At 38.5% G+C, this 71,306-nt stretch overlaps 4 protein-coding genes across 6 annotated transcripts; 2 read left to right on the top strand and 2 right to left on the bottom strand.

Annotated features, from left to right (window-relative positions):
• The first annotated feature begins 1,066 nt into the window (after window positions 1-1,066).
• Window positions 1,067-16,115, top strand: LOC115684582 (uncharacterized). Of its 2 annotated transcripts, XM_030609366.2 has the most exons (22): window positions 1,069-1,959; window positions 3,595-3,710; window positions 3,862-4,070; window positions 5,647-5,766; window positions 7,349-7,477; window positions 7,563-7,688; window positions 8,293-8,348; window positions 8,428-8,527; window positions 8,625-8,742; window positions 8,908-9,117; window positions 9,315-9,645; window positions 10,567-10,660; window positions 11,756-11,864; window positions 11,979-12,250; window positions 12,334-12,461; window positions 12,644-12,878; window positions 13,416-13,604; window positions 13,695-13,987; window positions 14,067-14,250; window positions 14,362-14,604; window positions 15,170-15,261; window positions 15,379-16,115. In XM_030609366.2, the coding sequence occupies exons 1-22, from the start codon at window positions 1,124-1,126 to the stop codon at window positions 15,524-15,526; spliced, it is 4,338 nt and encodes a 1,445-aa protein (XP_030465226.2). In that variant the 5' UTR covers window positions 1,069-1,123; the 3' UTR covers window positions 15,527-16,115. The 2 variants fall into 2 exon arrangements, with proteins under 2 accessions (XP_056163736.1, XP_030465226.2); XM_056307761.1 differs by lacking the exon at window positions 7,349-7,477 and having other exon boundaries at window positions 1,067-1,959.
• Window positions 16,116-17,350: 1,235 nt separating this feature from the next.
• LOC130137059 (ATP-dependent 6-phosphofructokinase 7-like) lies at window positions 17,351-23,224 on the bottom strand. Its single transcript, XM_056307771.1, has 13 exons — window positions 22,858-23,224; window positions 22,650-22,696; window positions 22,497-22,536; window positions 22,073-22,135; window positions 21,844-21,981; window positions 20,757-20,915; window positions 20,583-20,636; window positions 20,321-20,389; window positions 20,108-20,237; window positions 19,421-19,686; window positions 18,548-18,596; window positions 18,309-18,463; window positions 17,351-17,775 (listed from the first exon to the last, which is right to left on the bottom strand). Exons 1-13 carry the CDS (start codon window positions 23,074-23,076, stop codon window positions 17,572-17,574), a joined length of 1,593 nt encoding a protein of 530 aa, XP_056163746.1. The 5' UTR covers window positions 23,077-23,224; the 3' UTR covers window positions 17,351-17,571.
• Window positions 23,225-24,174: 950 nt separating this feature from the next.
• LOC130137061 (mitochondrial-processing peptidase subunit alpha-like) lies at window positions 24,175-32,736 on the top strand. Of its 2 annotated transcripts, none has more exons than XM_056307776.1 (13): window positions 24,175-24,290; window positions 25,663-25,905; window positions 26,025-26,321; window positions 26,427-26,594; window positions 26,723-26,890; window positions 26,990-27,070; window positions 27,248-27,314; window positions 27,730-27,827; window positions 30,938-31,010; window positions 31,095-31,165; window positions 31,295-31,344; window positions 32,219-32,331; window positions 32,423-32,736. In XM_056307776.1, exons 1-13 carry the CDS (start codon window positions 24,252-24,254, stop codon window positions 32,473-32,475), a joined length of 1,521 nt encoding a protein of 506 aa, XP_056163751.1. In that variant the 5' UTR covers window positions 24,175-24,251; the 3' UTR covers window positions 32,476-32,736. The 2 variants fall into 2 exon arrangements, with proteins under 2 accessions (XP_056163751.1, XP_056163752.1); XM_056307777.1 differs by having other exon boundaries at window positions 32,219-32,326; window positions 32,419-32,736.
• A 6,219-nt stretch (window positions 32,737-38,955) lies between these two features.
• On the bottom strand, window positions 38,956-43,969 carry LOC115684528 (disease resistance protein L6-like). The gene is made up of 5 exons (XM_056307750.1): window positions 43,452-43,969; window positions 41,194-42,295; window positions 40,751-41,032; window positions 40,344-40,662; window positions 38,956-40,274 (listed from the first exon to the last, which is right to left on the bottom strand). The coding sequence occupies exons 1-5, from the start codon at window positions 43,967-43,969 to the stop codon at window positions 38,956-38,958; spliced, it is 3,540 nt and encodes a 1,179-aa protein (XP_056163725.1).
• Between the last annotated feature and the right edge of the window lie 27,337 nt (window positions 43,970-71,306).

Here is a 71,306-nt window from a genome sequence, read left to right on the forward strand (position 1 = left end):
TGAACCTTTTGACTCTTTACAAGCTTCCTGTTTTTTTTTTTTTTTTGGTTTTCTTTTAGAGAACAGCATTTTTGGGCCTTTTCTTTAAAGGGATGTGAACTATTCATACGAGCCAACCCAGGTCCAAGACTCTATTATTATCTTCGGCTCCAAGAGCTAGTGAAGATTTGTGCAGTGACTAGTGACTGATTTGGTTTTGTTTAGCGGTTCCTAATTGGGCTGAGTTGGGCCCATCAGGAATCATGGGGTTGGAGGAGTCCCACTCATTGATGTATAATGAGAACTCGGTGGTCAAATTTCATTTGCCAGTGGGCCAATTAGATCGAATTCGAATCGAAATTTTCCGAATCATAAGATGATTGGATGGATAAACGTCCTTTAACCGGCTTCATTTACCGCGGTTAAACATAGAAGTAAAGTCAATCTAACAATCGCAATCGTATCGAGCCGAACCGAACCGAACCGAACCGAACCGTCGGTCGAACCTACAGGCCAATATGCAGGTGGAGCTCTTATTGCTCTTCAATTTCATCCCGAAGCGGTGCAAAATTTGGGGCCCGAATTGGCCTCAAATTCCAAAAAGATGCTTTAAATAGACAAAACGTAACATAAAAACAAAACAACAATTGGGGGACTTTAGAAAAAGCGCACACGTGCCATGCACGCGTGCCGCTTTCCGTCCGCCCGCCCCGCCCCGCCTGTTCATCTCGGCACGTGTGCGGCTTTCCCGTCCACCTGTTCATCTTCTCCCTCTTTCTTCCTCCTTCGCTCCTGGACCCGCCTTTCAACGTCCCTCTTTTCCTCGACGACGATTCGACCGTATAACCTTCATCGAACCGATCCAAATTTTACGTTTCGTTTTGTAATCTTATACAAAGGGGAATTCAACCTCCCAAAATTCAGTCCAATCCCCCCCACCATACCATTTCCTTCCCTCTCCAAGCAACTTCCTGCAAAAGATCATCTGATCTCACACCTCACCATCACACCCCCCAGAAATTCAAGAAAATTTGCTCGACCGCCATTGTTGCCCAGATGACCCACCAGAGCTCCTTCGCCAATTCAGACACCCTTTGAGGCCCCCCCTCTCGCCTTCAGCGAAGGGCCCCCTTTCGTTGCTGGAATGGCTCGAACGGCAATCGAAGCCCCGTGCCTCGTGATCCTCCACATTCTTGCCGTTTTCGCCGTGAGGCCGGGTCTCTCCGCTGATTCGGGGGACGGGTTCTCGGGTGTCGTCGCCGCCGACAGCGACGTGCTCGGCTTCCACGGCGACTACACGCCGCCGTCGCCGCCCCCGCCGCCCGACCTGCCGCTCCCGCCCCCGTTGTCGTGCGAGGATCTCGACGGGGTTGGCTCTATCGATTCGACCTGTGAGCTGAATAAGACCTTAGAATTCGGCGATGATGTGTATATCAAAGGTTTAGGGAATTTATATGTACTTCCGGGTGTTCGTCTTAGCTGCCCAATTAGGGGCTGCTTCATAATGGTTAATATAAGTGGCAATTTTAGTCTAGGCCAAAATGGGGTTATTGTTGCTGGTACAGTGCATGTGGTAGCTCATAGTGTTGGTTTGATTGATGGGTCCCTGATAAACGTTTCGGGATTGGCCGGGGAGCCGCCGGCGGAGACGAGCGGCACACCCCAGGGTGTGCAGGGGGCGGGCGGCGGACATGGTGGGAGAGGCGCGAATTGTTTGACCGATAATGAGAAGCTCCCCGATGATGTGTGGGGCGGAGATGCATATTCTTGGCGGTCTTTGGACAAGCCGTATAGCTACGGGAGTAAGGGAGGGACCACCAGTAAGGAAGAGGATTATGGCGGGGAGGGAGGTGGGAGGATTAAGTTCGAGGTGGAGAATGAAATCGAGGTCTCGGGGAGTCTTTTGGCAGATGGAGGTGATGGTGGTGTCAAGGGTGGAGGAGGCAGTGGTGGCAGCATTTATATTCAGGCTCATAGAATGTAATGTCTCTTCCTTTTGAGTAATTTAAGCCACATTTAGATGTTCTTCTTAGCCTCCTGGTGCATCGTGATTTCTGAAATTGATTGTAGATAGTGCTCTGTGTATCATGGCATTGTTAAAAGTGAGTGGCATTAGATTTGATGTCCCACGTGTTTTTTCGCTGTTTTCGTTAGCTGATGACTATGTCTATCTTGTCTGGTCTTGAGTGTAAGATTCTTAGTTGCATGCATTGAGGGTTCTTTCCGTCTACAATAGATACTACAGCTGTTTTAAGAAAATATAATGAGCTTGTGGATGGTTAGGTAAGAAGCAAATGAGATTGGTGCTCCTGCCATTGATTCATGGAGTTAGTCTATTTGCTACTTAATGTCTCGAACTAGTGGGTTCTTTGGTGATCAGTTGAAATGGACCTTATTGATTCAGAATGACAATAAGTTGACTCTGACTTTAGTTGTGAAACCACTTCTTTGTCTGTGAAGTGCATCGTGTACGCGTTCGTCCAATTATAGAGGGGGCATGCATCGTGAAGCTAGAGAGTATCTTCTTTTGATGGTTGGCTACGTAGAATTTTCTATCATTAAAGTCTTTCTTTATTGAAGTTGCTTGATGTAGGGAAAAACCATAACAAGGGGCTCTGATACCAATTTGACATAGTCGGAGACGTAGAAGATAGCAAAAAGAACAAAAACTGGGCTAAAATAAAGTTGAATTGATGCTGGAACAGAGGAAAGGTATCCTAGGGTTAATGGAAAAACCACTGCTTTTTATTGAATGAAGAAAGCTAATGACAAAGAGACTTAAAGACCTATTTATACTGGGATTTCGAACTCTCAAACCGTGATCTAAAATATTAACTTCTAGTCTCAGCAGTTGGGGCTTATTGAAAGTTGCATGACTGGCACGTGACTGTTTAGCAACCTAATAACATCATAAAAGACTTAAGAAAAAGGAAAAGACGCAAAATACTAAAAACTGAATCATATCCTGCATCACTGCTGAAGGGTAAACGTGCGAGTATATGCTATTTTAGAATATCAGGAATTATACATAGGAATAGGATTTCTTATTAACTTTGAGAATAAGTTTCATAGTTCATTTAACATAACTGGTACACGTCTTGCTTTGATGCAACTTTTGCAAATTCTGATGTTGAAACTAGAACAGCCAAGCATAAAAAGTTATTGCTTCAATGGTGTGCTGCATATGCTCGATTGTTCATAATTTACAATCAAACTTTTTATAAGTCGTTGCATGACTGCTCATTTCAACTAAAATGATGTTGAAGGGCCAGTTGTTTTCATTCATATTACTTCACTTCTTGAAGGGTAAGAGCAGCAACTGCTGTTTATGTTTTAATGGCAACTTGCAAGAACACTTTAAGGGCTTCACAAGAGACTGGCTATGTACTGCTGACCGTGAATTGTTTTGATTAGAAATATGCATGCAGGCATACTGCTCGACGGTTTTTTGTGTAGCATTGTATTTGCTGCTATGCTTGCATCCAGCCACATCAATCAGATGCTCCATTCATCAACTTAGTCATTTCTGTTTGATGAAGTGTCTTCTGTTATTATGTCCACGTCAATGAGAATTGTATCAAATTGTGAACTAAAAGAGATCCTTCTAAAAAGCAGGATTGGAAGTGGCACTATTAGTGCCGCAGGTGGCAGCGGTTTTGCTGGAGGTGGGGGCGGAAGAATCTCGATAAATGTTTTCAGTAGACATGATGACACAGGATACTTTGTCCACGGTGAGACCAGACCCTAGTTTTATATTCTAATATACATCTAAAGTTATCCAATTGGAGTACCAAGATTCTCTGTGAGCTTCCCTTCTAGACTTACAATAAGGAATTTCCTTGACTGCATTGTTACAAAATCTCGACCTTTTTTTTTTTTCAGGGGGAAGAAGTTTTGGTTGTTCTGAAAATTCAGGCGCTTCTGGGACCTACTATGATGCTGTACCTCGGAGTCTTACTGTCAACAATCACAACTTGTCCACTCATACTGACACTCTTCTGCTAGAGTTCCCTAAACAGCCACTTTGGACAAATGTTTATATTCAGAATCATGCTAAGGCTTGCCTTCCTCTGTATTGGGGTCGCGTCCAGGTTGGTGAAAAACTTTCTTGCTCTATTTCTGCTGTGTTATATTCTCTCCAAAATTATAGTGGTTTATTCGGGTTGTGTCCGGGTTGGTGAAAAACTTTCTTGCTCTATTTCTGCTGTGTTACATTCTCTCCAAGATTATAGTGGTTTGTTGAACCTCTTTGCAACTTCTCAAGAAATACAAATTCCTTGTTTATTTGGTAAGTTTCTAGGAGGCCATTAAGTACTTAAACCATCAAAGTGGTTCAGGTCTCAATGCTGTGTTTTGCAGCTATGCTTTTGAGTCGATCGTAGGTGGTAGAAATCATCTGTTGTTTCGACCTTTAAGCATCAGTGGGCTTGTTTGTTTTCCTAATCAGTTGGCCGCTGCGCACTTTCTCTGGAAATACTTACCAGTGGATAGGTAATCTAACAGTTATTGAATTTATCTTGAGTTAGTCAAAGAACGAAGCTTCTCAACCTCACTCTCTCTCGTAAGCTTAATAGAAATAGAAAAATAGTGGCAAGAGTAAGGCAAAATTAAATTCAGCATACCAAATGGTACTTCCAAGTTTTGGCCCCTTCTTTATGTGGTTCCTAACTTTATTTTTCTTGTGCTTGTATAGTTTCTACATGACATGTTTAATTAGAGCAAGAACTTTGTGGATCAGAAAATATTGGGTTTATCTGTCTTTCGTGATCTCACATGAGCCTAACATAGCAAATTGCTAATTATGGGAAGAATGTAAGATTTCGAAAACATAAGTCTCTACTGTCCATCTTTTCTTGAGATTTACTTGTGCAACCAGGTATGCTTTAGTGTTCATTTTTCTCCCTTTTCATGGTTGATTATACCAAATACTGGAGTTAAATTCAATATTTTCGGTGTAAAATTTGCCAATTGGGATGAATAATATCCTGAACTTTGCCCTCTATTTAGTTCTTAAGCTCTTAAGTTTTATTTTTTTTCTGTGCTTTGGTTTACTTACGAAACAATATTTTCAAGGAAGAAGTGTTACTTGTTTGCAATCTGTCAGAAAATTTAATACTATTTTATGGTTCCACCTCCCTTCTGTTCTGTATAATGCAGGACCTTTACTTGCTCGCCAATATTATCTTTTACTCGTTAGTGCTTTAGTACACGATTTTGCTACGAGACATGATCGGGCTTTTGGGATTAGTTTGCAATATGCTTACTACCCTGAAAAGAATGCTTACAAGATATTCAAATATTGCCAACATGTTCACTTGGAAGTTCCTTGAGGTGTTTTTTGTCCTTTGACTAGGCTGGCTTGACCAGATGAAGCAGAGGCTTCTGCTATAAGAAAAATTTATGGAGAAAGAGCGGGTATTCATTATCAACAGAAAAAGAGCATAATCACAGAAAATTGTACTTCATGTACATTGGCATGTTTGATATGAGACTGCATGCTTTAACTAGCAATTAAAGCTAATTTAATTGCTTGAAGAAATTGTTCAGTCAGACTTTCCCTTGGAGTTAGCTGAAACAGCGCTCTTGGTTTTAACTTTTAGGTTGCAAGGTGATTCTTGCTATATTGCGTTGTCATTTTTTCTTTGTTAAAAGAGTATGGATGTATAGGTTCAAGGCCAACTTCAGTTGTCATCTGGTGCTATGCTGAGCTTTGGACTGGCACATCTGGGCACATCGGAATTTGAGTTAATGGCAGAAGAGCTTTTAATGAGCGACTCTGTAATGAAGGCAAGTCACTGGCCTTACTGCCTTCTTCCTTTGAATTTATCTCTACAAGTGTTATATATATGACTGCAGCTTTATACGGATACAAATATGCTCTCTCTTCTGTGCATGATTTATAGTCATGTTCGGGATAAAGTACTGCATTTGAACTTTTCAGTATTTATTATTCTTGTCCTAATGTACAGTAGCATCTTAACTATGCACTTGTTGAGACACAAAAAGATGTGTGGTTAATTATCTTTTCTGTTAGACTATGAAAGCTTGTTCTGCTTGTTAGAACTTTATTTAAGTGTTACTCGTTCCATTCCTAGAAGTTGTGTGGGAGTTTGTTGTGAGTAGTATTTTAAAAAATTTCAAATTGTGAGATTTTGTGAGATTATTGCCAACTGTTCTAAAAATTTAAGCTGTTAGATGAAGGTATGGTTTGATATTTTATTACTCTAACACTTTCCCTCACGCTTAGTCTGGTCTCTTTGCCTAGCACTAAGCATGAACATATTTAATTGGGGAGGCAATTGGGGTCGGAAAGATTTGAACTCATGACCTCCGGCTCTGATACCATTTGAGATTTTGTGGGACCACTGTCAACTATTCTAAAAGCTTAAACTGTTAGATGAAGGCGTGGTTTAATATTTATTTACTCTCACACAAATCATAATCTAGACTAAAAGTACCAATAGAAGGAAATTGAGAAATCGTGACTAATAAACTTTCTTTTGCTGCTGATCTCGTACTGAGAGGAGCCCAAAAGGTCAATGCTAGGTAGAGATGGATATACCATCTTGATGTCTTTTTGCTTCACTTATTAGTTGTGTTGATATAGAGTTCCTGGTATGATTATATATTTATCTAAGCTTATCGGACTACATTAGCGACTCTTATAATGGAATTCATGGATTCTGCACCATACACAGAAATTACATGATAACCCGAGATTCATTGCTTTGGACACTTACTGGGGATTTGTAAGGCTCTTATTCAATGACTATTATAATATGGCGAAGGTTCTCCTTTACAGTAAACAAGAATGGACAGCGTCTTGGCTAGCACAACTTCATTTATTGAAAGAATGTTGTTTAAAAGATGCTTTGAAACATAACTTGAAAAATAATCATGTAAGTGGCACAACATCTAGCCTTGTTACGCTGAATGAATTATAAAACAGGAAGTAAGAAAAATGCATCAAAGTCTTACTCTTTCATCGGTTAGAATAGAACTTCCAGTTTCCATCATTGTCTATATACGTGGAAGGAATATGGCCTAATTTTGCTGTACGGGTACTTGCAACTAGAAGTGCTATTCTTTCAAGCCCAAGATCTTATCCATGACAAAATTGAAGTATTGAATATCCTGAATGGAAGTCATGTTGGCACCATATAATATAACTCTAAATCTTGATCTAAGACAATAAAGGCTCGTCTTTCAAATGTGTAATCCAAGATATAAGAGCATGCTAGCTTCTGGAGAGAAAACCATAACGACAATCAAACCTGAAATGCGGAACCCTTGCTTTTCCTTTCGGCTTTTGGGGTTTGTCAATGTCTGATTAATAAGTTAATGTCTCAATCGCACTTTATTACTTTAGATTTATGGAGCTCTTCGTATGTCGGTCAAAATGCACTTGATGTGGAACTCCAAGATGCTTATTGATGGTGGCCACGATGCAATTTTGGCAACATCCTTGCTTGAGGCTAGCAATCTTGTGGTTCTGAGGGTAGTTTATCTCTTCCTCCTTTCTTATTTGTTCCAGACTTTGGTTGTGGTATGATATAAAATAACACCCTTACTCCTTGTACCAGGAATCATCTGTAATACATTCAAATGCAAATCTAGGAGTTCATGGACAAGGTTCCCTGAATTTATCAGGACCAGGCGATCTCATTGAGGCTCAACGCTTGGTTATATCATTATTCTACTGCATCAGTGTAAGATGAAGACCTCTTTTCTCCTAATCCCCTTATAATGAGTACTATTTTTTGTCAAGTACGAGTCATATCTCTTTTGGATTTATTTTCAACCGTGACATATGTGGACTGAAGTGTTATGCTGAAACTCCTGATATTTTCTCGGGTTATCATGTAATTTCTTTGGACTGGCTGAACGACTAAACTTTCTTGATGACTTGCTCAGATAGCCGTCATTACAAAGAGTAGTGATTTTCTTGCAATCATAAGCTTGGCTCCATAAGAACATTTTAGGCTGACTTCATTTCTTGGTTTCGCTTTAGTGGATTATGTATAGCTTTTCTCGTTTCCAAGTTTTGCTAAATGGATCAGTTTGGTGTAGCTGTTGTTGTTTGATTTTAATTTGCTGTCTCTAATTGATTCTATTGGTCCATCAAAAAAGAAATACGACACGCAATGTTGGTGGTCATATTATATAGCATGAAATTACCTACATTAGTCCCCATGTTACTGGATTTTTGCTTAGAATAAATCTCATATGCTTCTTGGGCTTTGTCTTGAACTTATTTTTCTCTCTATTGCATATTCTGTACACATTGGGCTGATTATCTTCTAATTTGTGAAGGTTGGACCAGGGTCTACGTTGCGAGGTCCTTTGGAAACTGCCAGTGATGATGACTTGTAAGTTGGGGTGCTTGCCAATTGCAGATAGTGCATGTTGATGTAATCGCATCTTTATGTTCATATTTGTGTATTACAGGACTCCACGACTTTATTGTGAGCTCCAGGATTGTCCAAGAGAGTTACTACATCCACCCGAAGACTGTAATGTCAATTCTTCATTGTCATTCACTCTTCAGGTGTCTTACTGGCTAGCTGTTTCACCCTGTATAAGTCACATTTGTTTCTTTCACTGTAAAATGATTTGGCCTTAGTGTTTTGACACTGGCTCTGCAGATCTGTCGAGTTGAAGATATAATTGTTGAAGGAAGCATTACAGGTTCTGTGCTTCATTTTCACTGGGTCAGAACAGTACTTGTACACTCCACCGGAACAGTTAGTGTATCTGGGCTTGGTAGGGAGGATACACTATCTCATTTGTACATATCTCATCGTGATTAGGCTTTGCAAATCGTTGTTTTTAAGTACAAGGAGCAACTTATTTTCAACACGTGTAAATTCATCATCCACTGTTTATTATGTTTGCATGAGTTTTACAGATCTTCATTATGCCCTGCAGGATGCACGGGTGGAGTTGGTAGAGGTAAAATTATGGATAATGGGGTTGGTGGTGGCGGTGGGCATGGTGGGAAAGGCGGGGATGGATATCATAATGGGAGTTTTATCTCAGGTGGGGTCACATATGGGAATGCAGAATTGCCTTGTGAGCTTGGTAGTGGTAGTGGGAATGATAGTCTTGCCGGTGCAACTGCTGGGGGTGGTATCATAGGTAAAGTTTCGGAAAAAAACGGCTGCCCTGTTGATTTCACGTTCATTTTCTTTCAGACCTTTGTGATAATGCAGTTTTAGTCATTGCTAGTAGGATATCTTTTGAGGATCAGCTTGCTTAGGATCTTTACGTTAAGTTAGTGATCTCACTTTTGTTCTTTCACACAAATGCTAATCTTGTTTTATTGCTTTGAGTAGTAATGGGTTCGCTGGAGCACTCATTGTCAAGTCTGTCGATTGATGGTTCCATTAGAGCAGATGGGGAGAGTTTTGGAGAGCGTATAAGAGAAACAGATGGTAGGACCATCTCAGATGTAGGACCTGGAGGTGGATCTGGTGGAACTATTCTTCTGTTTATTCATGCGCTGGTCCTTGGTGACTCTTCTATCATCTCTACCGTCGGAGGACATGGGAGTCCCAATGGTGGTGGTGGTGGGGGTGGTGGGAGAGTACACTTTCACTGGTCAGGTATTCCTGTTGGGGACGAATATTATCCTATAGCCAGTGTCAAAGGAAACATCCAAATGGGGTTTGTATCTACTACTAATTTCTTCATTCGAGTTTGAGTGCATCAATTAGTTTGCTTATTTTCATGCACATGTTCATTGCTTTGATTTAGATAAATTACGCTAGTTGTAGGTTTTGATGCGGTTGAGATTTTTATTATTATACGTTGATGATTTTTGACGGTTCTTTCACTTGGCTGACCAGCCACCATTCATTCTTGCCATGCATTGATTAATGCTTGCCAAATTTCGCTCCAAAGCTTATTTTTGTCTGGGCTGCTATATAGTCTTTATAAATGTTGATAAATGGCTTAAAGAAGGAGAAACGTGCCTTGTAGGAGTTTGTTCTTTTGTCATCATGACAGAACACTCGCTACATTTCTTCAAGTTTTCTTCAGAAAGTTTTAGGTATTGTAACATAATTGAATTTCTTGGCTGCAAGCCTTCAACAACCAAAGCTTGTTGCCTACAATAATCATGTGAGCGTAGACTTGCATGGTTTATTTGTACACGAAGACAGAGGATACTCTAATCATATTAGGCTGTCAACACTCAAGAAGGCTGACCTTTGTTGGCTTTGGCGTGCAAGGGCTGGTCCTTGAATTGAGATGCATGGTCTTTGCATTAAAAAGCTTTGGATATGCCATTTTTATCCCGTTTAAAAAGTTGAAATGCAAATTTTGAAGCCTGAACCATTTCCCTATCCTCTAGGGCAAAACAATTTTTAAGATAGCCTCATAGTTTTTTAGCTGCTTTCTAGGTTGTCATCATTCTACCATCTAGAATGAATAAAAAAACACTACATAAAACTTTACTGATGCTACCAAATGAACATTGTGATTTTTTCATGTGGATTGGTTTCATACTTAGGTGTCCTACATCAGTAAAGTATGGTTGTGCTAATGGTCTGAAGTTTTTGGTCTAAATTCTTTTCCTAATGGCAGGGGAGGATTTGGCAGAGGCCGTGGTTATGCTGGTGAAAATGGAACTATTACAGGAAAGGCCTGCCCAAAGGGGCTTTATGGTGTTTTTTGCAAGGTAATCTATCATCAAATCTGTTGATTTTACAAAAATCAAGCATAATAGATTGTTTAGAGTTGGTTTGTCATTAGAGAAAATAATGTATGATCTTGGTTTTCAACACTTTGAAATCGCTTATTGACTTAGCTGTACTCCTGTTAATTCATTAAACTATAAACATTTAAATTTGGTCACTCGACTTCGTAAAGTGTATCCATTAGGTTGCTGCCATTACTTTCTGTCTAGATCCCTCTTTGCCCGTTGTGGGATGTGGCATCTATGTGCTGGTATAAGTGAAAGAAGTAAAAGAAACGCGAATAGCAATTTTAATCATTAACCCATTGCCAGTGACTAGAAGAGGCTTTTATCTGGTCACCAAAGACCAGGGGATTGAGTTGAAACAAGGAAGAAATCTCAAACAAGAAAACGGTGAACCTGGCAAAAGGGCCTAATCTGGCTCCATTTTGGGTGCCGGCAACAAGAGAGGAGAGAGAAAAAGCCTGGACCCAATCGACTTGATGCTCTATTAATTGCCTTTGCATGTGGGATGAGGACTATTGCAGTCAGTGGTGACAAGTCTTATGCTTGAAGAGCCTTGGACACCTCATTGCGGTAAAGAAATCCTCCTAATAACAAGTGAGACCTAACAATGCTATGATACATTGGAATGTCACCAAATTCGCTACGACAATAGCAGGTAACGACCATCTGGAAAAGAAAACCACATAAAGATAATGGAGGCCAATGGCACGGGGCTGATCAATGGACTTAGTTAGTGACAGATTGAGATAATTGAAAGTTTAGTGGACATGGTAAACCAAGTGATAATTGATCCAATAGTCTGTTAGATAGGTGCAATTCGCATGGTCTCAGTAAGTCATACACGTCGTGGATTAGAATCTACGTGCACTAGAATGGGCTTGTTGACGATTGCTGAAGTTGCAAAAGCTGTGATGACTTAAAGTATGCTCTTCAATGCCTGTATGCTGCATTTACTACCATCCAGCTCATATGATTCTGCATGAATTTACTATTTTGTATGATTGGCGTAGGCTGATGCAGTTACTATTTTCCTTTATATGTTCCAACTTAACCTCTCAAAATGTGTGGCAGGAATGCCCCGTGGGTACTTACAAGAATGTAAGTGGATCAAATAGAGCCCTTTGTCAGGATTGCTCACTTCACGAGCTTCCCCATCGTGCAATATACATGGCAGTGAGAGGTGTCTGATATTTCATTGTGATTTTGAAATGTACTATTAGGAGCTTTTTAATTTTTTTTATTGATCTTTTCCATCTAGTTATTGAATTTGTGTGGCCTCCATCTTCCTTGACAGGCGGTGTGACAGAAACTCCTTGCCCTTACAAATGTGTTTCGGAAAGATTTCATATGCCAAATTGTTATACTGCACTTGAAGAGCTAATATACACTTTTGGTGGGCCATGGTTATTTAGTCTAATTCTTCTGACTGTCCTCATCCTGTTAGCTCTAGTCCTTAGTGTTGCACGGATGAAGTATGTTGGTGGTGAAGAATCACCGGCCATTGTTCCTCCTAGACGTAGTTCTCGAATAGATCACTCTTTCCCTTTTCTGGAGTCTCTAAATGAGGTACTTCCCTTAATTGCTTCTGATACCTAAAATTCAGGTAACCAACTTCTCGTATGTATTATGCTAATGATGTAATCTTTTAGGTTATGGAAACAAATAGGATCGAGGAATCTCAAAGCCACGTTCACAGAATGTACTTCATGGGGGCAAATACCTTTAGTGAACCTTGGCATCTACCTCACTCTCCTCCTGAAGAAATTATAGAGATCGTGTAAGTGCACCTCTCCCTAGGACCCTCACTGCTTATATAAAGATACTGTGGGATTCAATGTCTCATATCCACCTCTCTATGCCTGCCTGAGATTGATATGTAAAAATTATTGATTTGTTAGTTTTCCCATAGCTCTATAGTCCATACTCTTTCGATGATTCTTCTCACCTAAATATATGCAGATTCGAGGATGCATTTAACAGATTTGTAGATGAGATTAATAGTTTAGCTGCTTACCAATGGTGGGAGGGATCAGTCTACAGGATTCTCTCTCTTCTTGCCTATCCGCTGTCATGGTCATGGCTCCAGCGTTGTCGCAAAAACAAACTACAGCAACTTCGTGAATTTGTTCGGTCAGAATATGATCATGCTTGCCTACGTTCTTGCCGTTCACGTGCTCTTTACGAGGGGATTAAGGTTTGATATTGGCAAAGCATGTAGATCTATTAGCTTGACGTCAGCTGGTCTTTTAAATATATCTTCTCACTTCAATTTACGGTCTGTTGTGAAGATTGATGGTATCAGTTCACACATCCTAGTCTTTTTTACTATTTTTTATATTTACTGAACAGTGTAAGCATAGTGCCCTAGAAGTAGTACCTTTCATGGTTTCTAGAATTTTGGTACTTCACACTGACTAGTAAAAGAATTGGAGAGGTGGGTTTTTGTACCTTATGATTGTATTGTGGGTTTGAATCGTATTTAACTTTAATGAGAAGAGTATTCATTGATAGCTACATCCCAATGAACTTGAGAAGAGAATGGCTCATTTTATGTGTATCTGTATCTAAACATCATATATTGCAATACAAATATATCGTAGAAATTTATGCTATGATGGTGTCATTTTGCACAAGGACAGTAGCTATGCTAAAATTCAGGCTATCAGTTTCTTTTAGGATTTTGATATAAAAAAAAACTTCTTTTAGGATTGATCTTCATGTCATAATGCAGGTGGCTGCAACATCTGACCTAATGCTTGGCTATTTGGATTTTTTCCTCGGTGGAGATGAAAAGCGAGCTGATCTTCCTCCTTCTCTGAATCAAAGATTTCCAATGTCCTTGATATTCGGAGGAGATGGGAGCTACATGGCTCCTTTCTGCCTTCACAATGATAATATCCTCACTAGCCTCATGAGCCAAGTAAGATTGTTAGTAATTACAATCATTTTTTATGCACGTCATTGCAATATTATTTCTTAAAAGCATCTTATTCTTTATTATTGATCTCAGGCAATACCGCCTACAATATGGTATCGATTAGTGGCGGGTCTGAATGCTCAGTTGCGATTAGTGCGCCGTGGACAACTAAGAGTAACACTTGGTCGTTTTGTTAGCTGGCTTGAAACACATGCAAACCCTACTTTAGTTACATATGACGTGCATCTCAACCTAGCTTCCTTTCAGCCTACTGCTTCAGGATATTGCCAGTTTGGACTTATAGCATGTGCCGTTGAATATCAAAATTTACCATCATCCATTGAAGGTCAAGATGGTTTGTTGCAACCTGAGCAGCAGCGACCATGGTAACTATATTCGTGCAAGCTACTTTGAGGCCAGAGTTTTGGTAGTGCCGTTAAGCTTAAGTTTCTGGTATATTTGCAGTTTGCCTCGAACTTACAGAGATGATCCAGTGGACCACTCGGTAGTGAAACAACCTCTAATGACATATAGAAGGATGTGTGGTGGTGTTCTACATTCCAAAAGCCTGCGAACTTTCAAAGAGAAGAAGGCTGTGTATTATCCCCTATCTTTTGTCATCTATAATACTAAACCAGTTGGTCATCAGGTAATAAATGCCTCAAATGAGGTCCATCAAGTTTGCCAATAAACCTTTCTCTCTCTGGTATCCAGATGAATTAATAGAATACTGTATTGACCGATTCTCTCGTTAATGCAGGATCTCGTCGGTTTGGTGGTCTCTATGCTGCTGTTAGGAGACTTTAGCTTAGTATTGCTTACTTTGCTGCAGCTCTACTCCATTTCTCTGATGGACTTCCTTTTAGCATTGTCTATACTCCCTCTTGCACTTCTTTATCCTTTCCCGGCTGGAATTAGTGCATTATTTAGTCATGGACCAAGGCGATCAGCCGGCCTGGCGCGTGTATATGCTTTATGGAACATCACGTCCTTGATCAATGTCGTAAGTTCTCTTCATCTTAAGCTTACATTTTATACTGGAGTGCAGAATTAATCGTTTGTGCCTTGCATGTACTACTATTTCTGATGGTGTCCACTAATGAGATGAAGATTCAAGATTACCGTTTTGCTGCTGTCAGTTAATAAGACAGCATTGTTCTGGGAACTGAATTTTTAGGATATGCCAATGAACTGGAAGACTAGCTTTTTTCCTAGGTTTGTTGTGGGTTCAAGTACCTTCATTATGTTCCTTGCCTTGTTATATTCACACTGCTTCTCGAGTGTACACTTTGCTGAGACGCACATCTGTCACACAGCAGCTAATGTTGGAGATATGTTTCCTACATATTCTTGATCTGATAGTAAAAGGCTTAGCTTTCTTAATTATCACTATCTGATAGAGAAGCAAGGCAAGAATAAGAGTGTGCATCTATTGTCCTTCCTATGCACCTATGCTGCCAACTGTTTACGGCAGTTTAAGCAGCGCATGAGACATGTCAAATGCCATAGATTTTTGTTTTGGCAATAAAGCAGATTCTAACCATCTCTATGACTTTACACCTGAACAGGTAGTTGCTTTCATTTGTGGATTTCTTCATTACAAGAACCACAGTGGAAAAAAGCATTCGAACTCAAACTTTCAGTCCTGGAATTTTAGTGCGTAAGTTTCTGTCTTCGGCTGCCATGGCATGGCAATTGTTGAAGCCCTCTTCTCTTTTGCTGGACACTGCATCAGTCAGCGTAAAAATATTAATGTTCTTGTTTCGATGGCAAATAGGGATGAAAGTGAATGGTGGATGCTTCCTTCTGGGCTGGTGCTGTGCAAAATCATACAAGCTCGTCTCATTGATTGGCATGTGGCTAACCAGGAAATCCAAGATCACTCCCTGTACAGCAACGATCCCGAGGTGTTTTGGCATTTCTAATGTGCATACTAATCAGGTATGGATTAGCTGGGCAAGCGGGACTATAATTGTATACAATTTATCTTTTTGTTTCCTTGGGGATCTTCAGATGTTTGTAAAGAGCAGGGTCTTTTTTATTACCTTCTCTTTTAACTTATAAATGGTGGGGTTCATGGGAGAAAGGAGTTCCAAGTCATGCAGCAGCTCTTCAATTACAAAGATTCAATCTGATGTGTACCGTTCATAAATGAAAAGGTCAGAGCTCTCAAAGCTGCTCTTTCTAGAGGCCTTCTCTCTTCTGGGTTCAGCACAGGGTACAAGATGTGATGATGTAGGAGCTTTGAGCTCCTCTAATTCTAGTCATTGCAAGCAAGGATTAGTCATGAGATTTACATGAGTTGTAAAGTAACTGTAATCGTGTCATAAGATTCGCATGAGTTGTAAAGTGAGTGTAATCGTGTAAAGGGACTGTCAATTCTTGGCTCTGGGAAAGCATGTCAGCTTAGTTTTGGTTTTGTACTGATCGCTACGTTGTCACTGCGCTATTTGTTATGTATATAAAGGATCTCATTGTTTATGGAAGCATAGATTTGTTCTTCATTTATTGTTACTCTGGTGTCTTGTTGGCTTTCTTCTATTTCTTTTTTCAAATTGCTTCATAGATTCTTCTTTTATCTTATCTGGGTGAGTCTTGCCAGTTGCTGATTGCTGAAGGCTAAAGCTCTGCTTGCAGTATAAGGATGCACGAGTTTTATCCATCAATTGAAATGCATAGCTAGCAAGCTGTGTTGCTAAACAGGAGAACACGTACATCCAATTACAGTCTTGAGTGAGGTCCTTTTTCAGTGCTGAGAATTGAATTGTGACAATGTAGTGATCTAATCACTTTTTTCCAGCATTACCATGGAATGACACTTCCTGCGGTATGTTTTGTCTTAGGACAGTTTGCTCTCCCAGGGCATCTCCGGCACTTGTGGTGCATATTGTAGGGGAGGCATTTAGGCCGACGTGTCCCGGTCATAGTCCCAAGGTTGGACAAACCGGCTCTGATCTGTTGTTTCTCCATTAGCCAAGCATTGGGCAATAGACATTGATCATGTTCGTGCCGATGTTTCTCTGTTGCTCTTATGGACATGTCTGTAGGCAACGAGTTCGGTTTTCCATTATTGCCTACCTCTGGCTTTCTTTGATGTAACCTCAACACAAAATAACGAAGTGACTTCCTGCATGGTTAACTTAGATGAATCGGCAGAACATATGAAGTTTTGGAGTTTGTATACTCATTATTTTTTTCGTCACACGAGAAACCATTCACTACTGAATAACACCGGCTTGCGTGACATCTGTCTTCAAAATTACACTACATGTATCAGCTTGCCAAAGAGAGCCACTTCTGTCTGATTTCTGTTCCTCCTTCTCTTCCATATGTACCAACAAGTGCTATAGATCAGTATCTCGTAGAACTCCTTTTATTTGATCTATGACCCATTTACTCGTGCGTAGTTTCTTGTTCCTCTTCCATACTTTGCACAAGAGTGATGAAGAGGTTAATGACAACGGGGCAGTTTGATTTCTCCCCTACTTGAATGACAGCACGAGGACGGCGAGTTGGAAAAATGATAGGACGGAGTGCTGATCTGTGAATGGTTTCACCAGGCTTTCCAGTTCGACTAGTGTAAACTAATCCAGTTGCATGAGTAAGTGATGATGAACAAGTCAAAACTCAACAACCTCCATTTTGGTTTCGACTTCCTAAACACAAACTGGCTGAGGGGTAAAACTAATTTTTTAAAGGATGATCAGGAATTTCTTCTTCTAAGGAGCTCAGAGAATATTTGTTGGCAATAACAGATTGATACACCAGCAAAATCACGAATTCAGAAAGACAGGTTCAACAAGGGAAGGATTTTCGACCCCATGCACGTCACCAGCTGAGCAAAGAAACATAAAAGATCGTAGCGGTAACAGCAGACTCATTGATTTGGGCAATGACGTCGCGCCCATATTACCTACGTCAGGCTAAAGGTATAACTTGAAATACACTGCGTTTGAGCATAGGATCCAAGTCAATTGCAGCAGATCTCTTTCTTGACCAAATTACTCATATCCTGGTTGGACAGGTTATCTAAGGACTGGGTTGGTGCCTCATCTTCTCTCTTGTCCTCGATAACATCTTTGGCGGTCAGAAAGCTAGGTTGGTTAGTCGACGACAGAAGCCGTGCCCACATTCTATCAGTTATCACAACTTTGTTTTGCTTCTCGGTAATTCGCTGCAGAACAATGAAGAGAACCATCAGTTGACTATAAGAATATCCAGTCTTCTAAGTAACTAGAGTGATTGGGTAGTCATACGATCCGTTAGTTTTCTTTACTTCTTTTGATCAGTAAATGCATATGCAGGATCAAAGCTTATCAGCTTAAACACGAAAGAGCGTGTAGAAGGTGGAAATTTCTCGAAAGCAAACAGGACCATGGTTTGCTATTCTCTGCATAAAGCATACTAGATGGTGGTAAGTAACTCACTGGTAATCATCACAAAATTGAGTCGCCGAAGCAATAAGTTTCCAGAATGTTAAAACAACATTTAACATAGATATAGAAGGAAGCACGGGCCCATTCAGTAGAAGAAATTTTTTCTTGTCTTGGTCTGGATTCAAGATCAGACGGGTTGAAACTAATTGCATACTATCAGCTAATCATGTTTCTTTATTGCTTTCAAAATCTGTTTGCTGTCACCATTCACTGAAATGAACGACAAAGGTAGGCATCCTTCTTTTATGAAAATGGGATAGAATGAACTTACATAGAAAGGTATGTACGAATGTCTTCCATTGACCAGCCCACTTGTGAAGCCTGTATAACCTGCCATTGCTCCATGGACTGCACTTTGAGCAAGAAGCGTGCAGTATACATTGTCAGAGGCATTGCTGGGGACAGCCCGGATCATGTAAGTAGGGTCTGCCGGACAAAACAGAGAGGAATGTTGAATGAAGTAGTCATTTCCCAGCCTTTCTAAAATAAGAGAGTAAGAATATTACTAACCTATAAATTTGAGATTTATGATCATTTTATTCTTCTTGGCGAAATGCTCCTGCCAAAACGGGAAAGTCTTAAGGAGTTTTCAAGATATAGTGTGAAGTCCAGCATCAGAAACAGATGATGCGGAATGAGGAAGTGTCATCTGATTAAACTGTCTCCAAGACTATTTATAGCATTTCTTCAATATTTTCTAGAGAAAATTAAGATTGTTATGTGTGAAGGTCAAACATTATGTATGTTCCTCATCCAACAAAGCAGAACTTTGACTAGGATACTAGCAAATAGGACTATTGGTATACGGCCTCTGAAGCTCCATGTCATTGAAGAGAAATTTATAATTGTGTTGTAAAGAGGCAATAAATCATGAGAGCCAAACACAAGTTACAAGATAATGAGTTATATGAACGACTATAAGTTCCGTAATGAACACATGGTAATCCTGCTGGTAGAGAAAACAGACATAGGAGTAGATTGACATGATAATGCAAGAGACAACGCCAATATACTAGACATATACACTTTCGACTATCTCGGGAACATGCTGCATCATTGAAGCAAGATGCTCCACCTAAGTCACATGCATCATCCTATTGAACAATGGTCACTAGGATGTTCGAGCACAGAGAAAGTTTAAGAAAGTTTATCGGGTCACACTTAATAAATATATAAATAAGTCCAGCAGGCGTGATTAGAACTACAATCTACCAGCCAATAACAAAGCAAATACGGAATGAAACTAAATTTGAAAGACCCTTCAATGTTCTGATTGCTAAATCAAAAAAACAATCGCATGCAATTTCGAAAAGGGTGAAAACTCTCGGAAAACAATATGAGCTTCAAACTCATGACTGTAATTTAAGTAGAATAGTCAGTCACCTTGATCTTCTCCGATAGCCAAAGGCCAACATCTCGGAGAAGCTTGTTTCCGGAAGCATCCTTCTTATCTGCGGAATGCATGCTCTCACAAAGAAGCTCCTGCCCTGCACCTTCAGCAATGACAATAACCATGTGCCCATTTTCTTTGAGTCGTCTCTCTATATACTCAAAAAGTCCACCGGGCCCTTCAAGGTAAAAGGGCGATTCGGGAATGAGGCAACAGTCAACGTCCCTGCTTGCAAGAGTAGCATACATTGCAATGAACCCTGCAGATTATTTGTATTTTAGCAGAAGAACAACATAAAACATTGAGTATAACTGGTTTGTTTAAGAAGCAAGCATATAAACTCATGGAAATTGCATTAACTTTGTGCTATTTCAAATGTCAATAGCAGCTTCTATTTGTCACCCATTGGACATTTGCAATTAAAAATATGATGGCCAAGAGTTTAAGCTGAATTTCTGGATGTTTATACTTGCAGGTCTATATGCTTTAAAAGGCACAATATTACAAGTCGATTTAAATCTTATCTTTCAAGTTCATGTTGCTCTTTTTTTCCTTTTCTTTTCCTGATAAAACCTCTAATGCCAGTGAAAGATGTTAATTGAGTAGAAATTTTCATGATCAAGCTGCATCTTTGTATGGGATGATCATGGAAACTAAAGTGAGGGCATGTGGCAAATTACCGCTATAACGACCCATCACTTTCACAAGACCGATGCCATTCTCGCCACTTTCAGCTTCAACATGTGCAGCATTAATAGCGCGTTGAGCTTCTTCAACAGCAGTATCAAAGCCAAAGGACCTGTCTATGACCTATTTAAACAAGGAGGTAGTTCACAAAAAGGCTTTGAGAACCATCAACAGCAATTTCAGAGATTGGGCTGTGCATGAATTACCGGGATATCATTATCAATGGTTTTTGGGATTCCTGCCACTGCTACCTTAAGACCACGCCTCTTAATTTCCTGAAGCAGTATAGTGGAAAAATTACATGAGAAAATAGAATAGCATGATTTGATTATTGCTAAGAAATCCAACCAATAACAATTTTGTACTAAATGAACTTAAGAAAGAAGCACATAAAGACATGTATGACTTAGCAACATTTATCCAGATGTGGAAATCACACCAATTAGTACTCTATGGTTTCAACTCTACCTCAAAAATGACAGATGCTCCCTTTTGAGTTCCATCTCCACCAATTATGTAAACCTGGAACAAGAGAGCTAAAGTAATTATTTCTGATGCACTGAAGAAGCAGAAAAAGGGTGTAACTGAATCCTAATGCAACTGTTAACCGAGCTTTCAGACTGATCAATATCTTAAAGAGACCTGATTTATTCCACGGTCTTGAATGCTGTCTACAATCTTTGAGGTATCATGGCCACCTCGCGAAGTTCCGAGGATGGTTCCGCCACGTTTATGGATATCATTGACAACTTTTGGAGTAAGAGGGACTGTATTTCGAGAATAAAAGCCCTTGTATCCACCCTGCAAAATATGTTGACCTTAGTATTAATGCAAATTTTTCTTTGGATAAAACTCTGGGCAATGACTTAGAAAAGTTAAACTGAGGAATGTAATGAACAATGCTTTGTCAGTGCAGCATGTGTCGACAAGCTAGGCTAGTTTTCTTATGAAAATAACATGGTTAGGTCAGGTTCAAGAATCGCCTCGAAAGCACGTGCTTCAAGTCAGAAAACATAGTGCTAATTGATTTTGTACCATTGAAGAAAAGAAACATATAACTGGTTTGATTAGCAAAAGAAGAAAATGGAGTGGGGCAGTTCATGCTGTTGCTGCAGAGTCATTCCAGGATATCTGGTAGGAATGGCATCACAAATGTGATTCTCAAGCCTCTGGTAACAAAACGCTCCTATGGGAGGCCAATCCATCGCAAGTGACAACCCCACAGAAAGATTAAAAGGCCAAGCTCTTCGTCTATCAAGCAACACACTTGCACTCAAAATGCCTCCTCAACCCTCTAGCACCTTTTCTAATCTACCTTTAGAGGAAGGATATGCTGAGAGTCTACGTACTTCATTTATTAGGATGAAGATGGAAAGGCCTTGAAAGAACCTCTCGTCCCATTCTCCTTCTAAAATTTTAAACATGTGAGATTTTAACAACAAAGTTTGGGGTCTCAAACCAAACAATGGAGTGAGTCATCATGATAGTATTTCCATGCTAACTTGACTGAAAGAATGGTATTGATACAATGCACTCCCTGGTACACTAAGCTTGCAACTTCTCCCTGCTTTTAAAGGGAAAAAGAAGGAAAGAAAATCTCTCTCTCTCTCTCTCTCTCTCTCTCTCTCTCTCTCTCGATTTTCACATTGAACCTCATTCTGCTTCTACTATGGATAACATTTTAACACTGCTAGAAAGGCAACAAAGAAGAATTGACACGATTACTTACATCTATTCCAAGAACTTTCTTCACACCATACATGTGGTACAATCCACACACAATTTCCCTGATGACGGTGTTGAGCCCTGGACAGAGACCTCCGCATGTGACAATACATGCATGAACCTCATCTGGCTCAAAATAGACCTAAAGTTCGTTCAAGAATAGCTGTCAGCTCCTCAGCAATAGATATCCCAACCTACATACCTATTTTCATGCTCAAGAAACACTGGCATACCTTTTGCCGAGGTCCAGCCCGTCGAAAATGTAAACCTCTCGGACCGGTTTTGTGGGCAATAACCTACAAAATGGAGTCCAACCTGACTAAGTAATAATAACTAAGAGGAGCTTTTGCATCCTGAGCTAATGCATCTATAACCTCTAAACTGTAACAGTCGCTAAAGGGGCATTATATGATTCAATCTTTGAATTAAGCTGACAAGTATACAGCATGCCTAGTCTTTCTGGTGAAGACACCGATAAAAATTCAGCAATTAGAGTTATTGAGTTGTAATACTTCAGGTATTACCAAAACAATGAAACCAAACTCTGTTTCTGAAAAATCAAGGGCATGGCTAATTACACTGAAATTCTTTCACCACCATCGAATGAGTATACGCAAACAAGCAGAGTGAATAAAGAATTTGCAAGCATAAACCGACCTTTTGGGTAACAGTGTCATCATCGTGAACGAAATACTGCCTGGTTCGAGACGTAACAGCGTGTTATTCATGATGAGGAATGATTTGCTGCATTCACGACTAATAGCAGCAAGATTCACGTGAATTCACAATGAATAAAAGAAGGGAACTCACTTCACGACGCAATATGCAGGATGGTCTTGCAAGGGATTGCAATGAGTCTGCCAGAATACGTGATAACGAGAATCAACATGAAGGGTAATGTTAAAAAGAAAATGAAACACACACAAAAAAAAAAAAAAAATTCTACCGGGTGTCTATACACACGTGCATGAACATGAACAAATCATGCATAAAGCTAGAGGAGAAGCGCGCGACGTACAGGTAGATCGGGAATGTAATCTGAGAAATGAGGGACGTCTTCGAGCACGTAACCGGCGTCGCCGGTGACGATCTTCTTCGAACTGCTGCCCATCCTGCTCACGTAGGCACCAATTTTGGCCGGTTTTTTTTTAGTCCAGACGGCGAACAACCTCGATATCCGAGAGCAAAAGCTCGGTCGTTCGTTTCTACAGCTCGTCGTATCACTCGCGGCGATCATCGTGGTCGAAGTGGTCGGAGGAGGGCTTTAATGGGTCGATGCGCGATGCGCGAGAGACGGAGTGAATGTAATCCATTCGAATGGAGAGAGAGAAGCGAGGCCGGAGGAGAGAGAAGCAGCGAGCGCCATGAAAGTAGGAGACAACTGTTTGAACCCAACTCATAGCACGTTGAAATTTAAAAAAATCAATTAAATATTAGAAAAAAACATTTACGAGGAGACGCCATGCAAAAGAGAAAGGGATAATCATGCAAATGGTCCATCAACTTTGGCTCAATATGTAATGCGATTTCTGAACTTTTTAATTTGTTTAATATCGTCCCTAAAGTTTTGGTACAAGTACAATTTAGTCCCTAAACTATATAAAAATGTTCAATATTATTCTTCCATCAATTCAAGGTCATAGACAACTTTGAACATTTTTATGAACATGTACCAAAAGTTGAGGGATCACATTGAACGGTTTTAAAGTTTAGGGACTACATTGCATATTGGACTAAAGTTTATGGACCATATTGAACAAATTAAAAAATTCGGAGATCATATTACATACTTGATCAAAATTCAAAAATCATCAGTATCATTTTTCCAAAGAGGAAAGAAGCTCACGAGGACATTGAATTAACTGGACTTGCTCTTGGGTAGGGCACTTATACGTGTAATTGGCTTCTCAATTCTGAAAGATGTACTTGTATTTCATTTATGTTTGATTGAATGAGCGTTTTGATTAAGTTTTCTCAATTTATTCTTGAATTGTCTTTTTTTACTAAAAAAAAGTTAGCCATCGACCGACGGCTACATTTTCTTGTCTTTGACCAACCGCTACAACATTAGAAAAATAGGTACACGTTGGGCCATTGGGCGGCCATCGAAGCGATTCGACAAGTTGAGCGGGGCTTGGGAATCTGGGCCATGCGCGGCCCAATGGGCCTTAGAATCTTCCGATTAGTCCGGCCCGGCCCGTGGAATCGATCGGCCTCCTCGACCCGAGCCCCCCGGCCAGCGAACCGGTCCAGGCGGTATCCGGTTAACCAGTAGAAGTGCTTCTCCCCCGCAGCTGGAAGCACAAGACTACACACGTTACAGAAGAAGAAGAAGAAGAAGAAGAAGAAGACGAAGACGAAGACGAAGAAGACGAGGAGGAGGAGGTAGGGGGCGGACGCAGAAGACCGAACATGTATCGAGCAGCAGCTTCGAGGCTTAGGGCTCTGAAGGTCAGTTTCCCTTTCGTCCCTTCGAGAAATGACAAGCCTCTGATCGATCGACGCTGATTTTGCGCCGTTCTTGAATCCCCGATTCGGTTTTTTGACTGGACGAGCCGTTCGTGATGCACTCGTTGGTACCTCAATGCGGGTGCTTCGAATCCTCCTGTCTTCGCTTTGATTGTAGAGCCGCTTCGTTGTTGTTCGTGGGGGATGCTTGGGGGAAGTTCTAGCGATTAAGCGAGAGCGGAAGCTACGATTTGGGGTTGTGAGGTTGGATTGATTTGCTCACCGATTTCGAGGGCTTAGCAAAACCCCTTGTGCGATTGACGGGAACGACGAACGCCGTGTCCGAGAGAGATTGGAATGTTGGGGTGCTCCTGATTTTAGGGAGTGCCCGGTGACTCGAATCGGAGTTTCGATTCGGCCTCGCGTGAAATTCGAAGAGATCGGATAAGAAAATGTGACAATCATGGGGTTTATGGTTGAAATCCTTCTTGAAATTCGCGATTGGTTGGCAATGCATAGACCATTCTATCAGTCTAGCTTCCAAACTCCGATGGGATATGATTTCGCATCTTGCGCCTCCAAGCTCGTGTTCCTTGATCAGAAGCCTCAGCCACAATCTCGAATGTTTGTGGACCACAATGTCAGTGCAAACTGCCCGCTTCATCCATGCTTTGCTTCCATCTGGTCTGAGATTACACTCCTGAATGGCTGTCCTCTACCTGCCTTGCAACTCCAAGCATATTGCTTCTACCGTACCATGACCATGTATACATAAAGATTAAAGACCCATTGAACCCGAGTTTCTGTGCCTTACAGTTCTTCATTGCGGCATTTCCAATGAAATCTGGTTTCTTGCCGCCCAACAATTGGCTTTGGAAATGGCGTTTAGTAATTTCAGTGGAAGCCCGATGTTTCTTTGGTATGGTGAAGATGTGGAGACGAAATTTAGTTGATAAGTCCCCCCATAGCTGATTCCACTCAAAAGCTTAAATTATAGAGTTACTGACAACTATTTTACATTCTCCCTTTTAATTTTGGACGATATGCATAGCTTGCTGAGTCGATGATCGATAGCTGGTCCGAGGGGATGATCAACCATGCGGGGACTGAGAAGAGTCCAACTCAGAGTCCCAATAGAGAGTAGCAGCCCTTGTCATGTTCTCGTTCACTGTCACGCAGATACCATCTTTCTTGGTAGATGGAATGTGGTCAAAGAAGACTAAACACCTTCTAATTTGCATTTTCTTGTAGTGTTCCCTTTGAATTTGCTTAGCTGGTAGACCTTGCTTCATTATATACGTTCTGATAAGCTATAGGCCTGTCTAGAGTCTGGCCATGAAAAAATATTTTGTAATTTGCTGTATCTTTTTTGTAGGGCCATGCTTGCAACAAGCAGTTGGTGAGATCTGCCAGTGCCAGCACTGTTGCGACAAAATCCTCATCTTCAGGGGGCATCTTGAGCTGGCTGACTGGTGGGAGCTCCAGTACTTCGGCTCCCCTTGAATATCCACTTTCAGGTGTTGACCTTCCACCACCATTGCCAGATCATGTTGAACCGGGTAAAACCAAGATTTCAACTCTCCCAAATGGCGTCAAAATAGCCTCTGAAACATCCACAGTAAGTAGGCTTTCTTCATTCTCGTTGTGCAGCTTTGTGTTTGCAATTTCTCCATTCGAAGGGCACGACCTTGTTCAAACTTATTTGACAAAGTTGTGTTTGCTTGTTTTGGTTACCAGAATCCTGCTGCTTCAATAGGTTTATATGTTGATTGTGGCTCAATTTACGAGACCCCAATCTCTTCTGGAGTCACACATCTCTTAGAACGAATGGCCTTTAAGACCACAAAGAACCGTAGCCATTTACGCGTCGTCCGGGAAGTGGAGGCAATTGGTGGCAATGTGCAAGCTTCAGCTTCTAGAGAGCAGATGGGATATACGTATGATGCCCTGAAGACTTATGTTCCTGAAATGGTTGAATTGCTTATTGATTCTGTGAGGAACCCTGCATTCCTTGATTGGGAGGTCAATGAACAGGTGTGTTTTGTTACATCTTTGGTTTAACTGCTGCTATATTTTCCTTTAAATTCGGTAGGTTGTTAAATGATATAATGCTTTTCTTCTTATATCGATCATTTCCAGCTTCAAAAGATCAAGGCAGAGATAGCTGAAATCTCGAATAATCCACATGGCTTGGTTATAGAAGCACTTCATTCCGCTGGTTATTCCGGTGCATTGGCCAATCCTCTTTTAGCCCCAGAGTCTGCCATAAACAGATTGAACAGTGCCATTTTAGAGGAATTTGTTGCCGTAAGTCCTTGGGAATTCAGTCTGTAATTCATACTATGTGGCTCAAGAACTGAAGTTTTTCGTTTTTGGTTAACTCCTTCTTCATGCGGATTTTGCTGTTAAAAGTGATATGCATACAAAACTTCCAGGAACATTATACTGCTCCTAGAATGGTGCTTGCGGCTTCAGGGGTAGAACACGAGGAACTATTGTCAATTGCCGAACCACTATTGTCTGATTTGCCAGGTGTACCCCGTCTCGAGGAGCCGAAATCTGTGTATACAGGAGGTGATTATCGTTGTCAAGGTGAATCAGGGGTGCGTATGATTATCTTTCTCCCACGATTTTCTTGTAGCTCTGCTGTACTTTTCGCTTTATATTTTTGAAGCTATGATTTATTTTTCTTTTTATGTTAGAGAACCCACTTTGCTGTTGCATTTGAACTACCTGGCGGATGGCATAAGGAGAAGGAAGCAATGACTTTGACTGTTCTTCAGGTCTTAATACTGGTTTTTGTAATTGCTGTATGGGATTTGATTTGGTTTATCTTTCTAATGTCTCCAGAGAAAGTGTGGTGGGCTTTTACTATTAGTATAGGAACAGAAATGAAGAAATAACAGAAAATCCTTTTATATGAGTTTTTGACAATTTTTGTCCATTTTGTGTTTTTGTAGATGCTTTTGGGGGGTGGTGGATCCTTCTCTGCGGGTGGTCCTGGGAAGGGAATGTATTCGCGGTTATGTGAGTCATCATTACTTTCTTGTCTTTTTCTTTATATGTTATAAGAAATGGAGCCTTAGCGCAACGGTAAAGTTGTCGCTATGTGTGACCTAGAGGTCACAAGTTCGAGTCGCGGAAGCAGCCTCTTGCAAAAATTGCAAGGTAAAGCTGTGTATATTAGACCCAAAGTGGTCAACCCTTCCCTGGACCCTGCTCATCACGGGATCTTTTGTGCATCGGGCTGCCATTATCCTGTATTATTCTGTATATGTTACAACAGCACTTGGTCCATTTAACTTGGTTTAGAATCTGGTGCATATCCTTCTATGCTCTTGTCTCATTGAATTTATTAGTTACTACATTTTTCTTCCATCTGTTTTATTGTGCATTCGATTTTTGGGTTGTTAATCATATTTACATGATGTATATTGAGCAGATCTTCGTGTTTTAAACGAGTATCCCCAAGTTCAGTCCTTTTCAGCTTTCAGCAACATCTACAATAACAGTGGCATTTTTGGCATTCAAGCAACTACCGTAAGCCCCTTCTTGGAATTTTTTTCATTCTGTGTGATAGTGTGGATATTCTTTTCCCTCACTATGCATGCGACTATCTTCTCCTGCAAGGGGTGCTCTCTTATGTAATGAAGCAAAGAGGCCCCTCACGTGGAGAAACTCATTATATGTTCTGTAAGAACTTGAGAAAGAGTGAGCAGAGAAAAAAGGACTGGATAGCTGCATAAGTTAGAGACTCTGTGTTTTGCAAAATGGTCTTGAGAGGTGGAGGTACATTCCTTTATAGGACTGAAGGTTTTGTGTACTTGATGAAGGTGAACATATATTGAAATCGCATTTTAGGAGTATTAGCAGCTATTGATATGACTGTCATGTATATAATGGTGGCTGTGGATGGCCAAAAAAAGGTACAATATGTACGATACTAGTTGGCTATGGATACGATGGTGTGGATTACATAAAGTGAGCTACAACAATGGTTAGAAGGTATACCATTACTAGGGATAGGAGACATGTCATAAAGTGACCATGCCATATTCCTCTTGAGATGGACTTGGAAGAGGGTGACATGTCAAGTTGTCGCTTAAGGTCTGTTTTCGTTGGACTATCCTGGTTGTATACTATATCTTCGGTGTTAATATGTGATATTTAATTCTTCTTTGAAATTGCTTCTTGTTAGAAAGTCCAACCCAAAAGTTTAAGCTATTAGGTGGAGGGAGACCACATGAATATAAAGAGCATTCGGGACCTGTTATCAATTGATGTGGGATAATACTTCAACACCCCCACTCACGTGCAAGCCGGATTACAAGCAGCACGTGAAATTTTCACTACGCACATTCGCAAAAGGGATAGCATTGGCTCTGATACCATGTTAGAAAGTCAAACCCAAAAGCTTAAGCTATTAGGTGGAGAGAGACCATATAAATATAAAGAGCATTTATGACCCATTGTGAATCGATGTGGGATAATATTTCAACACTTCTTTTTCTTCTTTTTTTGAGTAGATAGGCACTTCCAGCATTGATGATTTAGCTTAGGTGTCGTCAAACTCTGCATGAAATCTTGAGAAATTCCAGAGAAAATAGCATATTGAACAAGAAAGGTCCTTTCACAAGATGGATGACTTAGCAGGAAGTCTCGTGCAACCATGGATGTCATATTTAGGAAGTGTTCTGACTAGCCTATTTTGGAAGTACTAAAACAATAGCTAGAGTTGCTTTCCCTCATGCAATTATAATTTTTCAAAAATATGATCATAATATCATTCTAGAACCTAATCCTGAAAATGAACTGTTCAATAAGGAATATTTTCATCATTGCTTTGAATAAAATTTTAGGTTGTACTTTGCCATCACTTTCTCCTTGTCATCACATTCTCCCACACTGCATGGTCACCTGCTTCTTCCTTTGATATTCATCGACCTACTTCAAGACTATTTTGTGAATAGAATAAGTTGATGCTATCCATAAATTTTCCTTATCTTTTGGTCCTTTTTAGGGTGCGAATGATAATCATTCTGTTTCTGTCTACAACTAGTTTTCTGGTCCCAGAAACAGGTTTGGAACAAAAACCCGTTTGGTAACGCAATTCCATTTTTCTATTTCTGGAACAACTTTCCGTTCCAGAACTAGTTCCGGACCAAAAATCAGAACAAAAAAAAAGTAGGTTTTCTGTTTCTGGACGAGAAATGAAAACCATTTCTAAAAGAACTTGTCTTCTCTCTTCAAAACACATCTCTTCCTAAATTTGGCCCCGGTCTGACCTGGTCAGACCGATTCGAACCGGTTCGGTCCGGTTCATTCTCGGCGGGAAAATAAAAAAAAATTCTAAAAAAATTGGAAAAATCATAAAAAAAATTAGAAAATTCAGAAAAATCAGAAAAAAATAAAAAATAAAATCCGAAAAATTCATAAAAAAATTTAGAAAATCCGGAAAATTTCTAAAAATCTCAAATTTTTTTTCAGAAAATCCATAAAAATTGAAAATTTCCAGAAAAACTCATAAAAATTGTAGGAAATAAAAAAAGTCAGATTTCGGGAAAATAGGAAATTTGGTGAATTTAAAAAAAAAAAATCAAAAAATCAAAAATTTCAAAACTTCACAGGATGGCGTAGAATACCTGTGGCCACCCACTTTAAGTGAAATTTAAATTTTTTGAGGTGCCCAAATGGTATTTTTGAAGACTCCTTAGTTTCTAAAAAAATGGATTTTTGTTCCGGGAAATAGAAATTTGTGTTGTTATCAAACGGGTTTTTGTTCCAGGAAATAGAAATTTTATGTTGTTATCAAACCGGTTTCTGTTCCAGAAATAGAAATTTTTGGTCGTTATCAAACGGGTTTCTTTTCTCAGAAACTCGTCCCGTGAACAGAAATAGAAAAATATATTTCTGTTCCAGGAATTGTTTCTGGAACAGAATGGTTATCATTCGCGCCCTTATTGGCTAGAATATGCTAGTAATAGGATGTTACAATATACAGGGAAAGTGATCTTTTCCCTGTTTTTGCTTCTTTTTATGAAAAACATGCCTTGGCAATCTCATGCAAGTGGTTCCTGGTAGTGGTGAGCATAATATAGGTCAACCTGTTGAAATATACCAAACTGAACCATTTTAGCGGTTTGTAATGGTTTCCAAAAGTTGAAAACCAAACCATTGAAAAACTGTATTTTGCATATATGATATAGATCATAGTTGTCAATGCTTGTTGTCATTTTTTTATTAATGTTTAAGGTAACATCCTGAAGAATATCGTATTTTGTGTTCAATTGGACTTTTGTTGGTCAATTTGGATCAAGATGCTTGGATTGATACATATTTCTCTGATGGTTATATTGGAAAAATTTTAGTGAAATGCAAATGTCTTTTGGTCACGGTTTGGTTCGGTTGGCTTCCAATGAGTAAAACGGTTTGGCTTGAGTTTTTATCGAACCATATTTTTATGGTTTCGTTTGGTTTAGCCTTCAAATCACACCAAACCGCACCATGCTCAGCCCTCGCTCCTTGGCTTGATTGTGCCATTTATCTTAAGAATTTGCAGCTCCTTTTTGACTTGCATTTTTTATGTGTTGTGGTCCTTTTTCCTTATTTACTAATTATGTACTTAAGGAACTTAACTTTCTGGCTTTCAGGGTTCTGATTTTGCAGCCCAAGCCATTGATATTGCGGCGAGGGAGCTTATAGCAGTGGCAACACCAGGAGAAGGTTGAGTGCTGGGCCTTTATGTTGATAGTGCTTTTTCTATAGTGTTTGTTCTGAAAACTACTGAGTACTTTATTTTGCTTACAGTTGATCAGGTGCAGCTGGATCGTGCCAAACAGTCAACGAGGGCAGCCATTTTGATGAACTTAGAGTCCAGAGTATGTGAACATTGCCTCTTACTTATTTCCTCAGCATTATGAACTTAGTTGTTGACTGAAGTTGATGATGTATATCCATCTCAAGGATCAGTTTTTGCATTGTTTATTAACTATCTTATTTTCCTTTAGATGGTTGCGTCAGAAGATATAGCCAGACAAATTTTGACGTATGGTGAGAGGTAAGACCTATGTACAGACTATGCTTCTATTTCCTGATGAGTTATCTTTACATCTTTGCATAAGAAACTCTGAAATTTGTTTGTTGCATTACAAATCTAATTTATTCAGTTATATGTTTTCTAGTGTTTCTCGTGGAACAGAGTTTCAGGTCTTTTGCTGATGGGGTAGCAGGACAAATATCCTTAGAAAAAAGTTTCTAGTTGTAGGATAAGTGTTGGAGGCTAGGTGAATTTGTAGTCTACGTGCCAGTTATAGGTGAATTGTTTGTGATTTTTGGGACCATGGGATTCAGTTGCCTTCAAGGAATCAGATGGAATTTCCTAGATGATGGTTATGGGTTTTACTTTTTTGACTCATAAGCATCCTGGAAATATGCTTCTCTTATCTAGACTGAGAAAAGAATTACACCTTGGAGCTAACTGCCCTTTCAAGGTTTGGAGAAAGCTATGTGCATGTTGCAGAAACTTGCCTGTCCCTGTAGATTTCTGGATCTTTTGGGTTGGATCTAGGAACTTGTTCTGGAGATTTTAAGACTGGCATAATGATCCCACATGCTGCTGGACTAAGATTTTCTTTGGTGTCTGCACTTTGGAATTTGTTGGGATCTTTGTTAACTTTCTATTCTATGATTCTTCTGACTTTTCAGTCCATGGCAACTGGCAAGCTCTTCTGACATGTTATTAGTTTATGATGATTTGCTGGTTAGATTGTTCCAAAATGCAGTCTTCACTGCAGTAATCATTCTTTGATTCTCGGTGTGTACCTCATGTTGCTTTTACTTGCATATTGCATATCCTGTGTATTGACTATATGGTCATCTTGTTTCTGAGAATTTCTCGGTCATCTGAAGGAGGTTTCCTTTGTTCATTCCAGGAAACCTGTAGAGCATTTCCTAAAGGCTGTTGATGAAGTAACACCAAAGGATATTGCTTCCGCTGCCCAAAAACTCTTAAAATCCCCCTTAACAATGGCATCATATGGGGACGGTAATTTCCATGGTTGCAATTTTCTTTTCTGGATTCTCAGCTTATGCGCCTTAGTCTATCCTAACATCGGAATCCCCCTTTGCTTTTGCAGTTATTTATCTTCCAACTTACGATTCGATCAGCAGCAAGTTCCATGCGAAATGAGGATCGACTGTGCGGGCTCGTGACGTGATCTTGTCTTTATAGTTTATCCTTCTTTAACAGTGCATATCTTCGAGCTCTCTTTGCCACATTTCTGGTGAAAAATAAGGGAGGACTCTGATTCTTTGTTGAACAATAATCAGTGAAACAGGGAAGCAGCAGTTCATGCGGGAGATTTTTGTTGGAGGCCTAGATTGCCTTATGCTGTCAAGTCTTCTGGTTTACTTATTATTTTTCTTAATGCTCATCTGATGTAATTTGGTAGATGCATCTTCTTTTTGAGCTTATCCTACAGCTACCTCAAGCTCATGAAGCTTCATCAACGAGTTATTTCGTGATATTTTGTGCAATGTTTCAGATCTAATAATATTTTTCTTAAACAAAATCTCGGCAGAACTCTTAACTCGGATGAGTTATGTATCACTTGGCCGTCGGCGTTGGCTCGTCGCCGTTTTTAACATTTACTAATGTTTAAAGCAAGTGCTTGAGACTCTTGATTATTGACTCATGCGTGGAAAATAGAATGCACTTTCAAGGGCCAGCCAAATTGTTCTAGTCATCCCTGTGATACGCGGGCTGAAGTACGAAGACACGACGGCAATAGCCAAAATGGACTTGTGAAGTCGAGTACCATGTACAGTGGGATGAGATTTACGCTGTGACTTAGGAAGAAAAATGACAGGCTTGTTTCATCGGATCGGCACATTTTGTTAAGTTATCTAAACAAGACTATGCATAGGTCCTGCAGACAATATAATCCAAGTCTTGGTTGACATCCTCAAGTGGAAAATTCTGCTTCCATTCTGAGTGTACCACGCAAATTATTTCACATTCCAGCCTTATGCTTCTATGATGTGGCTTTTAAAGAAGATCACTTCAACTCATGCAGCTCCAAATTTTGCGGATCATCAAACGGCAACTCATTGATCAATGACTTTGATTATTCAACAATTTTAGGAATTTCCTATGGCAGCGGAATTAATCAATTTTATAAAGGGTGCCAAAATATAATTTCGAAATCAGGAGTTTTGACTTTCATAGCCATCTTCTAGCAAGATATACACTAGTCTTGTAAGGAAGCTCAGGTCTGTGTCAAAGTTTGAAAATGGAGAGGAGACTTTACGAATAGGAGGCTAAAGGAGATACAGCTTCCTTGCTGGCCGTGCTAAGAGATGATTCATAGTGGGGGTCTTAATCTTATTATAGCGAGACTCCTCTATAGAGAGCAGAGATGCTCGGGCTTAGACACATGAAATTCGGGAAAATTATCAAAAAAGTCCTAAACCTATTATAATTGTACAAATTCAGTCATAAACATTTTTTTGAGCCAAATCAGTCCTAAACCTTTTGCATTTGTGCCGATTCACCGACGCTAATGTGGAATTTTTTTTTTTAATTTAATTTTTTTTAATTATTTATTTCTTTTTTTATTTTCTTTCTCTTTCTCTTTTTTTTTCCTTCCTTTTTCCTTTGGTCGGCTAGGTCGACCTCACCGACCCTTGGCGAGGGCTCGACCTCTCCTGCCCCTGGTGAGGCTCGCCTTGCCATCGCTGGGCGAGGTCGGCCTTGCTGGCCAGAGAAAGAAAGAATTAAAAAAAGAAAAAAGAAAAAATAATTAAAAATTTTGAAAAAAATATTAAAATATTATTAAAAATTTACATTAGCGCCGTTCGTGTCACGTCAGCGTCAATCGTGCCACGTTAGAGTCAATTGGCCAATTTTGGCTAGGTGGACTGAATTTACACAAATGCAAAAGGTTTAGGACTCAATTGGCACAAAAAAAGGTTTAGGACTGAATTGGCATAATTGCAATAGGTTTATGACTTTTTTAGTAATTTTCCCCCCGAAATTTTCGATGCAATTCTCAATCGGAAACCCAAAGTCACTAAAGAGCACTTAAAGGGTACTCACAAACTGCGAAGAAACTATTGAGTATTGAGGTGGATATGTGCATTTTACACTTCACAGCTTTAATTATTTTATATGGATTGCCATCAAGAGGATATTTTCTCGAGAAGGACTTAATTCTCCATTCTTTACTTTTTTTTCCTCCATTCTATAATAATTTTTAGGAATTACTGTCTATTCGAATATTAAATATATAAACTCATAAGCAAACAATAATTATTATTAGTCTTGCTCCGTCTGATAGTCCCCCAGTCCCGTAATTTGTGTAAATCCCTACGAAGCTAAAAGTTGTGGTAGGACAAGAAAATAGGTTATAGATTGTTGACTGACAAAGAGATAATAATACTCGACGACTAATATTAGGAACTTGTTTAGTGGCAGGAATATTTAATTCATGATCCGGTTATAATTCTAGGAAAGATAATATAAGTTTAAGAATTATGAGGAAATAACAACAAAAGATGTCGATTTTGTGGATGTCATAATCCCAAAATCTATTACAAGGTCATGTCAGCAACAATTGATCGAGAACACATAAGTTCAATTCAGGAAAAGAAGAAACCATTTTGCAATGCTATGTGCAAATTCTGGGATTACAAACGTAGTAGTGCCAAAAACAATCTATTGAAAGAACATTCAACTATCAGAAAAAAGGATTTTTCATATTGAAATAGTTTAGCGACCTATAAAAAAATCAAGACGTTTAAAAGATTATTGAATATGAATATGGAGAAATAGAAACTTTCAACGAGAGGAGATCTACGTAATTTTTTTTTGACGAAATTGAACATTCGAGAATTAAATGAACAAAAAGTTCCTACAAGAATTTCATATAAAGTACCTTCTAGTTCATCATGCTCACTTATCCAAAAACAGAGGATGAAAGAACAGTTTGCATTGGAATTTGAGAAATATAAGATCATGTAATGCTTCCCGCATATAGGATTGATCTTATATTGCTAGAAAAAGAGCCTTCGGCAATTCATCCTAGCAATCGTAGGGTACGCCAAAGCCAAGCTCGCTCACGTTTTCGGATTTCCAAACAAGACTCATTAATACTTCCTGTTAAATGGACCACAAAAGCTTAAGAGAAGATTTCCTTTCTGTAAAAAATAAAGGCAAAGGAAAATAGTTTGCAGAAATATACACTCCAAAGAGAAAGAAAGGTTTTTCAAGAACAATGATGTGTAGAAATAAACAAAAAGAAGTAATTCTAAGATTCTTCAATTGGTTTCCGCATAAAGTAAAACAAGGAACTATAAATGACAGAAATTTATTCACAATACTTATATTATGGCATATCGAAAGCCCCAAAGAAATAAAATTAAGAGAGATCACTAAAACATTACCATAAATGGTGAGTGGCAAGAAAGAAGAATGGAGTAGACCTGCTATTTTAGAAGTGTTAAGAGTTTGCGGAAGCGTGTGTGAATTTTGTGTATAAGTATAGAAAGGGTCGGCAAGTATTGGCACAAGGAATAGAAAATTTTATTGAGCAAGAATTCAAAGGAATTCTGCCACGTCTTTCACAAGCTGTTGCTGTCAACTCATTACTTCTACATTAGGTATACTTCTTTCCCAAGCAGGGTGAATTCCAAAAAAAAAACCCCAACAACTTCAGGTCAAGTCTCAAATCTGAACTTTTTTTTGTCTCAGAAAAAATCCAAACTTTAACTTCAGTCCCAAATCTACCCCGAATTTTGTTTTGTGTAAACAAACAGCAAATTTTATTTATTTTCAAAAATATACTCCCGTGATCCAGTCCCAACTTGATGTAGCACTTCGACGTCGATAACAAATCCACATCAGCAAAGTAATGGGGCGATAAGTACAGGCCGACGTCGCATTTCCACTTCGATAGCAAATCCAACCCAAGAAAAATTGTTGACCGATCTAGGATATAAAAGTTAGGAACGATAACAAATTCACTCTAAAAAACTTTTTTTAATATAAAAAAACCCAATTTTTAGATTCAATCCCAATTTGCCCCGAACTTTTCTTTGTAAAAAAAAAGCCCCATTACTTTGTTAATGTGGATTTGTTATCGATGTGGAAGTGCCACGTCAAGTTAAGACTGAATCATGGGGGTATATTTTTGAAAATAAATTGAATTTTGGTGATTTTTTTTACACAAAACAAAATTTGGGGCATATTTGAGATTTGATCTAAAGTTTGAGGTTTTTTTTAGACAAAAAAAAAAGTTCAGGGCAGATTTGGGATTTGACCTAAAGTTGGGGGTTTCTTAAGGAATCAGGCCTTCCCAAGCATGTGTAGACTAGTTTGTTCTGGGATTTTCCAAGAATGGATCGCCTTTTAACAAGAAGAAGCAATGCAGTAATAGAACGAGATAATTATAGTAATTTATTCTTGCAGTCATTAGGTAAACAACTTGGCAAAATGGTAATAAAACTGAGGAAGAGGCCAGTAAAGAAGAACTGGAAACACATATTACAGAATTGACAACAGATTGGCTCAAAGAAGGAGAAGGATGATCCACGTCCCATAGCCACTTGTTGGCTTCAAGCCTCCTTAATAAAAAAGAAGGAAAATTCAAGGAAAATGGCATTAATCATTACCTGTGACGTGGGCACACACAAAAAATAAAGAACCAGCACACCTAGTAAATATGTCATATTAGCTTAGATCTCCCACTTGCTTCAATTGCTCGTTCGTGTTTGCCTTGCTGCTCTCGTCATCACCTTTGATGTTTGAGGCTCCGCCTTGGCCGAGCTTGAACCTTGTCCCTCCCAGAGCTTAAACTTGCGCCATTTTAGTTGCGTCCCTTTCTCTGCCCCCTTCCTGAACTCAAAGTCGTGCTACTTTGTGAACTTGAAGCGATTCCCCTCCCTGAATTTGATGACATGCCCTTTCCTCGAGTAGGAGCTGCGTCCCTATCTGACCTCGAACATTTGCTATTTCTTGAATTTGAAGCTATCCCCCTTCGCGACTTCTAGACTCCTTTTCTGTGCTTTTTGTGCGGGAAACTTCTCTTGAGGATGAATCATCTGTCCGCCATCTTCCGTCGCTATGACTCTACACCAGGACCACGTTGAAATCCGACATTAAGTATCCAGGAATTCTTGATTTCCCAAGGCGTTGCCCGATTTTCTTAGGAATATGACGTGCAGACTGCACCGTCACTCTTAGGTGCAATCAGCTTCTCATTTTCCTTTTATATATACCACGAATTAATTGCCCTTAGTTCATTATTCGTCTTTCCATGTGGCCACACGTGACAGAATTTAAGGAGTTCTTTTTTTTTATTTCGTACATACATGATCAAAATCATTTGCCTTTAATTTCTCCACGGCTCATTAATGACATAATCGAATAAAATAATCCACAGTTACTATCATTATGTGTATAGTATTAAATATATGCGTTAATTATGCTTATTGCAAAATAAAAAAAATTAGTAGACAAAGACATCATATGATGTTTCTGATATCTATAATTTGTAATTTATTTATCCAATATCTTATCTATGATAGCATTGACATTTAAAGAATGATTAAATGAGTTTTCTGTTTCAAAATTAAATGACCAAAACTATCCAACACCAAAAAGGCATGTTGAGATAAGTGACTAAAGAAAGGAGGATATTTGGCCACAAAAGTAAGCAAAAAGTTTCCTCTAATATTTAAGACTTAGTAATTAAATTTTATTCCTTCCTTCACTAGCACAAGAGTACATATTCATATTCCACTCATGTTTACTTTACGTACTGTTTTGTCGGACCTTCTTCATCTATTTAATATATGAACTATTGACTTCTATGATCAGTCTTATATTAAACACTAGAAGGTTTCGCTCACAAGCGTCTTGAACTTTACCTCCCTTGCACAGTAGCTCCGCACTTTGAAAATGACATAATAGTACCCTAATAAACTTTAGCAGTGCCTAAACTGTTATTTTCATTACAGCGATTACTTTTTCCGTTAAATGGACTAACTCATTTTAAATAGAATAATATCTACTATATGATCTATGAAGTTAAGAAAATAGGGAAAGATGCATGGTAATGGTAAGTAAAATTAGTTAAGAAAAATGAGTCAGTCGACCTTCGATAACACTTGACGGTTATGCACACGTAAAAACTAATGGATGCAGCATAAATCAAAGTTTTTTGGGTGGGGGCGAAGGTGTGATGGTAATCTATAACTTTTCAAAGTTTACGGGTTATTGCTCAACAGTGCCAAAGTTCTGAGGACAATTATTGCCAAACTTTATGACATCAATAAACACACGTACCATATTACCTAAGATCCAAGACTCAATTAAATAGCAAGAAATCAATATAAAATTACAATTTACAACACTTTTATTTGTGTACTTATTCATTTTATACAAAACAACATTTCAACTTAAAAAGATCACGTTGAAGGAACACTAATGTATTCGAACTTACCTAAAAGTAATCTCTGATCATCGTTGGATAAAGAAAATGTAGTTTCGTCCATGTAAATTTTAGAATAACATTTGACTCTTTATAATTTGTGTAGTTTTACCGAATTATAGCATCAAACTCACATTAGAACAAATCGATTTTTAAAATCGTGCATTCACGAACGTCTACTATAATTGATGAAGATGTCGCACCTTTCTTGACTTGGAAGCAGATCGCGTCCTGTTTTTCCTGGTTCTAAGCTTTGATGGAGGTTCATGACTGTCCTTTCTGTAACACTTCAAAGAGATTCCTGATTGGTAGCCGTAGCTCGGTCTAGAATCTTTGATAAAGTCTCCACAACGCTGTATTTGGACAAGGCAATCATCTGGCATATTCATGCCAGATGCATCAATCAATTTTTTCAAAGACGGGCAGTTTATGACCTGCAAGAATTTCAGAGACTCGAGCTTGTCGAGGCCCTCAACATTAGTGAGTGCCCCACACCTTTCGATTTGCAACTTCTCCAGGTTCTTTAAGTTTGATAACCCATCTATTTTTGTCAGAGATTTGCACATAAAAACGGTGAAGGATTCCAATGATTTCGACAGTTCCAAAACTTGTATCTCAACTAGCCCTCGACAATGTGACACGCGCGCTTGCCGGAGCTTATCTAATCCTGAAGGAAAGGACAATCTCTTAAGCAGTTTACAGTGGTTAACAATTAAGTTCTCCAATTGTGGAAGTCCACCGAGTGGGATGTCTTCCACTTCACCATTAGAGAGCTGTAAAGTCGACAAATTTCTCAATCTCAAGTAGGAGGGAAGTTCCTCCGCCCACCTAATCCTAAAGAATAGTAATTTCAATCTCCGCAGAGAGGACGGAAGCTGCAACTTACCTAGGTCTAGGCGAGACAAAATTAGCTCTTCCAGATGAGAAACGTCAGCCAACTCTGGAGGTGCGGGGACGTCAAGCAGATTTAACTCCAACTTTTTCAGTCTAGATAACCTCCCAATCCACCGTAAGTTGCGAGAGCCATCACCCGATCCTTTGCTTAGGTTTGATTTGCTAGTATTACGAGAGCCATCACCTAGTAGCAGTTCAACCAAATTTGTAAGGTTCGACAGATTAGGGACCGAGAGCAATGATTCAGATTGAAAAAGCAGACATGTTAAGCTTGTGGGAAGCTCCGGCAACTCTTGAACCTTATGACAATCTCTTAAGTTGAGTGTTTGAAGGTGTTGAAGCTTGTTGACAGTCCCTGGAATTCCGCAAATAAGGGTGCCCTTCAAATTTAGGGTTCTTAAATATGACAATTCTCCAATTCCAGCAGGAATTTCACCTTTCATTTGATCACGCCCAGAGAGATCCAGCTCTACAAGATTTTTCAACATGCTGATGCTATTAGGTAACTGCCAAACATGATTCTCCGGAGATGATTTTGGTAAACGCAATACGCGTAGTGATTCCAACTTTCCAATGGAGTTGGGAAGTTCCCTTATCCTTGTGTCTGTCAAAAGAAAAGACTCAAGTTTCACTAGTCCTTCGATGGAGTTTGGAAGTTCAACAATGCCTGTACCTGATAAGTCTAACTCTATCAATGAGGTTAAAGACCCAAGTGAGACCGGAAGTTTTTTCAACTCAGAACATCCCAACAATGAGAAGCGCTCAAGCTTCACTAGTGCCTCCACTTCTTTAGGCAAATCTATAAGATGGATGCAGCTTTTAATCTCTAACTCAATCAACAAATTTAGTTCTCCTATGAAGTTTTCAATTCTCCGTAGCTTTTTGCAGAATGCAAGAGTCAACCTCTCTAAACCCAAGCATTTAGATATGTCCGGGATTGTCGTAATGCCATTACATCGAGTAAGAGATAGAACTTTCAAATTCCGTGCACTCTGCAAAAATTGATGGCATTTCAAGTATAAGGACCATTGCATAATACACACTGGGACTATTAGACTTGAATTAAAACATGTAATTTACCTTGATCAACTCCCATGCCTTTGCATCATCCGTGAAGCCATTGCTTTCAAGTTTGAAAACAAGAAGATGATCCAATGACATATTGTCCGCCCTAAAATTCTTATGAGGAGAATGCAAAGAAATCCATCTCAACTTTGAACGACACTTTGCAAGGTCCCCAGCAAACGTCCCATTACCTAACTTTAGGAATCTTAGGTTATGTAACCTTTCAAACTCTTTCTTTGTGATCGTTATGGAGTCACCCAATCCATCTATCTCAAGCGCTCGAACCTTGTCCTTCCTCTGCACATGAAATTTTGCAATGATGTGAATAAGTTTGTCAACTTCCAACCATTATAATTTACACTCATTGGGCAGGACAAATGTTAAAGACCCCAAACAAAAAGGGAAAATAATCCTAGGATATACAACTTCTATTTGAAAATGGAATGTCTCTTACTTACCTCCTTGGTTCTTATGATTTCAAGAGCCTCTTTTGCAATCCACAACCTACTTTGCTTTCCAAGGTCATTTGGACTTTCTTCACAGACAATTTGCCTTCCCAGCTTTATGAGTTGATCATGCATCCAGAACTTACCATTGTCTAATATCTTTATCAAGCACCTATTGGTAAGCATATCAATTCCTGTGACAGGATAACTTTCAGGATGGGTCCACACGTAAATTGCATCAGTCTTCTTCTCATTGACAAAGAAGCATGCTATATCGAGAAAAATCTCCTGTTGATCTTTGCTTAGGTCATCATAGCTAATCCTCAACTTCTTTAAAATCTCTTTCTCATGTACTCTCCTTAACTTGAGCAATGTCTCTTCCCAAAATGCTTTTTCTTTGTGATAAAGTAACGAACCTACTACTTCAATAGCCAAAGGAAGCCCTCCCATACTTGAGACAATTTCCTTTGAAAGCCCATGATAATTATTCGAAGGAGAGTCTCTACCAAAGGAGTGCCGACAAAAAAGCTGATGTGCAGAATCATCATCCATCTTTTGCATCTCGTACCGTTTTACTTCAAATCCCTTAACTTCCAGAACAGTTGTAATTCTCGTTGTAATGATTATCCTAGATCCTGAATGTAATATATCATTGCCTAATAGTTTCCTAATGAGCTCTTTATTATCAACATCATCCAGAACCACAAGGACCTTCTTAGTGCGGAGTATTTTTCCAATCATCCTCATTCCGTGATCACTATTAATGACTTTTTCTGCAGATCCAGAACCAACAATATCACATAGTAACTTTTTTTGCAGCTGGACTATGCCCTCCTTGGTCGACGAACTTTCTCGAACATCCTCAAGGAAGCTGCAACACTTTCCAAAGTGGGAAGATAGTTGATTGAAGATGACCTTGGCAACTGTTGTTTTACCGATGCCACCCATTCCGTAAATTCCAATGAACTGCACATCAGGATGGTTGACATTTAATGACTCTATCAAGTTATTAATCCTGTCATCAACTCCAACTAAATGTTCAGTCACTGATTTTTGTTTTATCTCCTGCTTCTGCAAAACCTCTTTAACAACCGTTTTGACAGTCATTGCTTGGCTGCCATGTACAAAAGTTCTTTCATTAGTTGACTAAATTAATTTCATACCCCGCATCATAGGCGGGATAGTCAAAATTTTAACATGAAAAGATTGAAGTACATCAAACAATATCTAAATACACCGACAAATCAGCATAGGCTAACTTAGTAGAATATACTAGATATGTTTTCACATTCGATTATAGCAATTTCTGAAGACTATGTGCATAAGCAAAATTCAGCATTTATAGCGAAGCCCAGAAAATATTTCAGCACATGTAATAGGAGAATCATGAACTAAGATAATGTAGACGAATGCAACGTCATCCATTGAAAAACTGCAGTTTGGTGAAGAAAAATATAATGCCCAAACCTATAGCTATTTCCCAGCGCCAACGTTTAGCTGTTGTAAAATTTTGTATTGCCTAACTACTTCTATGGATCTGATTATGTCAAATATAATGGCATTTAAAGAGCCATGTCACATTAAGATTTTGTTCAAAATTGAAAATCAAGAGACCTGAGACTCCCATGGGATTAACTTGGTGGTTAAGGAATGAAGATGTGTGAGTGCATTAGGCGTACTATACAGGTTTGATCCTCTACACCATCAAGTGAAAACATTCTTATGTTTGAGTCACCAACCTGGGTTTTGGCTTGCATCTTATTTGATCCATGGAATTAGTAAGGCAAGTAAAGTTTTGGAACTTACCCATGGCAGGTGGACTTCCTTATCAACATAAAAGCAAAATGCAGAGGCCCTATCAGTTTGCTTTCCTATAACTCCATCTTTTAGTTAGAAATCCAATATTCTCAATCGACACGTTGGTCGCATTAACTACATAACCCGAAAGCATGACGGATTGCCAATTCTGAAAAGCCGTCCAAAAACAGCTCATTTACATTGGAGAAGCTAATGGGCGCCCACGTGCTATAATATTGCATAGTTGGTGTTAACTTAACATATGTCAGATTTAAATTTATCAATTGACAGCCAAATTTGTGTTGTTATTGATGAATGATGATAAGCATATTAAGTTTGAAATATAAATGCCATGCGATGTCCCCCAAAACAAGATACAAATGCCATAAGGGGCTATGTCACTGCCAAGGCAACGTTGTATCCCCATAAAAAGGTAAAAGAAGAAATAGGTAAGGATCTTAAAAGAGTCTTACCCTTGGTCCTTTTTCACGTTCCATCCCTTAATTTTGCCTACCTCTACAAGAGCTGCTCTCCACGCCTCGACTTCGTCGGGAAACTCCTCCTTATGTTTCTCTAAAGCATGGCTATATAGTGGAGTTTTAAGTTTAACATCCTCAGCTTTCACATGAAAAAAAATGGGAAGGATACTTTTATGAACCTCTGACTTGGACACAGTGAATATTATGTGAGCAAGCTCACGAAGGCACCATTTACTGGAAGCATAAGTTGGAGAGAAGATGGGTATGAAGAGTGTGGAGTTGTCGATAGCACTTAGAAGGTTCTTACCAATCACTTCACCAACGCGGAGTTCCTCATCATCCCTGAATACGCGGACTCCCGCATCATGCAAACCATGATAGAGAAAGTCTGTGAATCCATGACGAGTGTCTGGTCCTCGAAAACTCAAGAACACTTGGTACTCACCTCCTAATTCTGGGGGAGCATCACTAATAGTTCCTGGCTCTAAGTTTGCCATAACTAGGAAGCCCATTACTTCTAGATCTCTCTCCCTTAAAAAGAAAAAAGGTTGGTAGGGAGTGGCCGAGCTAAGAAATGAGCTGAGGTTTTGGATATGAACGAGGCAAGTGAGTACCAATACCTAAAAAACATGGCCAGCTCACTTCAAAATCAAATTTAATTGTATATTTTTCACCTAACGTTCTGCATTAGCAAGTAGACACCGGTGAAGGAGAGGGAGAGAAAGAAGAGAGAGAGAGAGAGAGAGAGAGAGAGAGAGAGAGAGAGAGAGAGAGAGAGAGAGAGAGAGAGAGAGAGAGATTTTGGAGGACAGCAAAGGGAGAGAGGGATGAGGCATGTGAGCATGGGGAGTCGGCAAAAATAAAGGGTCATGCGTTCTTTATTTAATTTTTTATGGATATAAAAGGTCATGCCTTTTAATGGCAAATAATAAAAGACGGTGGTGTGCTACTGTAGTCCTTAATTTTGGGATGGTTCTTAATTTGGCCATTGTCATTGCGAGACACATAATAAGAAGTTGCTAAACATAAAGGAATTGGTTCGATTGGGTGATGATTTTACCAATAATTAAGGAATCAACACTTCTTTTATTTTTCTAGTAGATGCTATCCTTAGTGTTTTCCTTTTTGTAATGCATTAATTGTTAGAGTTTTTCTGATGTGAGCTATATTAATTGATATTGCAATTTACCGTTTTACATTATTGGTCTAATAAGGTAAGAAATAAATATTCTTAATTAGTTTAATATGGGTCTGGCTAGTGTGGGTCGAGTAAAGCTCGGCCCGTGATGAAAGGGTCTATGGCTGAAAACTTTATAAATAGTTCTCAAGTCTCTCCTCTAACCTTAATTCACAAATAACCTCACCTAAAGAGTTGTAACAAAACGTTATTCGTGGAGGGCAGTCTTATTGAATCAGTGAAACAAAGTGCAATATAGAGAAGCACTTGTGCACGCATCAAGAATTATGGATCCTAAATCAACTGAATAAATCTCTTTTATTCATTATTATGTTCTTAAATTTAGTTATGGTGGTCTTGGGCTGCTGTTTATCGCGGCTTATAATAACATTAGACTTGGCATTTCAAATAAAAAAAATTGGAACGTGAATGATTTTATCAGTTTTCACCAATCAGAAAAAAAGTAATCCGACATTCTTCAAACCCAAACAAAAGAACTAATTGAAAAAAGAAAATCATCACACTGTCCACACAAATAATACAGCGTCCTCGGGTGGAGAACAAACACTGAACTAACGCCCCCTAAAAATCCAAACAATCTCCTCCTCCTCCTCCTCCTCCTCCTCCTCCATGCCTTACTTGCCCGGTCAAGTTCATCCTCCCGCATTAGGGGTGTACAAAACGGACTGTCCAAATCGGGAACCACTTGAACCGGACCGGACTGGCCGGTTTGGTCTAGTTCCCGGGAGTGTCAGTCCGGTTTCCAGTTCCTAAAAGTGAAACCGGTGTCCGGACGGTTCGGTTCCCTATTCCAAACGGAATCAGACCGACTATATATATCCTTTTTTTTATTTCTTCAAAAAAATTAGTAAAATATGAACTAAGCCCTAAGTGAAGCACATTTTTTGTTCATCTCAATTTGAGGCTCATTACTTATGTTTGATCATTCATGGTTGCAAAATAATCCTTATCTTTCGATGATTGGAGGGTTTAGTTTATTGCTTTCAAGCAACAATTTATAAATCTGCTTTTTAATTTTTATTTATCATAGAAGATATATGAGCACATAGTTAAGGTCCTTATATTCATATCTTTTTTCTAAAAAAGTGGTAGGGAACACGAAGAGATGGCATCCAGTAGTGGGAAAAAAGTGACTGGTTCCATTGGACTGGAACTAGAACCGGACCGGACCAGTGATCTGATCGGGTCCTCGGTTCTATGACCAACCGAGAACCGATCACCCATACCTCGCATCACCAGTCTACGTTGCCATCTTAATCATCGTGACTCCTAGTTTGTTTGATCGATGATTGTTATACCGACAATAGTTGATGAGCCTAATTAAACATTGTGCAATCGAGATAACTGCTACATTTATGTTTTTTTTTTTGTGGGGTGTGCATATGATGAAACTCATCGATCAACTTCCACAAGGCCAATCGCATGGTACTATCTAGAACTATTTTAAGGACGATATTTTCTAAAACTTTTGAAGCTTTAATGACTACTTGTAAATACCGTTGATTGTTGTTGGTAAGACATATTACATTAAAATATATTGCACACACTGTATACTTTATCAAGAATTGTACATATGCAAAGAACCAAACAGGACAAGCCCACCTCATTATAACTTTTTGCAATTATTTAGGGTCAGTTCATCTCTCTCTTCTTCCTCCACGTATCTATGTAATGTAGAAGGAAAAAGAAAGTATGTGCCACAAATAAAGATTAACGACTAGTCTTCAATTCTCCCAGAACGGAGGAAAGGGACACAAGGAAAACAAAAAAAATGAAAAAGGCCAACATGCATGTCCACGGTCCTAATACTCATAGTTATTTTGCAACTGCAACCCTAATCGGATCGTGCCCTCACATGTCCAAATTTAAGCTCCCCAAAAAGAACTCATCTTTGCATTATTAATTCTTAGCTCTTCAACTTGCTCCTAAAGTTTCTTTTTTAATATTGACACGTAGTTTAGGGCAATGCCCAGCAAGACAGGTTGGTCCAGGTTTATCTCCTCTTAAGAACTGCTAGGAAATGAAAGAATAAAAACATAACCGGTGCAGTAAAATGGATTGGTTTATATGGTTCTTGTAGCTAAGCATGGTGGACAAGAGGACCCACATTATGATAAGATTGGGCTTCGGGTGAAGTGCACCTTGGATGAGGAGAAAACATAGCTGGATTTTACCTGTTAATTTATTGATCTTCCTCCAATAAGACAATATGCCAGCAAGTTTCTAGAGAATTTTTCGTACTATCAAGTGGCTTTATCTGCTTAATTTTTGGGTGCGAACTTTGATTCTCCCTTTGAGAGTCGGTAACCTTCATTGACCTTTTCTGCATCGTTTTGCCGGATGATTCGTCCTTATCATGGGGGGAAGCAAAGGTAAACGTGAGCCATGTGCAGAAGGAAATACAAAAGAATAAAAAGGTTAATGCACGTGCCAAGGAAATATTAGAGAGCAAGAAAATGTCACAAGCCGAGAGAGAAAATAAGAGAACCCTTTATTAAGTGTCAAATAGAATTTTTCTCTTCCATACTTTTTGAAGTCTAGTGACCACATTTCTTTTTTCTTTATTTTTATTCTGTATTAGCCAGTAGCAACAACCGGTGAAGGTGGTTGTCATTCAAAGTTCGAACCATATAGTATAGGTCTATTCAAATAAGATCGGAACCAAAAAAAAAAAAAAACTAAGATCGATGACGACTTTGAATGAAGTGCCCAAGACTTTTCAACAAGTTTAAGTTTGTTAGACTCTTAGGAGACCCTAAAAGCAAATATGCTAATAAATAATTAACCGCCACTTAAGATTTCTCCAAAGATGGTGCGAGCTTCAAGATATAAGAGAAGGGTGTGACATTCCAATGAGATCCAAATCGTATCGCTGTGGACCCCGCCACGCAACTAATACCCCTGTTTCTCGTAAAAACATACCACCAATTACTCAAAATTACATATATCGAGACATCAAAATCCCAAACTTCTTTTTTTGTGTAACAAAAACCTCAAAGTTGAACAAGTGTGACGAATATACCTCTTGCCATAGTTGCATCTAAGACGGAATCTAATATGGCGGCTTATATGGAAAATGGCAAGCGAACGAAGCTGATGTGAATACGACGTGACTTTAGTGCTAAAACACCTCTTTTTACAGGGAAAAATCTAACGCGGTCACCCAAAATGACGACTTTTTGGTTCGCTAAAGCCACATTGGATCCACGTTGGCTCCATTTGCTTGTTGTTGTCTACATATGCTGCCACGTATGATCTTTATCGGCCTTCTCGGACAAAACTGTGCTAGAAAGTATATTTGTCACACTAGTACATAAGTGGGGTTTTTGGTAACAAAAGAATTATATTAAGATGTTAGTAGATATAGCTATGGTTTTTCGTGATATTTTCCCTATTCATAATTTTCAATGTCAATGTAAAGGGTTTTATTTATTCGTCATTTAATGGGTGACATATGTATTTAGTTTAGTTGTCTAATCGAATTTATGCATAGACTACCCATTCAAAGATGGATATGTTAAAAAAAAAATTGACATTGACAATGGACGTGATAATTATCCATTTTAAATTGGTAACCTAACAACTTTTTAGTCAGTCCATATGCGTTCGCGCATATTTTATCCTCAATTAGTCTTCTCTCTCCTCGTGAGCATTGCTGGCCGCGAATCGTAGCACATGCACCGCCACACGCAGTTTATAAGACTTTTCATTTGTTTTCTTTTTTGGCTTGATAAGATATGTGCAACCCCATTGGTCCAGGGTTGCATTTCCTGTAAATTAACCGAGGTCCCATCTTCTTATATGTAGCGCTCAATAGATGAATCTAAAGATGAATAACCTAATAGACAGCAATTGTTGACTCTAGTGTTTGGCATGTTTTCCTAGGGGACAACAAGATGGTAGTTGGAAGGAAATAAGAAATTAGACGTCTATTATAGTGTCTTATCTTAGTTAACTAGAATAAATAAAGTCGCACACACTCAAACTCTTTTTGTGGTGGATTCAATTTTAAGATAGCATTTGAAGGTATTCTTTCATCGAATTAATATAATTGTTGCTGTATAGGATTAGCTGAGCCAGCTAAACTGCGAGCTGCAAGCCAGCTTCATATCAATAACGAGTTTGAAAATCCCCTAGATAGGAATGGGGCACCCAGCGATGATCATGTCAACTCGAGAATATTTATCAAAAGAATATGAGTTTTTTTCTTGGAAAAAATTACAAAAAAAGTCTTAAACCTATTGCATTTGTACCAATTCAGTTATAAATCTTTCAATTGTGCTAATTCAGTCTAATCCTTTGGATGATTTGCCAACGTCGTCATTATGGCCAATTTTGACCCAAAAATATTGACGTGGTGGTCTAGTCAGTGCTGGCAGTCCTATGTAGCGTACTGACGCTCTCGTGGACAATTTTTTAAATTTTTTAAATTTTTTTGGTTTTTTCTAACCTTTTTGTCAATGGCCAGTCTCAAGCAATGGCCAAAGACTAGCCACAGTCGATGGCAGGAGAGGGCTGGGCAAGGGTCACCTTCGACGGCCACAATTGAGGAACAGCCTCACTTGGGCGAGGGTCGGTGAGGGGTGGCAAGGACCAAGGCAAGGGTCGTGACCCTCGCCTAGTGGCCAACCGTAATGAAGAAAAAAAAAAGAAAATTAAATTTAAGAATAAAAATAAATGTAAAAATTGTCTATGTTAACACCGGTAGTGCCACGTAGGACGGCCGGCATCCACTTCAATTGGCCGAATGAACTATATCGGCAAATCGTCAAATATTTTGTAATAGATTTAGTACTTTTTTTGTAATTTTCTTTTTTTTCTTATTTGGTTTCCGGGAAGAAACAAAGTTGGCCGACCCACTTTAATATCAAATTTAATTGTCTATTTCCCACCTAATGTCCGGTAAATGTGTCCAAGACTTTCTAACAAGTTTCGAAATTTTTAAAGTCTCCTTATGTGACCAAGAAGACCAACAAGAATTTCTATATTTTTTTAATAAAGGCATTGAGTCTCTAAATTATTACAAAATATTCAATCAGGCCCCTTAACTTCTTTTGTTTTTTTTTGTACAATTATATCCACCTTTGTGTTGAAGAAGATCGAAGAGGACAATCCCCCACTTCTCCTGGAGCTTCACGAGGGAGTTAATTTGGTATATTGCAGAATGAATTCATCTTTAGGCAAAATGAATCCAATACATATTGCATTACAAAACTACTTTTAGATGGACACGCATCCATTTCTCCAAAATGAATTTATGTTTGATTTTTCTTTTATATTTTTCAGATTTTCGTTCTTTTCCAGATTATTATGTTTTAAAATTTTGAAACTTTTTATATTATAATTGGCACATAAGATGCCACATCAAAATTTAACGGCCAAGTCAACACCTTTGTAATTTTAATGGAAGGACCGACTCAAACAAAACAAGTATGTAGCTTAAGGACTCCCGATATCTCTATCCCTTTTTCTCTTTTTGTGCATATGATAAGGCTCATTGATCAACTTACACAGGCCGTGTAACTCAGGACATTAACGAAAACTATTTCAGGAACGATATTTTTGCATCAGATTAGATATAGCGTATTTGTAAAAGATGCAATTTGTGTGAATGTACACAACAAAGTTAATGTACCTATGTATCTTATACAAAGAACAAGCCAGGGTTCTCTCAATTTGGCAGGATCCCTGACGTAATCACATAAGAATAGATCAATTACCTAAACAGTGATTATCCATCGGTTCAGCTAATAATGTAATCCTAGTATTTCATACTCTAGTCTTATGTTTCTATCAAGTTGCTGCCTACAGTTGTATCCCCAAGAATAGGATTACATTCTCGAATTCGGAAGACTTCTCACAATGCGAGAGGACGTGTTCTGTAATTGCTTACTATGGCCAAGGACTTCTTCGATAAATCAAAAGAATCCAATTTCAACAAGGTGATGATTAATTAAATTCTTAAAGACGTTGGTGTTTCATTTTCGAAGGATTTGACTTTCGCAGCCATCTCGAAGAAGACCACGTCATGCTAGAACAAATTTTTCTGTACATGGGTATGTCGGACTTATGTATTAAAAGAAAGCAGCCCCAATTAATGAAAACAAAAAAGTCAGTATAGCCATTCATCTTGTAGAAAGGAAAATTCATGGTTACTCAGTTTTGCTGGATGTGTGCTTGATTTGATCATCGGAACAGGTCAAATCGTGTAAACAATGACTAGCCATAGTTTTTGCTGATAACTTACTCCAAGTCTTTCGTTGACTCTCACTTCCTCAGATAATAAAATCCGTCACCATTCTCCATGTATCTTATTTAGTTATTTGATATTCCAATGCTCGAGTTTTGTCAAAGCTATTTTTTTTTATAAGCGGGGGAACTTGTCATCCTTCGGACCAATCTATCTGTCATTCTAAAAATAATAAAGGAGAGAAAGACACTAGAAGTGTCAAAACTTGTGTACGATACTCATTTTAGTGTCAAAAGTTCTTTTCGAATCACTTATATGCCACTTTTTTTATAAAAAAAAAGCGATCACTTAAGTGCCAACTCCAATATGGGTCGACAGAAATCTGACGTGACCATATTTTATAAATTTATCAGACCAACGCGGCTTGTTAGCGTGCCTAGTCAGCATTAATAACCCAAAACGACGTCGGTTAACATGTTTTCCCCAAATTATAAACCCTAATTTGGACAAATCAAGTTTCTCGAAACCCTACTTTTTTGAACCCCTCTTCTTCAATCTCTTTGATGAGTGAACTCCTACCTCAATCCGCCATGTTCTGGCAAGCCACGAAGAAGCTGCTACATTAGCCCATCCTGACCTCCGCTGCCGCGAGGGCCCAGTCTCGCCCTTCTCTGTGGACCTCCATTCAATTTTCTTGCCAATGCACACCATGTCTGGTTTCAGCATTTCGTTGAACACATGGTGAGCGTCTTATATGCAAAACTAGAGCAAGGTTTCGATTCCATAATACGTCAAAAACTACTTCAACGCTATTAAGTTTTCATACCAACAGATCGATGATAACATATCGTCCTAAAATCTTTTAGGATAATTTCCTCGATTTGAATTTAAAATTCTTTCCTCAATTTGAGGATACTTTCCTTGATTTAAGGAATCAATTTTGCCCTCATCATGTAACTATGTATCGATTTTAACATATTCTGTACATCAATAGAAGAACAATGAAAATAAAAAAAATTCAAAGCTTCTTTTACTTTCTTTATGGTATCAGAGCATTCTGCATAATAGCATTATTTGTGATCTTGCTTCTTCTTTCTCATGGCTACCTCCAACAATTCTGAAGCTACTAGCGCTATCAATACCCTAGTTCAGTCCCCACCTATTGTGATTTCAAACATTTCTAGCCTTGTCCCAATCAAACTGAATGCCTCCAATTATCTCCTTTGGAAATCCTTGTTCACGCCTATTTTGCGTGGTCATCGCCTGATGCATCATGTTGATGGCTCTGTTCCTCCACCTTCATCTGATGATCCCGCATATCCAACTTGGTTTGAAAAAGACCAGCTACTGTTATCGTGGATCAATGCCACATTAAGCAACTCTGCTCTTCCATATATCGTCGAACTTACTTTTGCCAAGCAAGCATGGGATCTGCTCAATAATAGATATGCCTCTACAGCACCTGCCCATGTGATGTCCCTCAAACGGTTGCTTACTCGACTCAAGAAGGGCACTCAATCTATGGCTGATTATCTTCAGCAATTTACGATCATTTCTGACCAGGTGGCAGCCTGTGGCTCTTCCTTAAGCAAGGATGATTTGCTTATTCACATACTTGATGGGTTGCCACCATCATATCGACAATTCTGTTCCTCGATTTGTATTCGTGCCAGGACATCGACCTTATCTAGGCCGAATGGACTACACCTATCAAGGCCGCCATCCACCAGAAAAACTTGCTACAATGGCTGCCACTGCCTCGACCCCACCCAACACTTGGTGCATCGACACTGGAACCACTCATCATCTCACCCTGGAACTCGAAAATCTCCAAATTTCAACTACTTTTGATGGTAATGACATTGTTGAGATAGGTAATGGCCACGATATGCCCATTGCACATGTTGGTTCCACTACCCTTTCATCCTTTTCATCACCTCTTCACCTTAAATCTATATTTCATTGTCCCACAGCTTCACACAATTTACTCTCTGTTTACCCGTTTTTCAAAGATAACAATTGTCTCTTTAACTTCGATGTCTCTGGTTTTTGTATTAAGGACAAGGCCACGGGAAGGATACTATATCAAGGGCTAGTTGAGAATGGCTTGTACCCATGTCGCACTCCACCATCATCTACCGCCCCAAAAGCTCATTACAGTTCCTCCATCACCACGGACCAATGGTATGCTTGTCTTGGCCATCCTCTCATGACATTCAACGGCCCATTTTCTCAGTCACTTCTATTTCCAATAAATCGGGATCTCGCATTTGCTCTTCATGTCAGCAGGCGAAGAGTCACAAGCTTCCCTTTTCCAAGTCTTATTCTACCTCTAGTCGTCCTCTAGGATTATTACATTGTGATGTATGGGGTCCTTCTCCCACATTATCTTGTTCTAATTATTCCTATTACGTTCTCTTTGTTGATGATTTTTCCAAATATTCATGGTTATTTCCTATGAGATTAAAATCCGACTTTTATGACATCTTTGTTAGTTTTAAAAAGCAAGTTGAAAATCTTTTGCATCACACCATCATCACATTTCGCTAGGACAGTGGTGGCGAATTCACAAGTAATATCTTCAACAATTTTCTTCAATCATATGGCATTACACATGAATATTCTTGCCCCGACACACAAGAACAAAATGGTGTTGTGGAGTGCAAACATCGCCACATCATCGAAACTGGCTTAGCTAGGATGGCCCATGCTCATATGCCTTCTAAATTTTGGTTGGAAGCCTTCACCATAGCCATTTATTTGATTAACCGCATGCCCATACTTCAACATCACACTTGCTCTCCATATCAAGCTTTATTTCACACCCCTCTTGATTATTCATACTTACGAATCTTTGGATCCCTTTGCTTCCCATGGCTCCGACCTTACAAGGCTAACAAATTGAAACTTCGATCGATCCCCTGCTGTTTTATAGGCTATAGCCCCAATCATAAGGGGTATCGTTGTATGGATCTCTCATCTGGTTGAGTATATATTTCTCGTCATGTGGTCTTTGATGAAACTAAGTTTCCTCACTCCCATATCACTCCCACTCATTCTTCACATCTTCCACTTCATAGTCTCGATTTTTTTGGAGTCATTCAAACCGAGCATGCTCATTGTGATCCCTCCACCACTTTAAAGGTCGTTCTCACATCCAATAACAGCTCCCCGGTGTCTTCTTCATCAACTACCGAACCTATCACGCATACTTCTTGCCAACCCCTTCTTCCACCTATTGATAATCAACCTGTCTCTTCTTCTTCCACTCACCCAATGCAAACAAGATCTAAGTATGGTATTACCAAATGAAAGGCCTTTTCCTATACCCTTCACCCACTTCCGATTGCACTTACTGCCAACCGTATCTCCGAATCAACATGTTACTCCTAAGCGGTTAAGGAACCTCAATGGCGTCATGCCATGGATCAAGAATTAACCTCTCTTTAACAGCAACAAACATGGTGTTTGGTCCCTTATGATCCTAATATGAACGTAGTGGGCTGCAAATGGGTGTTTCGAGTTAAACGAAATTCGGATGGCTTTATTAGTCGCTACAAGGCTCGCCTTGTTGCTAAAGGTTTCCATCAACAACCGGGTGTTGACTTTATTGAGACCTTCAGTCCTATGGTGAAACCTACCACCATTCGAACTATTTTATCTCTTACGGTCTCTCGCAATTGGATGTCGAATGTGCATTTTTACATGGTGATTTGCAGGAAACAGTGTTCTTGTCCCAGCCTCCAGGCTATGTTGATCTGGGCAAACCTAATCATATCTGTTACATGAAGAAATCCATTTATGGCCTCCGTCAAGCCCCTCAAGCCTGGTATGAAAAGTTTAATTCAAAACTTCATGTTTTGGATTCACCGTCTCCAACTCCGACCCATCATTGTTCATCTTCCACCAAGGGCATATAACCATATATCTCCTCTTGTACATTGATGATATCATACTCACTGGCAATGATACTTCAGCGTTGCAGCAGTTGATCTCATATCTTGGTCATCATTTTTGTATGAAGGACCTCGAACCTCTTTCTCATTTTCTTGGTGTTCAAATAACACGTAATTCGGAAGGCATACAACTTAATTAGTCGAAGTATATTATGGATGTTCTAAAGCGTGCAAATATGGACAGATGTAAACCAGTCCCAACACCTGCTGTGTCTCAAAAACTTGGCCACGGTGATGGCCCTCCATTATCGGATCCCACTCTATATCGGAGTCTTGTTGGAGCGCTGCAGTATGTTACTTTGACGCGTCCTGACATTTTCTTTGCCATCAATCAAGTGTGCCAGTTCCTAAGGTCTCCCACCGAGGATTATCTTGTGGCGGTCAAACGAATTTTGCGTTATTTGAAAGGCACAATCACTCACAATCTTCACTTTCGTCCAGGCCAACACCAGCTCACTGCTTATTGCGACGTCAACTGGGCAGGTTGCCCCATTGATCGACGCTCTACTGGTGGGTTTTGTGTTTTCTTCGGTTCTAACCCCATTTCCTGGAGTGCAAAGAAACAGGCCACGGTGGCACGTTCTTCATTTGAAGCTGAATACCGGTGTCTAGCTCACACTGCAGCTGAATTAGTTTGGTTATGTTCCTTGTTACGTGAATTGCATTGCCCACTCCTTACGCCACCCACCATCTGGTGTGATAACGTTTCCGCAATCTCTCTTGCCTACAATCCAGTTTTCCATTCAAGAGCGAAACATGTCGCTATCGATTTTCATTACGTCAGGGAACTAGTTGGACGTAAGATTCTCACTATTCAGTTCATCTCCAACAAAGATCAAATTGCAAATTTGTTCATAAAAGGTCTAAGTTCTAATTGCATCAGATTTTTGCATAGCAAGCTTCACCTTCAGCCAATCGTGCTCAGCTTGAGGGGGGATGATAACATATCGGCCTAAAATCTTTTAGGATAATTTCCTCAATTTGAGGATACTTTCCTTGATTTAAGGAATTAATTTTGCCCTTATCATGTAACTATGTATCTATTTAAACGTATTCTGTACATCAATAAAAGAATAAGGAAAATCAAAAAAATTCAAAGCTTATTTTACTTTCTTTAATCGAGACGCTAATCTTTATTTTCAACCATGGATGAACCGAGATGGGTACTTTCGAATCCTACCTTGCCGAGAAGGGACTTAGGTTACCATTGCTAGTTATTCTAGCACCAAGAGATTCTGAGTGCCTCGCCGATGATGATGAAAGCCAGTAATGGAGCCTTTACTGAGAATGCATCACTTCGAGTCCTCGCGATCAAAAGACAGAGTGGAACATGGGAGATTTGGGGCCATAAGGTAACGAAGAAAAACGGCGTCGGATCATGTTCAATGGCGACCGTAGTAGCTCCAACTAGACTCAAATCGGTGATGAGGGGTGTTGTGACAGTAGAGACGAGTGAGAAAGAAGAGTCGGACATCGCTAGAAGGATCCGGCGACCGAAGCTCGACTTTGTGATTGAGGGTGCCAAAGGGGTTGTTGGAGGTTATGGCGCAGGTCGTAGGTATGGGTGTTGATGGGTGAGCGTCGATGAAGCTGTGGTCGAGTACTCCATACACATGAACAGTGTGAAGCAACAAGGGCATAGAAAGGAGAAGAGAAGAAAAAAAATAGAAAAAATAACGTGGAGGGAGAGGAGGGAGAAATGAACACATAGAAATGCCACATGGACCGGATTTTTTAAATAATATGTCAAGTCATATAACTTTTAATTATAAAAGTCATGTATTATTTTTTGACGAATTTCTCATCGTTAGCACTTAAGTGATTATTTTTTTTCCAATTTGGTACTTAAGTGATCCGACGAAAACTTTTGTCACTAAAGTAAGTACCATACACAACTTTTAGTACTTATAGTGTCCTTTTGCCAATACTGAAGTGGAAGTTTGACAAGAATTTTACTAATATTGCCACTTGGTAATAATTTTCTGGGGATAAAAACATTAGGACTGCCATAACATTCGTACGGCACTCGCTTGAGTGTCATAACTTTTTTTCCACTCACTTGAGCGCCACAAATTTGAAAAAACGATTACTTAAGTGCCATCGCCGATTTGCCTTGCCGGAAAATCCAATGTGGACGCCGATGCATCGCCGGTACTGACGTGGATAATTAATTAAAAAATTCGTAAATAAAAAATAATCCCCGTCGGAATGGAAAATTAATAAAAAAAATCCACATAGGACAATTTACAGGGAATGGCACTTAAATAATCAATTTTACTCCGATGTGGTCCTCAAGTGAGCGCCGTACGAAAGTTATGGCACTCCTACTGTCCTTATTCAAAACATTTTTATTTATAAGCGAAAATGTTAAGGAGGGTCAATCAATGCAATTCCCTTTAAGTTTACCATAAGGGTCTCACGTTGACAAATGCCTTGCATTAATTAACTCTTTATAAGACATATTAATAGAAGTGGGTACCATATTTATAAAACTAGGTACTTCTCATGAATGAGGCCAATTACATAGAAAATCCAAAATACTTTTAAATTTAATTTTCAATAAAGATCAAAATTAAAATATCATCAAAACAATTATTATGTATTAACTCATAAGTAGTATTAATTATAAATTACATCATTTGCCTCTCCTTTTTCCCAACCACCGTACGACCCTTGATTCTAGAAACCCATCACACTCTCTCATTATTTTACTCACATCAACTCAAACATAAATAAGTAGGTTAGGTTTAACATTAAAATGAGTAATTATGTGAAAAGGATAAAAGCATAAAGGCCTTTTTCCATCCATTTTTTGACTTCTGACGCCCCCTATTACCTTAAATTAAACATAATATCTCTTGCATGTCTAGATTTAATATTATTTCTTACCTTTCGTTTCTTTTGTTTCTTTGGAAATTTTGATGCATTTAGAATTGACAAAAAAACATGTATTTGTCAATGGTTTGATTGGATTGTCTTTATAATGCAATTACAATTATCATAATTTTCTTATCAATAACTAATTATTTCACTTCATAAGCCATACTTTTCAGTTTTATCGATGTACTCTTAAACTTTTGGGCGATTTTTCAATGTACTCTTTCCCGCAAATTGCCACAAAAAATCACCGACGTGCGATTTAGTCATCGCTAGCTGTCTTAAGTGGCATGCTGACATGGGCAATTTGTTGATTTCTGTTACGACTAGTGCTATCAACTATAGGGGTGAATAGGTGATTTTATAAAATTGTATGATCTAAACGTGCGAAATGAATATAGTCGAGGTCAACAATTTGTATGTTCAATATCAGATGGACGCGAATTACAAACTTATATATAAGTTATCGTCAGATGATTGCGTCTGATGAATAAGATGATATTCTGACGAACTTGTTTGACAGATATGTATGCAGTAAAATATCAGTAATAATAAATGAAAGCTTAGGGATAGAGAATACTACACACAGATCTTTATAGTAGTTTGGCTTTATCAAGCCTACATCCACTCTCCATGCTGGCAACCTGTTGGCTGTGTTTTACTATTGAATCACCAAAAGATTACATGAGCAGTGCTTCTCAAATGATAGACTACACTATCACGTACACTCTTCACTCAAGTAATTTTCTTTCTAAAGTCACAACGTGGAATATAGTAATCACAAGTGTGTAACATCGAAGCTCTATTCAGACTTTGGAATTCTCGATTCTGGTTGTTCTTCTTGTACGACGTTTGCACTTCTTTTATACTCCTCCATTTCCAATCTATACATTGGATAATCTTCAGATGATTGATCTCCAAATTAAACCATTGGAGAAACTTCCCAAAAGGAAATGTATAGCCGTTAGAGGAAGAACCATTATCTCCAAGTGATTTGATCGCCCATACAATCAAATCAAGGTTTTCATAAGTGTAGTTCTTCGTGTTTAAGGAACGATCTTGTGATTGTCAATTAGGATATCTTGAGATATCAATTTAATTGTTTTGCATAAACTTGCCAAAAATAACACTTATTGAATCTGACGAGTAATTTTGAGTCTGATGACAAAGTCCTTTCATCGACTAAGTCTGATGACTCAGTATTTACCTGCATCAAATAACTTAAATGTAATTCTAGTCAGTAAAAGATTGTTTTGTCATTCTTCAAAACTAATTAGAGATTTTTCTCAACATTCGCCCCCTTTTTGATGATGACAAAATTATCCATATGCGTTAGAAATATTTATGTGAACAAAAAGGTCTATTCATATAAAAGATTGTTAAGTTCTGAAATCAGCATAATATTTAAGTATGTATGTCGAATCTCATTCTGCCGCTCATGCTATAGTTGCATTCACAATCGTTATAATACTTCTCCCCCTTTTTGACATCATCAAAAAAGATTAGTAGCAATAGCAAAATGAATAAGAATTTAATAAGAGTTCAACATAATCACCATAACCAGTGTCGAATCATAAGTCAATATCCAAAGCTCAGGGTAAGTACAGCGTAAGTACCATAACTTTTGTACGGAGGACACTTAAGTACCATAACTTTTTTTTGGCTCACTTGAGTGCCATAACTTTCAAAAAAATGATCACTTAAGTGCCACTTACGAGCTGGTCGTGAGGGCCCGAAACCGCGGCTTTTCCGATCGAACGGTGACCTTCCCGGTGAGGCGAGCACCACCAGCTTGAAGAGGGGGTGTCGGTGAATCATTCTATGGCCTCCATTCGTCTCGAAATTTCCGTTTTAGCCTCCGTTGACGAAGGTAAAAATGCTTCGTAGTCACACATTTATCGAGCCGATTTGTGTGACTATGAAGCATTTTTACCTTCGTCAACGGAGGCTAAAACAGAAATTTCGAGATGAACGGAGGCCATAGAATGATTCACCGACACCCCCTCTTCAAGCTGGTGGTGCTCGCTCACCGGAAGGTCACCGTTCGATCGGAAAGCCGCGTTTCGGGCCCTCACGACCAACCTCTCGACAAGCTGGTCGTGAGGGCCCGAAATCGCGGCTTTTCCGGTCGTACGGTGACCTTCCCGGTGGCGAGCACCACCAGCTTGAAGAGGGGGTGTCGGTGAATCATTCCATGGCCTCCGTTCCTCTCAAAATTTCCGTTTTAGCCTCCGTTGACGAAGGTAAAAATGCTTCGTAGTCACACATTTATCGAGCCGATTTGTGTGACTACGAAGCATTTTTACCTTCGTCAACGGAGGCTAAAACGGAAATTTTGAGACGAACGGAGGCCATGGAATGATTCACCGACACCCTCTTCAAGCTGGTGGTACTCGCCTCACCAGGAAGGTCACCGTTTGACCGAAAAGCCGCGGTTTCGAACCTCACACACTGTAATGGCACTAACATAAGTGATCATTTTTTTGAAAGTTATGGCACTCAAGTGAGCCAAAAAAAGTTATGGCACTTAAGTGTCCTCCGTACAAAAGTTATAGCACTTGCGCTGTACTCACCCCTCCAAAGTTCACACCAAATTAAACACATAACAAAAACCAATAGTGAAAGCTGAAACAAATAACACAGAAACCAATAGGTGATCAGTTTGGCGGATTTGCTGGAGCAGCTGAGGGTCCTGAAGGTTCAGATGAAGAAGGTCCAAAAGGTGAAGGTGGAAAAGGCACTTGGACAAGACCGAAGCTAAAAAGTTGGTTCAATCGTTACTCAATATGTGATGAGAGCTGATGAATATGTCCTTCAATATTTGCAGTGTGAATTGCTGCAATTTGTATATCAGTTCTAACTTGTACCTTCAAATTGTTGATTCTTGCTTCCATCAAGTCCTTGATCTCCTGGATTCCTTATTTAAGTTCATCGCGAAGTTTCCTGACTTCATTCTGAACTGCAGCTTGTCTCCACCTTAGATTGGTAATAGCTGCATGATCTGACAAAGATGAGGAGATATTGTATCCAGAAGAAGTGTGTGTGATATAAATGTCAACAGATTCTGATTCCTTCTCTTTTCCTCTCTGTTGAGCTTCAGATGGAATATTTTCATGATCATATCCTTCAAGAGAGAAGTCAGCAGATGTTGCTGCTGAAGGAGCTACCTCTTGTGCATTCTAATTGTGTTCCTCCTGTATGTTAGCCAGATCAAAGGTATTGTTCTCAACATCTTGAGCATTGTCTTGCTCATACTCCTCCTGCATTTCATGCTCTTGCTCAGGCTCCCCCTGTCTCTTAGAATGTCCTTCCTCAGGTTCTTTCTTTGCAGTAGCCGTGTGTGCTTGCTGATTCTCCATCACTATTTGGTTGATGAGGTCACTAAGGGATTGCAGCAAGCTGTCATCCTCATCTCTTAGTCTTTGAATTTCAAGCTGAGTTGCAGCATGCCTGTCTGCATGAGCTTTATGCTTGGCGTCTTGATGAAGTAGCCATTGCACAAACCTTGTTTCCTCAAGACTTCTGTCATCAGCTTGAGATTGTTCATCAGATTGTTCATCGAATATCTCCATCTCATTAGAATCATTAGCCACAATTAGTTTTCTTTTAGCTGGTCTGTCTGTTCCTGAGGCTGTCATCTGCACTTTCCTTTTTCTCACTAAATGTTCGATTGATTCCTCCTCATTAGATTCATGAAGTATATTAACAGAGCTCTTGTTCTGTTCATTCATCAACTCGACTGGAATAATTTTACCCTTCTTATCTTTCCAATTTTCTCCATCAAACCTATATCCCATCTTAGTCATCATAAGTTCCCCTATAGTCATGGTTTGAAGAGGTTTACCTTTGAGTTTTTCAGGAATAGGAATTTTTAAGAACTCAAAAATGGCAGTGATCAAAGCTTCACAAGGAAGTTGACCTTTGCTCTTCTTGACAGATCTGTACATTTGTAGTATGATCAAATGGGACAAAGAAATAGGAAAGGTATTTTGAATTGCCCAAATCAGCTTTGCCTCATATCTCGAAACATCAGTTTTGCAAGATCCTTTGAGTCTGAGACAGTTTATGATGATTTTGTGCAAGATAATGGAGTTGAGAGGAAAAAGAGTGTGAGATATATGAGATGTGGAACCTCTGACAAAAGATGAGTTACCAGACAAAGATCGGTATGCCGAATCAAAAGTGGTAGGAATAAAAGAAAATTCAATGTGTTTTACTCCTAGAATGTCAGAGAGATCAAAGGCTATTAACTTATAATCTTGTTGAAAAACAGAGAATTAAATCTCAACAAGAGAATTGAAAGCCAGATTGGAATAAAAGTAAGCAGTGAGTTCGGGGTAAACTTTATGAGAGAGAGAGAGCACATTCTCTGAAAATCAAGATTTTCAATCAGATTCTGAATCTTAATATTGAAGTTTTCAAAGAAATTGAAATCTACAACTCTATTATTCATTATTGCTCTGGCTAGGAGAGAGTTATAAGCAATCTGATGAGTTTTATTTCTAAACAAACTGTCCCTTTTCTTATCATCAGGGGAAATTCCAAAAATGGGCACAAACTCAGTATATAGTTTCTCATCATTATCCTCCTTTCTAGAGTCAATGTTCTTGCTTTTCTCTACTATCTGAGGTTCCTCCTCACCAACAGATTCATCTCCACCAACATTCGAATGTTCCCCTTACTTTCTCTTTTCCTTTTCGAGAAATCCCTTTCTTCTCTGTCATAGGGGTTTTCTTAACATTAGATGTCTCTTTAAGAACTATTCCCTTTTCAGCAACAAGGAAGAAGTATTCATCCAATCCTCATACCCTTTTCATATTCCTCCACAACTTCACGTTCAGACGAAAAACCTAATGTCTTACACACCGCATTCAGAGTACTCTGGTCACTTCGATTTTCTCGAAATACTTTGATGATTTTTATCAGTTGTCTTGCCATAACAAAACGATCACGTTCATGGACAAGGAATCTTGAAGATTTATTACCTTCAGATGATTCCTTGTCAGAGCCCGTGTCATAGATATCGATCTTCTTTGGTTCTCCACCTTTTTTTGCCCTGGTGAACATTCTAGCGATACGGTTTGATCTTCTGGAGCCCTTGATTCCTTTCTTTGATTCAGTGGTCGATTTCGGCGCCATTGAAGAAATTTTTGGGTTTCGGAAGAGAAAGATGGGATCTTTAGGGTATATCGTGTGTTCGAAGATCTTTAGGGTTTCAGAGAGTAGATTGTGTGTTCGGAGAGAGTGATAGCAAGAGAGAAGAAGAAAAAGGTTTTAAACCGAGAAGTGCAATATATCGGTTCTTACAAAACCCTTTTTGGAAACTGTCACTTGACAGTTAATGGAAATTTCGAAAAGTATATTTCGAAAATTTTGGGATTTTAATTCCCAAACGGTATCAGTCAAGACAATTTATTTCAAACAATCATATCATACAAAATATGTGAGATATTACATACCTTTTATAAGATGAGTTGCGCGCCAAAATCAGACACTTCAAATATGTGCTTGATTAAATAAGTCATCAGATGCAATGTGAGTTCATACTGCACAGCTCAATAAAGTGGGTTAATAATGTTTAGTTTGTCTCTAATGAGCTCGAAACTTTTCTTTTCTAGAGGTTTTGTAAAGATGTCAGCTAATTGCTGTTTAGTGTCTATAAATTGAACATTAATATCTTCTTTTAAAACATGATCACGGATAAAATGATGCTTAATATCAATATACTTAGCTCTTGAATGCAGAATAGGATTTTTGGTTAGATTAATGGCGTTGGTATTGTCACACTTGATCTCCACAGTTGAGTTTTTGACGTTGAAGTCTCTCAATTGTTGTTTCATCCAGAGGATTTGAGCACAGCAACTACCAAGTGAGACATATTTTGCTTCCGCCGTTGGAAGAGCTACAGTTTATTGCTTCTTTGAATACCATGAAATAAGCATGTGTCCTAACAATTGACACGTTCCTGAAGTACTCTTCATGTCTATCTTACAACCAGTATAATCAGCATCAGAATATCCAATGAGAGTAAAATTTGATCCCTTAGGATACCACAACCCAAGTGTAGGATTGGTGCCAACATATTTGATAATACGTTTGATTGCAGTAAGATAAGATTATTTTGGTTCTGATTGAAATCTTGCACACAAACAAACACTGAACAGAATATCTGGTCTTGAAGTAGTTAAATATAAAAGCGAGCCAATCACGCTTCTAAATAATTTTTTATCTACTGGTTTTCCTTTTTTATCCTTATCTAATTTAATGGAATTTGACATTGGAGTTTCTGTCTTTTTGCAATTTACCATGCCAAACTTTTTCGTAATTTCCCTGACATACTTTTCTTGACAAAGAAAGATGCCATTTTTGGTTTGTTTAACCTGTAATCCAAGGAAAAAAGTTAACTCACCCATCATGCTCATTTCGAATTCACTTTGCATCATTTTAGAAAAATTCTGACACAATTTTTCATCTGTAGAACCAAAAATAATATCATCTACATAGATTTGAATAATTAAAATATCTTTACCTTTTCTTTTGATGAATAGGGTAGTGTCTACATTACCTTTTGTGAATTCATTTTGTTCCAGAAAACTGCTCAGTCTTTCGTACCAAGCACGTGGTGCTTGTTTGAGACCGTATAATACTTTCTTGAGAGTATATACCTGATCAGGCTTGTAAGGATCTTCAAAACCTGGAAGTTGTTCTACATATACTTCATCTTTGATGTAGCCATTCAAGAAAGCGCTTTTGACGTCTATCTGAAACAGTTTGAAATCACATAAACAAGCATAAGCTAGTAAAATTCTTATTGCTTCTAACCTGGCCATTGGAGCATACGTTTCATCGTAATCTATTCCTTCCTCTTGTGAATATCCTTTGGCCACAAGTCTTGCTTTGTTTCTGATGACTTTTCCTTGATCATCCGGTTTATTTCGAAACACCCATTTTATTCCAATAACTGAATGATTTTTGGGTCTAGGAATGAGTTCCCACACTTGATTGATCTGAAATTGTAAAAGTTCCTCTTGCGTGGCTTCAAGCCAACTTTCATCTTTCAAGGCATCTTCGACATTCTTTGGTTCAACTTCAGAAATTAGAGCCATCGTATTTATGACTTCTTTTGCCTTTGATCTGGTTTTGATTCCTTCATCTAAATTTCCAATGATGAGGTCTTTGGGATGACTAGATTTTTGCTTCCAGTTTCTGTTGAGTCTTTCATTGTTTTCATCATTGAGATTTGATGATTCTTCATTGTCTTGTTGGTTTGATGATTCCTGAGCTTCATCAGATGTTTGGGTCTGATCATTTTCACTTACCGTCAATTCATCAGATGCTATGTCAAGTTCTTCAGATGCTGGGTTTTTAGTGTCGGAATCATCTTGTTGAGTCTGAATTGAGTCTTCAAACTTGACATTTAATGATTCTTTCACTGTTTGAGTATTTTTATTGTATACTCTGTAAGCCTTGCTTGTTGTTGAGTATCCAAGAAAGATTCCTTCATCTGACTTTTATTCAAACTCACCAACACGATCATTAGGATTTTTGAGAATAAAACATTTACATCCAAATATCCGAAAATACGAGACGTTTGGAATTTTACCTTTGAACAATTCAGAAGGGGTCTTTTCAAGAATTTGCCTTGGAAAGATTCTATTTGAAATATAACAAGCTGTTGATACAGCTTTAGCCCAAAAATGTGCTGGAGTTTTGTTTTCAAATAGAAGAGTTCTAGCCATTTCTTGCAAAGTTATATTCTTTCTTTTAACTACTCCATTTTGTTCAAGAGTATAGGGTGAGGAAAAAGTATGTTGAATACCATTTTTATCACAGAAATAAGAAAAATTTTGATTTTTAAATTCTCTTCCATGATCATATTTAATGCTCGAAATAGTGTAACCCTTTTCATTTTGTATCTTTTTGGAAAATTTTGAGAAATATTCAAATGTTTCACTTTTATGAGCCAAAAAGAATACCCAAGTAAATCTTGAATAATCGTCTACAATAACTAAACAGTATTTCTTACCTCCAAGACTTAGAGTTTGAGTAGGTCCGAAAATGTCCATATGAAGCAACTGCAAAGCTCGATTAGTGCTGACATAATTTATTGATTTAAATAAACTTCTTACCTGTTTACCTTTAGAGCATGCTGAACATAACTTTGTGCTCTTGAATTTTCGTTCTGGCAATCCTTTGACAAGTTTATTTGAAGCTATTTTGGAAATCAACTTGACACTAACATGTCCGAGCTTCCTGTGCCACTGATCAGATTCTTCTTTTATGGAAACGAGACATTGCAAGTCATTAGACTTCGTGTCTAGTAGGTAGATGTTTCCATGTCTTTGACCCGTAAATGATTGCTTGTTGTCTTTACTTATCTCATAGCATTTGTTTTCTTGGAAAGTGATTCTGTAACCAATAATACATAATTGACTAATGCTAATTAAATTGAAATTCAAACGTTTAACTAGTGAGACTTCATTGATGATGAGATTTTCGATTCTGACAGTTCCCTTGCCAGTAATTTTTCCTTTGTTGTTGCCTCCAAAGGATACACTTCCTCCTTTAATTCTTTCTAACTTAATGAATTTCAGAGGATTTCCGGTCATGTGTTTTGAGCAACCACTGTCAAGGTACCACTTATTCTTTCTTTTCTTTGGTACCTGCAAAAGATAAGTAACTCACTTTTTCTTTGGTATCCATGTTTTCTTGGGTCCATTTTGGTTATAATCAATCATTCTTAGAATATCTCTCTGAACAGATCTCCAAACCTTAGGACAGTCACTCTTAAAGTGATTTGAATCACCGCAATTTGAACACTTATAGGAAGTTTGACCATTGAATTTCACAAATTGCTTTTGAAAGTGATTTTGATACACAAATTTGAGAGGTCTTTTCTTTAGTCTTTCTTTGACATTGGGAAAAGCATTTTTCAATTCAGTATTTTTCTCAAAATCCAGACCTGATTTATTATAATAAGGAACTTGAATTGACAAAATATGTTGAAGATTTTTCGAACCCATTGAGAATTTCTTGGTTATATTAGAAATTTCATTTTTCAAAAGTTCTTTTTCATTAGAGATGCGATCAAAACTTTCCTTAGAAATATTTTTCAAATCAGAAATTTCCTTTTTCAGTAAATTATTTTCCTTTTCAAGAAAATCTTTATTCTTCTTGATAAGATTAAACTCTTTTTGCAAGAAATCAATCTTATCCTTTTGTGAAATATCTTGCCGTTTTAAAATATTATTTTCCTTTTTTAAACATTCAATTGACTCATCAATTTCCTTATTTTGAGTCACACTTCTTAGAGACATAATCTCCTTCTTCAATACAGAAATCTTTTTTAAGGCAGTTTTATTAACAGAAATTAACTCATCAATATAATTTGCAACTGCTTCAAAAATATTGGAATTACTTACTTCATCTTTTTCATCAGAACTTGAATCTGAGTCTGAATTTGCCATCAAACAAATATTGGAAAACTCTTGTTCGCTTTCATCATCGTCTGAATCACTCCATGTTTCAGCTTTGAAAGCCTTATTGTATCGTTCATACTTTCCTTTGTTCTTTTTGAGAAGAGGACATTTGGGCTTTATGTGTCCGTTCTTTTTGTAGTGGAAACATATCACGTCTTTGTTTTCTTCATCTTCGGCACTTGATTTCTTCTGAAATTTTAGCTTCTTGGCCTTCGATGACTCAGAATTCTTGAATTGCTTCTTTGACTTAATCATCTTCACTTTCTTTGCCATCTTTCTCAGTTTCTTGACCATTAGAGCCAACTCTTCATCTTCATCTGAATCTGTATCTGTGTCATCAGAATCAATATTAGTTTTTAAAGTAATGGATTTTTTACCTTTGGGTTCTTCAGTTTCTAAGAATTTTTCAGTTTCATAAGATTGAAGAGTTCCAATAAGTTCGTCTACCGTGAGTGGTATGATCTCCTGAGTTTCTCGAATAGACACTTTGATGTTGTTCCACTCTTTTGAAAGAGCTCTCAGCAACTTGTTCACCTTCATAGGTTCTGAGATGGGATTGTTTTGAAATTCAAGTCCATTTAGGGCGCGCATGGAATCCATTCTGGAGCAGAAATTCTGCTCCAGAATGCATTTCGGAACAGAAATGCGTTTGTTAAAATAATTTTGGAATGCATTCTGGAGCAATTTTTGCATTCTGGAAAAAAAACGCGTTTGGTAAAACTTCATTCTTTTTTTTGCTCTAGAATGAATTTTTGCTTCTAGAATGAGTTTTGGCCCAAAAAAGAGAAGCTACTTTTTGTAGCTTCTCTCTTCCAGAACGCATTCTAGCCCAAATTTCCTTTTTTACAAGAAATAAAAAATTTCAAAAAATGAAAAAATCAAAATTTCAAAATTTCACAAAATGGCTTAGAATACCTGTGGCCATCCACTTTGAGTGAAATTTAAATTTTTTGAGGTGCCAAAAAAAATCAAAAAATCAAAAATTTCAAAATTTCACAGAATGGCTTAGAATACCTGTGGTCACCCACTTTCAGTGAAATTTAATTTTTTTAGGTGCCCAAAAAAATAAAAAAAAAATCAAAAACTTCAAAATTTTACAAAATGGCTTTGAATACCTGTGGCCACTCACTTTGAGTAAAATTTAAATTTTTTGAGGTGCCAAAAAAAAATCAAAAAATATAAAATAAAAAATTTTACATAATGGTTTAGAATACCTGTGGCCACCCACTTTGAGTGAAATTTAAATTTTTTTAGGTGCAAAAAAAAAGAAAAATAATAATAAAATAAAATTTTTCAAAACTTCACAAAATGGCTTAAAATACCTGTGGCCACCCACTTTGAGTGAAATTTAAATTTTTTGAGGTGCCCAAAAAAATAAAAAAATAAAAATTTCAAAACTTCACAGAATGGCTTAGAATATCTGTAGCCACCCACTTTGAGTAAAATTTAAATTTTTTGAGGTGCCCAAAAAAATAAAAAAATTCAAAACTTTACAAAATGGCTTAGAATACCTGTGGCCACCCACTTTGAGTGAAATTTAAAATTTTTTAGGTGCCAAAAAAAATTAAAAAAAATCAAAAATTTCAAAACTTTTCAGAATGGCTTATAATACATGTGGCCACCCACTTTGAGTAAAATTTAAATTTTTTTAGGTGCAAAAAAAATCAACAAATCAAAATAGATTTCTGTTCCAGAAATCAATTTCTGGAGCAGAATTAGTCATGTTTTACCAAACAGATTTCTCCTCCGTAAATCAATTTCAGTAAGAATTCCAAATCAATTTCGCAAGAATTTGATTTGGAGCGGAATGGTTACCATTCGCACCCTTACAATCTCAGTGAATCTGCTATGCATCTTAGAAATTGTTTCATTTGGTTTCTGAGTGAAGGACTCGTACTACCCAAGAAGAATGTTGAGATTTGTCTCCTTGACTCTCTCTGTTCCTTCATGAACAAGCTTGAGACAATCCCAAATTTCTTTTGCAGTTTTGAGATTTGCAATTCGTTTGTAGTCAACACTTGTTAGACCGTTGTATATGGCCGTTCTGATCTTTGCATCCAAATGGATTCTTCTGGAAATTTTCTTGGCCGAAAGAGGTAGAACTTGAGGTCTGATTTGCTCTCTAATTCCTTCGCTAGAAGGTGTCTCATTTTGCCCTTTTGAAGTTTATGGGGATTTTGTTTCGGTTGGAATGATTCCATGTTCAACGATATCCCATATATCCTGATCTATTCCCAAGATGAATGTCTTCATCTTGTTTTCCCAGACACTGTACTCAATTCTATTGAAATAAGGCGGTCTGTTGTTGTGACCTGACTCAACATTACTAGCCATCAAGAATCGTTAGCTCAGAAGTAAAATAACACTTCAAAGAAAAATGAGCACTAGGCTTTTGTACCAATTGATACGGCTAGTGCTATCACCTAGAGGGGGGTGAATATGTGATTTTATAAAATTGTATGATTTAAACGTGCGGAATGAATATAGTCAAGGTCAACAATTCGTATGTTCAATATCAGATGGATGCGAATTACAAACTTATATATAAGTTGTTGTCAGATGATTGCGTCTGATGAATAAGATGATATTCTGACGAACTTGTTTGACAGATATGTATGCAGTATAATATCAGTAATAATAAATGAAAATTTAGGGATAGAGAATACTGCACACAGATCTTTATAGTGGTTCGGCTTTATCAAGCCTACATCCACTCTCCACGCTGGCAGCATGTTAGCTGTGTTTCACTATTAAATCACCAAAAGATTACATGAGCAGTACTTCTCAGATGATAGACTACACTATCACGTACACTCTTCACTCAAGTAATTTTCTTTCTAAAGTCACAACGTGGAATACAGTAATCACAAGTGTGTAAGATCGAAGCTCTATTCAGACTTTGGAATTCTCGATTCTGATTATTCTTCTTGTACGACGTTTGCACTCCTTTTATACTCCTCCATTTCCAATCTATCCGTTGGATAATCTTCAGATGATTGATCTCCAAATTAAACCACTGGAGAAACTTCCCAAAAGGAAATGCATAGCCGTTAGAGGAAGAACCATTATCTCCAAGTGATTTGATCGCCCATACAATCAAATCAAGGTTTCCATAAGTGTAATTCTTCGTGTTTAAGGAACGATCTTGTGATTGTCAATTGGGATATCTTGAGATATCAATTTAATTGTCCTGCATAAACTTGCCAAAAATAACACTTATTGAATCTGACGAGTAATTTTGAGTCTGATGACAAAGTCTTTTCATCGACTAAGTCTAATGACTCAGCATTTACCTGTATCAAATAATTTAAATGTAATTCTGGTCAGTAAAAGATTGTTTTGTCATTTTTCAAAACTAATTAGGGATTTTTCTCAAAAATTTCCACGTCGCAATTTGCGATGGCGATTGGCAGGAAAGGCAACGTTCAAATATCGTGCACATGTGTAGGACTATATTGACAAAATTAGAAAGTTAAAACTGAATTGATATCAATATAATAGGTTTAGGACTAAATTGATAATTTTCTCAAATATTTAAATAATCACTCTTCAATGGACACATATATAAGTATTTTTGGGATAAGTACACTAGGAGTGCTATAACTTTCGTATGGCGCTCACTTGAGTGCCACAAATTTGAAAAATCAATCACTTAAGTGCCATCGGCGATTTGCCTCGTCAAAAAATCCAACATGGCATCGCCGGTGCTGACGTGGACAATTAATAAAAAAATTTAAAAATAAAAAAAATCCACGTCGGAATGAGAAATTAATAAAAAAAAATCCACGTAGGATGGTTTGCCGGAAATGACACTCAAATGATCAATTTTACTCCGATGTGGCACTTAAGTGAGCGAAAAAAAAGTTATGGCACTCGAATGAACGCCGTACGAAAGTTATGGCACTTCTATTGTTCTTATCCCAATTTTATGTATTTGTTAGCTAAGGAGATTTGACACTAATAATTCCTAAACTTTGACTCCATATACAATATCATTTTTGGACTTTTATTTCATTCAATATAATCCTTGAACTATTCCTTAATGTTCAATGTAATCCTTTTATATGAACATACAAGGGAGAAAGTGACCACAAGTCCCTAATCTATCGCAAAATGTGCAATCTAGTCCCTTTGCTATTGCAAAATGTA

The sequence above is a fragment of the Syzygium oleosum genome, unplaced genomic scaffold, assembly GCF_021117445.2.
Source record: "Syzygium oleosum isolate NSW1041296 unplaced genomic scaffold, Sole_v2.1 Sole_v2.59, whole genome shotgun sequence".
In the NCBI taxonomy this organism is placed as follows: Eukaryota; Viridiplantae; Streptophyta; class Magnoliopsida; order Myrtales; family Myrtaceae; genus Syzygium; species Syzygium oleosum.

Coding starts and splice junctions, on each gene's coding strand:
- LOC115684582 (XM_030609366.2), top strand. CDS start 1,124: ATGGCTCGAACGGCAATCGAAGCCCCGTGCCTCGTGATCCTCCACATT. Junction 8,528..8,624: donor CATTGTCATTCACTCTTCAG/GTGTCTTACTGG, acceptor CTGGCTCTGCAG/ATCTGTCGAGTTGAAGATAT. Junction 14,251..14,361: donor CTAAACCAGTTGGTCATCAG/GTAATAAATGCC, acceptor TCGTTAATGCAG/GATCTCGTCGGTTTGGTGGT.
- LOC130137059 (XM_056307771.1), bottom strand. CDS start 23,076: ATGATCGCCGCGAGTGATACGACGAGCTGTAGAAACGAACGACCGAGC. Junction 20,916..21,843: donor AGAAAGTTCTTGGAATAGAT/GTAAGTAATCGT, acceptor CATATTTTGCAG/GGTGGATACAAGGGCTTTTA. Junction 20,390..20,582: donor GAGCATCTGTCATTTTTGAG/GTAGAGTTGAAA, acceptor ATACTGCTTCAG/GAAATTAAGAGGCGTGGTCT.
- LOC130137061 (XM_056307777.1), top strand. CDS start 24,252: ATGTATCGAGCAGCAGCTTCGAGGCTTAGGGCTCTGAAG. Junction 31,011..31,094: donor AGTGGCAACACCAGGAGAAG/GTTGAGTGCTGG, acceptor TTTTGCTTACAG/TTGATCAGGTGCAGCTGGAT. Junction 31,345..32,218: donor ATTTTGACGTATGGTGAGAG/GTAAGACCTATG, acceptor TGTTCATTCCAG/GAAACCTGTAGAGCATTTCC.
- LOC115684528 (XM_056307750.1), bottom strand. CDS start 43,969: ATGGGCTTCCTAGTTATGGCAAACTTAGAGCCAGGAACTATTAGTGAT. Junction 41,033..41,193: donor AAATCATAAGAACCAAGGAG/GTAAGTAAGAGA, acceptor TTTCATGTGCAG/AGGAAGGACAAGGTTCGAGC. Junction 40,663..40,750: donor AGGCATGGGAGTTGATCAAG/GTAAATTACATG, acceptor CAATTTTTGCAG/AGTGCACGGAATTTGAAAGT.